At 35.7% G+C, this 72089-nt stretch overlaps 4 protein-coding genes across 4 annotated transcripts; 1 reads left to right on the top strand and 3 right to left on the bottom strand.

The window, feature by feature from the left end:
• Positions 1-23413: 23413 nt before the first annotated feature.
• On the top strand, positions 23414-27186 carry LOC141671017 (E3 ubiquitin-protein ligase WAV3-like). The gene is made up of 2 exons (XM_074477085.1): positions 23414-23731; positions 25148-27186. The coding sequence occupies exons 1-2, from the start codon at positions 23558-23560 to the stop codon at positions 27101-27103; spliced, it is 2130 nt and encodes a 709-aa protein (XP_074333186.1). The 5' UTR covers positions 23414-23557; the 3' UTR covers positions 27104-27186.
• Positions 27187-27454: 268 nt separating this feature from the next.
• Positions 27455-28574, bottom strand: LOC141671018 (photosystem I reaction center subunit III, chloroplastic-like). Its single transcript, XM_074477086.1, has 2 exons — positions 28101-28574; positions 27455-27923 (listed from the first exon to the last, which is right to left on the bottom strand). Exons 1-2 carry the CDS (start codon positions 28487-28489, stop codon positions 27614-27616), a joined length of 699 nt encoding a protein of 232 aa, XP_074333187.1. The 5' UTR covers positions 28490-28574; the 3' UTR covers positions 27455-27613.
• Positions 28575-34867: 6293 nt separating this feature from the next.
• Positions 34868-41962, bottom strand: LOC141670838 (putative phospholipid-transporting ATPase 5). The gene is made up of 11 exons (XM_074476859.1): positions 40978-41962; positions 38786-40245; positions 38592-38702; positions 38077-38353; positions 37776-37864; positions 37553-37637; positions 37222-37431; positions 36820-36945; positions 36352-36450; positions 36065-36256; positions 34868-35770 (listed from the first exon to the last, which is right to left on the bottom strand). Exons 1-11 carry the CDS (start codon positions 41380-41382, stop codon positions 35069-35071), a joined length of 3756 nt encoding a protein of 1251 aa, XP_074332960.1. The 5' UTR covers positions 41383-41962; the 3' UTR covers positions 34868-35068.
• A 3170-nt stretch (positions 41963-45132) lies between these two features.
• On the bottom strand, positions 45133-54391 carry LOC141671585 (uncharacterized). The gene is made up of 6 exons (XM_074477865.1): positions 54077-54391; positions 47605-47756; positions 46645-46755; positions 46419-46569; positions 45865-46136; positions 45133-45556 (listed from the first exon to the last, which is right to left on the bottom strand). Exons 1-6 carry the CDS (start codon positions 54320-54322, stop codon positions 45319-45321), a joined length of 1170 nt encoding a protein of 389 aa, XP_074333966.1. The 5' UTR covers positions 54323-54391; the 3' UTR covers positions 45133-45318.
• Positions 54392-72089: the final 17698 nt, after the last annotated feature.

The following is a 72089-nucleotide window of genomic DNA, read 5'->3' as shown; positions in this document are numbered from 1 at the left end:
TATCACCATTTTTCCATAAGGTATTGCCTCGGTCATTTAGAGGTTAACATTGTCACAACTGACTCTCGATCATACTTAGGGCGTCTCTTATCTTGGGTCCTACATGTTTTCACCAATCTCGACCTTCATTGGGTCGATCTATACTTTCTTATGGTTCAACACGTGCCCACCTGGCATCATTATAATTATGTCATATTTCCTTTATCAAAATTTCTATTCTTGAGAACTTTGAATATTACTTTTTTTCCTTGTAAAACTTCTTAGGTTATTCTTGAATCGTTCCTCCTGTATTCCCTAGATACAGGGCATATCAAAATACCATTTACTAATACCAGAATCATTGTCTATATACTTCTGAAAAATTTCTCCACTGATCCTTAAAGGTTGTTGTTACCTTAATCCTTTCCAATTCATACTGTCAAACTCATACTATCCCTATTAAGGGTGAAATGCTAACCTTTATGCATTCCCCTAGGATTCATTTTAAGTTACCGATGTTCTATCCTTAATTCCACCTTTAGAAAAAGTACATGCATCCTTCCATGGATAAATCAAGTCATATATCCTTGATAGATTATCTTATTTAATCATTCCTATCTCGATAGTCTATACCAAATTTCACAATAATATCCTTATTCAAAATGAGGTCAACCAATATGGCCTCTAAAAGATAACAACGGTTATCCGCTTTTCTTGCCTGATTTAGTAATGATAACAGGGATGTTCTAGAAGATATTGGTCGTGTTCAACGTGAACTTCTTCTTAATAAATCTTTATTTTCTTTTGTTGTTTATCTCAACAGTCATCTCAATGTTGGGATATCTTTCATACCCGGCGTCTCCCTTTCTGGGTATCATGCCCCGGTCTTACACTTCACTTTCTTGAAGGTCACTTCCTTCATCCAATTTTCTTAATTTCGTACTTTCTTGTCTCCTCAGTCTATCCGCGTCTCATTATTTATCCTTCGAACTATCTCAAGGTTTCCCCGAATCCTTCCAACTTGAAGGGGTACAACATATATATCTCTTATGCCTTCAACCATCAACTTTAACTCATGGTAAATCATCCTCATCCTGACGATCATATACTTTTCTATTTCTATTACTACGAGTCTTTAGGGTTTCCTCATACCCAACTCCCTTATCATTCCTCAAACTCTATTGCCTTTATATTCTTTTCCACTTCAGTTTCTTTTTATTTTCCTTTCTCTTATCATTATTTCATGAACCCACTAATCATTGACTTCAAACATCACATCATTCTGGGATTCTTGTCATCAGAACGAATCTTGACAACTTTTACAACTTAGCTTCATAATTCATCATACTCGTCCGCCTTTGTTCTGGCTCTAAAGCTTTTACACTATCTCCATAACCGTGGGAATTACTTTCCCGAAAACAATTGATTGAACTTTAATCAGTTTATTCTACCCTCTGGCTCCGTGCCTTTCTTGGTCTTTCACCAGCGGGTGGTCTCTCTTTTAGGAGGGTAAGTGACAAAAACAGTCTTTTGCGCTTCATCAGTCATTTAGAATATAAAATCAGTTCTCTATTTCCTTTGTACAGGCTCTTGCCTCGGCTAGGTTAGCTTGTTCCTTGGAACTCTGAGAGCTTAGTGACTTAAAGGTCCTGAAAGAATTTCCCACTGCATTGTTTCCTCAGGGTGGTGTTTGGGAATAAAAGTATAATTTTTGTTTAGGCAGGTCCATGAATTGCCCCATAGGAGTACCATCCCGGTTCTCCCTATCTTGCTCGACTTCTGTTTTCTCAGTATGAAATGTTTCATCCTTCTCCCACAATCAGGGTTATCTTATACGTTAAAATCCTTGTTTTCCATTTCATTATGTTATGGCTTCTTCTATCTTGATGTCAACCTCCCTGACTATCACGTTCAGGGTTTGCTCTAAATCTTATTCCTCAAACTAGCTTTCATCTAAGATCTCATCTTTAAGCTCTTGAACATTTGGAACCCAAATTCTGTAGGAATACCTCATTATTCCCTTATCATCTTTCTCGGTATTAATCTTTTATCTAATTGTTTTCTCTCTGCCTTCATTCATTACTTTTTCTGGCACAATATGTTCTTTTCCGATAATTTGAACTGTATTCCAATCTCAAACAGCTTTTCGGTACCGGCTCCGGTTACCTTCACTTCTATTTCCATTTTCTCAAAATCTCTTATAAACTCTCCAAAAGACATTATCATCTTGAGTCCCTCATTTTTACTAAGGGCATCAGCCACCACATTGGCTTTCCCCGAATGATAAAGAATCTCCCAATCATAATTCTTGATTAGCTCTAACCGCCTCCTCTAGCGTATGTTGAGCTCTTTCTACGTAAAAATGTACTAGAGCTCCTATGGTTTGTGAATCTCGCACTTCTCTCCATACAAGTAGTGCCTCAAATCTTTAGGGCAAAACTATTGCCACGAGCCCAAGCTCATGGGTGGGGATATCGAATTTTATATTCCCTTAATTGTCTTGACGCGTACGCAATTACCTTGTTGTGCTGTATAAGAAGCACCCTAATTCTTTATGCGAAGCGTCATTACAATTCACAAAATCTCCTTTTTCCATCCGGCAATGCCAACATAGGAGCCGTCGCCAACCTTTGCTTTAGTTCTTAAAAGCTTTTCTCGCATTTCTCTGTCCATTCAAACTTCTCCGTCTTACGAGTAAGCCGCGTTAAAGGGGCTACTATCTTTACAAACTTGAACGAACCTCCGGTAGTGACCAGCCAATCCTACCTCTAGTAGTTTCCCTAACAATGGTTATCAATTCCTCAGCGATCATCTCTTCAGTCTTGTTAGGATCCTCCACGAGATCCTTCTCAACAACAATCCCTTCTGGGACAACATCCTCAACCGCTACATCCTCAATATGAATATCATCCGGTCCCTCATTAGGGTGTTCCATTGGATCCACAATCCGATCCCCAATCAGTAATAAAACATCATCGCATTGTTGCTCCTCAACCTCAGGGTTCGGAGTCCCGCTACCATATACGATAACGAACTACGCTTCTATCACGATATTTATAAGGGTTCCCATAAGGGTTTTAACTGTCAGTACTACGTTAGGTAGCCCGACTATGAACTTGGAAAGAGTTCTTATTATCTTAGTGAACTTATTATCTTAACGTCATATCATCTCTGAGGTTTATAACGCTTAGCTCTGATACCATTTCTGTAACACCCCCAAATCCGGGGTCGGGGATTCGGGTTGTCACGAGTTCCATTTCCCTTAATAATACTTAATCTTAATAAACAACCAACTACTACATACTGTGACCCCACAATATACACACACACCACAAGTTATAGTCTCAGAGATGAATACCAAAAAAATAATACAAGTCACTTTTTTCCACAATTATATGCCATTACACCTTAAAAGGGTTTCTGAATAAATTTACATTTCCTTGCCATTATTACAATTCATAAATATACATAAGTCTAGTACATCAAAAGTTGAAAGCCTAGCCTATTGGTAGATCCTACCTCGGCTATAACGGCATCAACGCCTACAGGAAACTGCGGAACGTTTCCTAACCGCTTGCGAATCGGGAGCTTGGTCCTATTCATCTTTTCTATCTGTTGTTGTGTGATGAAGAAGAAAGAAAGGGTGAGCAACAAGCCCACCGAAATAATATGTATAATAATTAACAATATATGAGCATTCTCATAGTACTCATGAAAGTCTTGGTCAAGAAGAAATGAACCAAGTTTGATATCTTAATGCGACGAAGTCGCAAAATATTCAGTATATATACTTATATACTTTTCAAAATCTTGGAAGTCCTCTTCCATGCCTAATATACACAGAGTTCCAGTTTATAACTGTATAAAAATATCGTTGCAAGGTGATCTCATATATCTAACCTTGTCTCTACGTTTTTGTGAAAATCTTTGTAATGCATAAGATAATCGTTAACCAGATATAAGTTTAAAAGATGAAGTTACAAGATACTCCAATATACTTATATCTTTTCCAAATACTACTTGAACTACCACCGTTCAAGTTATTACCAGTTTCAAAAGTTCATCACACTGATGAGACTACAAGACAAGATTTGAATAGATTCAATCTTTGAATATCATTATAAATAATGAAGTTACGAGGTACTTCATTAAGTCCCGATATATATATACACTTATATATATATATATACATTTCATACACTCCTTGAAAACCTCTGTTATGAAAATTATAAACAGAGTTGCAATATCCAATAAATTTGAAAAGGAGAAAACCTTGGCATAAACCTGATATCTTGCTGATCAGGCAAAGATACCAATAAGTAACATTTTCTACTAGTAGATGGACGAATTCCCCACTGGTCATCACCCTGGCCGAAATAGGACCTTATGCTGGACTGCCACTCAGCCACTTACGCATTTGATGGACTCCCACTGAGCCACTTACACTTTCTTGGACGCCCACTGAGCCCATGTTGCTTATGCCGACCCAATAGATGGACTTACTTCCCGAACTTTGGGTAAGTAATCAATTCATTTATCAAAACAGCAACCTCGTTACGAAAATAAAATATAACACAGAGCCGGATCCCTCAGGTTTTGAGATCCCTCAGGTTTTGAGCGAATATTTAAATCCCCTTCGAAAGGAAGATCTTAAATATAAAAATGAGTTTTGGGATCCGCTCTAACTTTTAAAATCATTTCGAAGACTCGAAACATTTTTAAGAATGTTTGGAGTACTGCTGATTTATTAAAATAAATCAGTCCCAATATATTAGAAAATATCTGAATATTATTATTTAAATAATATTCCCAAAAAGGATAATCTCTATAAAAATAATCGAAGTAGAAGTGTTAAAACTCATACTTGAAATGAATATTAAATAGCCAAAGATATACTTATACAAAAGTATTATCTTTATTTGAATAATCAAAAGTAAGTTTGATTATCGAAACATTATTCTTTAACAAAATAAAGAATATTATTTAATAAAATAAGCGGAGTCATAAGCCCTCGAATGAATATTCAAAATAATATTCATTAATAAAATAAAGTGAGTCATAAGCCCTCGAATGAATATTCAAAATAATATTTATTAATAAAATAAAGGGAGTCATAAGCCCTCGACTGAATATTCAGAATAATATTCATTAATAAAATAAAGGGAGTCATAAGCCCTCGAATGAATATTCAAAATAATGTTCATTAATAAAATAAAGGGAGTCATAAGCCCTCGAATGAATATTCAAAATAATATTCATTAATAAAATAAAATAAAGTTATCGAATAAACCTTATTCGATTAATAGTTTTGAAAACTATATCAATATATATATATAAATATATATATATATATTATACTCGGGAACATCGACTCCCGGTTTAGAAAAAATGTTCACCTTTGGGTCCCCTATAGTAAGGTTATACGCAACTACTGCTTATCTCTAGCATAGGTATTATGCAACTATAAGCATTGAAATCAACAGATAGATAACCAGATTACGAAACAGACATGCATATATATACCATCTCAGCATGCTTCAATATATCGCAAAATTTGCTAATTAACCAACATGCATCTATCACAGGATAATGCATATACATATATACATCACCACAACAGTATAACAGGTAGAAAACTTGCCTGAGTGCTCCCGGATAGACTTAAGCTTAGAGTGGGTCCGATAACCTATGAACAACAACATAAGTTGGAATTAAACCCCGGTCACTTAAGAAACTAGACTTTAACCAATTGAACCTTAACGTTCGCTTATGGTCACTCTTACGCTTAACGAATCACCTAAGTCATTCGAGTACCCTCGGCTCCACCATTTTTAATAAATTAACCATTAAGAGTTTTAAGGCGATTCTTTCACGAGTACCTTACCAACTGCCTAATACAATTAACATAATTGTTTCATATCCCAATTAGTCATTTAAAGTCCTTAACCAAGGTTTCAAAGTAAGGCGAGGGGTAATGGTTCGTTCGCGAAACGCCGTTACTTAAAATGGTCGTTTCTCCTAAACCGTACATCGGATTCAAACGAACCACATATCAAAATGAAGCTGGTAATATGAACTATATAAACATGACAATGGTAAAAATCTTACAGTGACTTCACGGGTCCTGAAGTTAATAACAAAAACAGTCTAAGGTAAATCGGGCATTACGACGGCTATGTTTACGCGATTACCAAAGTTTAAACTACTCCAATCAACCACCAACCAACTCATAACCATCAATACAACAAAACTTTACCTAAACAATATCACATCAGTCCATAACCTCCAAGTTTTTCAACTCAAACAACCACAATCAAGACCTATGAACTATAATCAAGTACCAAAACACTTCCAAATCAAACCAAACTACTAATAATCACAATCTATGCTTCTCATTTCACAAAACCAACAATTAAACTTACTAACAAATAAAGTAAAGGCTAGGGTTTGATGTTTATACCTTCCTTGGGAGGTGTTAAGTTTCTAGGAAGCCTTAGGAAGCCTCCTACAAGCTTGATCTTTCCAAAGAAATCAAGAACACAAAGTTAGGCTTTGAAGTTTCTAAAAGTCCGATTTAAAGAACTGTAAAAATGAGGGTCTTACCTACTTATTTGGACAAGACTTGTGAACAAGAGTTGTAGGTTATCTCAATACCTTTCCAACGAGCTATAGAACACAACATTTGAGTGAGTATTGAAGGAGATATGGCAGTTTGAAGTTGCTGTGTTTATTTTGGCCGAGAGCTTCTTCTTGCAAAGTCAACTCTTCTCTTTTTGATTTATGTTATTTGCTTGGTTGATTCTTCTTTTTGTCTTGAAATTTGTTTTAACCTTTTTACCATGGTTAATTTTGTATGGCCCAAAATCACCCAACAAACAAAACTCCTTTGTCATACTTATGCAAGCAAGCTTGTGTCATGTGATGACATCATCATCCACTACCTTTTTGATTAATCCCTTAATTACTTGGCTAATGACTGCTGATCTGTTATACGGTTCGCTTATCTTTTATTTTCGTTTATCGTTTGAGGGATCATACCTGGGATCTTATTACTTAGGTTCCCTAAACATTTCTCAATATTTTATATTCCTTTTATGATCCTCTCTAAAAATCCTTGAATTTAAATCCTTTTTATCATGTTACCTTATACTCAATTCTTTCGGTATCTGGTGGATTTTTTGGAAAAATCAAAGTGTGCGGATTTGGATTCTGATGATCTTTACATACACTTATTTACTTTATGGAATACTAATACGATCTTAGAATTTCCATAACAGTACTCCTATATAGCGTGGTCTGATAATTTTCCTTAATCAGCATCATCAACAAAAGTTACTATTCATCCGTGCTTCAAAAATTCCAAAAATTGGGGTTATTACATTTATGATCCGTGTAAATCTCGCACTTTTCCCCGTACAAATAATGCCTCCAAATCTTAAGGGCAAACACAATTGCTGCCAATTCCGAATCGTGCGTTGGATACTTTTGCTCATGCGGCTTGAGTTGCCTTGACGCATATGATATTACCTTCCCGTGTTGCATTAACACACATCCAAGTCCTTTATATGAAGCATCACTGAATATCACAAATTCCCCTTTGTCATCTGGTAATACCAACACTGGGGCGGTTACCAATCTCTTCTTTAACTCTTGAAAACTATCCTCGCACTTTTCTGTCCAAACGAACTTCTCGTTCTTTCTCGTCAACTTTGTCAACGGAACGGAAATCTTAGAGAAATCTTGCACAAATCTTCTATAGTATCCGGCTAATCCCAGAAAACTTCTGACTTCCGTCGGAGTCTTGGGTCTTTCCCAATTCATTACAGCTTCTATCTTGGCTGGGTCCACTTTAATTCCTTCTTTATTCACTACATGATCGAGAAATTGCAATTCCTTTAGCCAAAATTCACACTTTGAAAATTTAGCATACAGTTTCTTTTTTCGCAGAATTTCCAAGGAAATCCTTAAATGCTCCTTATGATCTTCTTCCGTCTTGGAGTAAATCAGTATATCTTCGATAAACACAATAACGAACTTATCCAAGTACTGCTTGAATACTCTGTTCATAAGATCCATAAATGCAGCTGGCGCATTCGTCAAGCCAAATGCCATTACCAAAAACTCATAATGTCCGTATCTCATTCGTAACGCTGTCTTGGGTATATCTTTCGCTTTAATCTTTAACGGATGATACCCAGATCTTAAATCAATGTTTGAGAAACACGAAGCTCCTTTTAACTGGTCAAACAAATCATCGATCTGCGGTAGAGGATACTTATTCTTGATCGTCAACTTATTCAGCTCACGGTAATCAATGCACAACCGCATACTTCCATCCTTTTTCTTTAAAAATAACACCGGTGCGCCCCACGGGGATACACTCGGTCGGATCACTCCTTTGTCCAACAACTCTTGCAGCTGAGCTGCCAATTCCTTCATCTCCACCGGCGCCATGCGATAGGGAGCTTTCGACACTGGTTCTGTACCAGGAGCCAAATCAATCGTAAACTCGATCTCTCTGTCTGGAGGTAGTCCAGACAATTCATCAGGAAACACATCCGGAAAATCTCTTACTACCGGAATATCCTCGATCTTCACAGATTCTTTCTCCACGTCCACGACATGAGCTAAATAAACTTCGCATCCTTGACGTATTAATCTTCTTGTCTCAATAGCCGTTAGAAATTTCTTCTCTTGCCTCTTTTCTTTAAATATCACTTCCTCACCATCCTTGGTTCTTAACTTCACCTTCTTACTTTTACATTCTATTTGCACCTCATGGTTTGACAACCAATCCATTCCTAGTATAACCTCAAATTCTCCTAACTTAAAAGGAATTAAGTCAGCAGAAAAGTGCCGACCTTCTATAGACACATCACAATCAGGACAAATCTTATTAACAACAACTTTCTCTTGATTTGCTACCTCTATAATCATATTAGGCTCTAGAAGGTACATAACACAATTTAACTTATCAAGAATACTTTCAGAGATAAAAGATCTAGTTGCTCCAGAATCCATCAAAACTTTTACTTCTACTGAGTTTATAACAAGCATACCTGCCACAACGTCCACATCTTGCACCGCATCTTTCATTGTCATGTTAAAGGTTCTAGCTCTGGGTTGAGCTGATGGTGCTGGGAGAGACGGCGGTCCAGCAATTCTGAGAACATTAGCCTTTTGCACAGGCTCCTTGCAATTCCTGGCCATATGGCCCACTTTGCCACACTTGAAACAAGCCAAATCAGGCTTCCTTACTCCACATGGACATTCTGAAGGATAATTCCCCTTCTGGTTGCACTTAAAACACGTTATATCCAGCTCATTACACCTCCCCGGGTGTCTCTTTCCACAGTTACTGTATTCTTGCATCCGGGGTCTGCTATCCTTCCCTGGTTGTCCAACTTTTTGGAAACGGTTCTTCTGAGCTCCATTACCGGGTCTAAACTTCTGGAACTTTTGGTTCAGACCTCCACCATTCTTCCCAAACTTCCCTCTGAACTTTGAGCTTCCTTGCTCTTGCTTAGAGCTTTCAAACTTCCTCTTCTTTCCTTCATTTTCCCTTCGGGCAGCTTCCCGCTCACCTTCCACTATCATTGCTTTCTGAACCAAAGAATCATAATTCTTAATTTCCAACATTGTTATCTGACTCCTAATCCACGGCTTAAGTCCCTGTTGGAACCTCTTAGCCTTCTTCGTTTTCGTATTCACATACTCGGGTATGAATCTAGACAATTCTGAAAACTTCACCTCATATTCTGCTACTGACATTTCCTCCTGTCTAAGATCTAGAAATTTCATCTCCAATTGCTCTTGCATATAGCTTGGCAAATACTTTTCTAGAAACATCTCAGTAAACTTCTCCCAAGATAAGTCTTTGCCTTCCAACAACGCCTTAGAAGACTCCCACCAGAAACTTGCTTCATCTTTCAGATAATAACTTGCGTACTAAGCTTTCTTGTCATCCTTAACTTCTGCTAACTCAAAGGCTTTTTCCATCTCTCTCAACCACGACTGCGCTTTAATCGGGTCTGGAAAACCTAAGAACTCTGGAGGATGAACAGATTGAAAGTGCTTAAAGTTTCCAACTTTAGGGGCCAAGGTTGTTGCAAAAGCTGAGCAAGTCTGCTCATCATAGTGGTTTCTGGGTTTATTTCTGGGTCTTGAGTGGGAATTTCTTCTTCTTGGTGATCTGGTGAGTTGGCCATTTCTTACAAACCTGATTGAGCAATTATTTAGCAATACGATGGCATGGCATGTATAATAACAGTTTTTATGAAATCTCTTTTGTGGGTTTTAAGTTTTACCCAATTTGCACATGCAATCCTATTACTACATAATTCTCATATCAGTGTTATTTTATCATGGCACAAAACAGGGTTTTATGAACTTTAAAAAATGGTTGTATGAAAATATGGTATTGTGAACAGTTTATAAGATAATCAAGGTGCACAATGGAAAGCAAGACAATAGAATTATTTAAACAAAGGTTACATAGAGAATATTCTGGATCTTAAGGTTCTGAAACAAGGTACAATAAATAGCAGGGTTAAACAGAGGAAAAACTGGAAAACATCCCCCTATCTACCCCTAACTTCAAACTACTACTACTACTACACTGGTCTGAAATTACAAGAAGATAAATGAAAAGGGATCCCGGCATCTGACCAAGTATCCCAAAGCCTACCGGCGCTGAAAAACAACAACAATCTACGGGCTCAACCAACAGTCCCGTCTAATCATCTAGAATCTCTCTCAACACAACCAACATCCAGCGAATGATCTTATGCAGCCTCCGGGCCTCAGCATCAGCATCACTAGTGGATGGTCCCTCATCCAATCCCCTCCTAGCAACCTGCTCCACCAACTGAATCCTAGCTCTCCACTCCTCCATCACCACTGAAGTCCTCTGCCTAGAATCTCGAATCAATCTATCTACCAAAGCTCCCAACTCAGGAATGCGGGAGTACACAAAGTCTCGATCCTGGGCTAACTTGCCACCAACACTGACAGGAACAGTCTTAGGCATCTCCGACTCTGGCTCAGGGGCAGGGGTCTCTGAATCAGGCCTCAAGGGTGAAAGCTGCATGGGGATCTCACTACTCTCAGAAGGGTCCTCCTCTGGGTCTGAACTAACATACACGGGCTCTTCTGGAGAGGGTGGAACAGGGTCCACAGGGGTACTAGTCAAAGTAATCTCTGAGTCTGAGTCACTACCACTACTAGGATCCTGAGAGAAAACATAAAACAGCAACCAAGAAACAATGTTAGGGTTAAATAAAGCTTCCAGCTAACTCACACCCTAACTCTAGTTTCCGCTTTACCAATAAACACTTTCCTTAGACTATACCTAATAGTCTAACTCAACTCTATATGAGTCGAACTCTCTCGCGATATAGATATATTCCCAAAATACCCCTTTAAATCCTAACTTGTCTCAGGGACTAGATCCTGTAGCTCTGATACCAACTTGTGACGCCCTCAATCTCGGGGTTAGGAAATGAGGACTCACACACCTCTAATTTAATAATTAAATATGCATAAACCCCGATTAACTACTAACAGGATCAACGGGATAAAGTATGAGACAAGATTACAACTACCAATCACAAAATATAACTTACAAACCAAAAATATTATTAAATAACCAATGTCGATTCCGGCTGGGAACCGACAGATAACCCATTATATCTTTATACACTTCTTTCTAGGCGCAAGCTCACTCATAAATACCACTACCTGCTCTGGAAACCGGAAGCCCTCAACACGGTAGGGACCACCAGGTACGCTCTTACGAGCAGTGCGCCTAAGCCTGACCATCTTCTTGCTTAACTGCCATGGTTAGATTAAAACAAAAAAAATGAGTATAAAACTCAGCAAGTAACTATACAGCAGTTCTACAATATCAAATCACAATATGCTTTACCAAACTCAGGGCATTCTACTTTATTTGATCTAGATGGCAGATTTCCATCTTTTGGGTTAAGGAAAGGTTTCTGAAGAAAAGTATTGGGCTTTCAAGGAACAAGGCTCAAAGCAGGACGAAAGCCGACATTCATCACAAATCATTAAAGGATCAAAATAGATCTTTCGATAGAGGAAAGCAACAATATTTCAAGATATAGAATCAGATATATAATCAGCAATTTCAAAAATCAGGGTTCTCGAGCTTTAAGCTCCACAATAACATAATCAACTCTTTTTAAAGCAATATAAACCATTTTTCATTTTTAAAATCAATTTACTGAACAAAAGTTTCAGTTCCCCTTTTTAAATAATCACTTAGAACCCTTGATTGGATCACTTTATCTTTCCATTTCATTATATACGGGTGATCAGCCCGTATCGACCTCCATTCCCGTCTTTAAGGTACCAATCGGTAGAATTTCAGCCTTAAGTTGGACTAGGCCCGCTAGCCTCTTACCATGACTGGACTAGTCCCACTAGCCTCTTACGTCCCAATCCAATCCATCAGGAATTCATTTGGAAAACCTTGAGTTGGAAAAACAAATAGGTTTTCTAAAATCCATTTTTATCATTATTAAGCATTTGAAATCATTCGGACTCTTTCAAGTCGAAACTCATTCTTAAATCATATTTTAAGGAAACAAAGTTCAGGGAGTGATTCAAGGATACGCAAGGAACAATTCATAAGAATTCTGTATCAGGGATAACAAGATACTAAATTAGAAGGATCAACATTTGTTTAGGGATCAATAGGGTGATCAAGAGAAACAGGGTATCATTAAACAGGGTTAATAAGGATAATCAAAAGGTTCAATATAATTCATGGCTTAATAGGTAACTTGAACAGAAAGGACAAATTATCAAAGGGTGAAATTAATAGGCTCGTCAATAACAAATTATCAAGAACAAGGGTACTTTAAATCAATATCAGGGTTTCAAAAAGCAAGGGTTTCATACTTAAACAGTTCAATACTCTACATGGTATGAACAACATTCTCTTTATAACCATTTACACAAGTAATCAGAGTTACTTGCCTGAATTTGCTTTCCTGAAGGTTGAACTACTGCCACCTAGTAAATCCTTTCCTTTCCTATCCTGAATGCCCTCACGCTCCGAATCTACAATAAAACCAAAATCTTAATCAAATTCTCAACTCTCGTTCCCGGAACGATCACTCTAAACGATAACTCGACTATATCTTTGACTAGAGCATACGAATATAGCTTATACATGTAAGCACATAGCACATAGCATATCTCTTTTTCGTAACTTTTATATCCTTATACACTTAACAACCAAAGCGCATTCTCTCAACCTTGGCTATTTTTCAATTACACTAATATAGCTCTCTTTACGACCATAGCTGTCACTTATAACTCTTAATAATAAATGATTTAATTTCCTTTTTCCTTCATTCCCTAATTCGAACCATACATACAAAACACAACCATGTATACTCAATTTCAACCTCATATAATCAAACACAACTAATGCAATTCACAAGGGTCATTTAGCACTTAAACTTATCCCTTTTTAATCAAAAATCTGAATCCTAATTATATTAAGATTCGAAATTAACACTTTCTTTTAATTATTAAAATTCGATCATAAAAACCATCCAATCTTTATCATGCAATCAATTTCTCACTAGTCATTAAGATAATTGGCAAGAACCTACTTAGTTCCTCCTTTTTACTACTAAGACCCATTCGGGTTTTTTCATAAATCAAACATGCAAGAATCAATTTGACATGTAAAGTTATATACCACATTTCCACTTATTTTAATCCCTTATTAAATCATTCTATCCATTACATCACCCAACCATGCAGTACTTAACAACTTCATCTTAATCATCAACATGCATCCTCTTATTCATCAAACTAATCCTTTTTTAAACCAATTCCATTCGGCAAGACTCAAATTTACAACTCAAGGACAAATCAATGGCATGCACATCTTGATCTTCTTTAAAACTAGCATGCAATCACTTTTAGGCCTTATAAACTTAGTTTTTACCAAGATTAACTCACAAAAATCAAATTCATTTTCTTATCAACAACCATTCGAACCAAAACATACATACATGCTCACATACAATCCAAATTCAACTCTTCACTATATCAAACACTCATTTTCATAGATTAAACCAACTAAATCTCTTAACACAAATCCAAGAATTCGAATTTCACCTAAATCACAACATGCATGCATCATCTCAAGTTTATAAATCACAAATCAATTGTAATTATTCTATACTTTCTGTTAACAACTATCCATCATCGATTTCATTGTCAAAATCAACTTGATCTCTTTAAAAACAAAAACCCATTCGGCTATATAGAAAAACACCACATGCAACCACTAAAATTAGAGTGTATTTAGTCTAGAGTTCAGTTTACACATCATAACTCACCACCGGTTCACCGGAGTTCATCACCGGTGGTGGTGGCTTCACGGTGGTGCCCTCATTCGAGGGTGTCCAACCACGAAACTCCCGATTTCCGTCAATTACGCAAAATAACTAACATGCACATCTTTTCTATCATTTGTTTGCAAAGAATCAAGCTTAAACAAGATGACATTAATTAACAACAAGAAGAACCATGTGGTTCTCGGGTGAACACACACACCAAGCACACACAACACACACACATCGACATGCAAGCTTAATCACACACATGCACACGAATTAAAGCTCTTTTATGGAATAAGGATGAAGATTCATGGAGTGTTTCAAAGAATTAGAGAGGGAGAGACAATATACCGAGAGGAATAAGAGAGAGAGAGAGAGAGAGAGAGTTGCCGAGAGTGAGAGAGAGTGAGAGAGAGTTCGGGAGAGAAAGAGAGAAAGAGAGAAAGGAGAGAAGAGAAAGTGAGTGCACAAAAGAAAGAAAAGAAAGGAAAGTGGGTTATATATACCACTTAGAAACAAGGGCAATTTGGTAATTTACTAACTCTCTTTTTAACTCACTCATTCCTTTTCTTTTTACTCAAATGCAACAAAATTCAAATATAAAATATATCTCTCTCGGGAAGTCGAGGATTATTGAAAATGACAATTTTAACACGTAGGCCTCGAAATTAGCTTTTTAGCCATTACTCATAATGAATTTTTGAGCGAACGGTTAATTTTATATGAATTTCGCAAACTTGCTTTAATAAATACATTTTTCTCATAAAATCAATTTAAAAATTCAAAGACCAACAATTAAATTCACTCATCATTTTTAAAAAGTCTCTAGTACCATTACGAAGATCACAGAACAAATCCCATGTTTTTATCTTTCTCGGATGATTTTATAAAAATGCATGAAGGTTAATTAAACCTTTATTTAAATCACGTAATTTCTTTAAAATTCACAAAATTGACACAGAACACATAGTCATGCACATAGTCAAGCAATCACATATATACAGTCACATAACGACTTAGGTCTGATCATAGAATTTATCCTTCTTTATTCTTTATCCTCTTTTACGCGTACCGGGTCACGTTCAGTCTGACAGCCCGACGCTCAGCGTTTCGATTACGCTTCTTATTATCTTTACCAAGCAACACGTCACTTAGGACGAAATACTTTATTTACTCATTCATTTCATTCAATCGCACATAATTCTCATTTTATATTCTTTAATTCCATATTAGGACGGGTTCCGTTCTACCTGACGGCCCGACACCACAGTTTATCTTTTAAGCTAACCCTTTAAATTGGAAATTTTTTATCCACGCTCCTAAACTCTAGTATACAGATAAGATAATTAATCATCACTTAGTCTCATAATTATAATCACATCACATATCACATTCTTTATTGACTTAATTACGTCGCAAAATTCTCAGTCGTCACAGATTGTCTCCCGACGGATGAAGCATTTTGTAACTTGAGAGATGTTAAATTATGTGCTTCATTAGTTGTAGATTTTTCTGCATTATCCTTAGTCACTGTTTCTTGATCACTTTTATCATACTATCATCACTAACCATCTCCACATTATCAAACTTGAGGCTTTCATAGAAATCTCCATCTTGCAGTCCTTCAATCTTTTTATCATCAAACACAACATGTACTGATTCCATAACAATGTTGGTTCTTAGATTGAAGACTCTATATGCTTTTCCCACAGCATATCCAACAAAAATTCCTTCATCTGCTTTAGCATCAAACTTTCCATGTTGATCAGTTTGATTCCTTAAGATATAATATTTGCATCCAAAGACATGAAGAAAATTTAGAGTTGGTTTCCTATTCTTGAACAATTAGTAAGGTGTCATACACTTTTATTGATTAACCAAAGAGATATTCTGAGTGTAGCAGGCAGTATTCACAGCTTCTGCCCAAAAATATATTGGTAATTTTGATTCTTCAAGCATTGTCCTTGCAGCTTCAATAAGAGATTTGTTCTTCCTTTCCACTACTCTATTTTATTGTGGAGTTCTTGCTGCAGAAAACTCATGCATAATCCCATTATCTTCACAAAATAATCTCATCACAGAATTCTTGAACTTAGTTCCATTGTCACTCCTGATTCTTCTTACTTTAAAGTCAGGATGATTGTTGACTTGCCTTATATGATTGATGATGATTTCACTAGCTTCATTTTTAGACTTTAGAAAATATGTCCAAGAGAACTTTGAGAAATCATCTACAATTACCAGGCAATATCTTTTTCTTGAGATGGACAACCCATTAACAGGTCCAAATAAATCCATGTGCAACAGTTGCAAAGGTTCTTTCAATTATTGAATCAAGCTTCTTTCTGAATGATGCTTTGATCTGCTTTCCTTTCTGTAAGCATCACACAATCCATCCTTAGTAAACTCCACATGAGAAATACCTCTAACCATTTCTTTCTTAACAAGCTCATTCATGGTCTTGAAGTTTAGATGGGATGGCTTCTTGTGCCATAGCCAATTTTCATCTTAACTTGCTTTACTGAGAAGGCAAGTGACTGATTCTGCATTTGATGAGTTGAAGTTAGCTAGATACACATTTCCTTTTCTCACTCTAGTGAGAACCACTTTATTGCTCTTTTTGTTTGTCACAACACAGGCTTCTGAATTGAAGGTAACTGAGTTGTCCTTATCACAAAGCTGGCTGATACTCAACAGATTGTGCTTGCGACCATCCACTAGGACAACCTCTTTAATGATGACATTATCTTTTGAAATCAAGCCATATCCCACAGTATAACCCTTGCTTTCATCTCCAAAAGTAATACTTGGGCCAGCTCTTTCCTTGAACTCAGTGAGCAGGGTAGAATCTTCAGTCATGTGCCTTGAGCAACCACTATCCAGATACCAAAGATTCTTTTTGTTTCCCTGCACACATCAAAATCAAATCAAGTTGATTTTGGTACCCAAGTTTCCTTGGGTCCTGCCTTGTTAGCTTTCTTCTTTGGTTTCTTAGGTTTGATCTCATTTGACTTGGGAATTTCTGATTCATCCTTAGTCATTTGAGTTGGACCTTTGAAACCAGTCATTAGAATAGAATTATCATGCACATTTTAATTAACAGGAAAAGGCATGCTATTTGCGAACATGTTATTCCAGTAAGGCATGCTAAATGGCATTTGAGGCATATTAAATGCAACATAATAAGGATTATGTGCAAATACATATTAGCAAATTGTGCATTCATATTCTGAGTAGACATAGCATTCATAGGCATGGTAGGCATGGCAATCATGTTAGGAAAAGAAGAGGGTGCAGACATGGAAGTAGGCATGGCAAGTTTGCAATTAACAGACAAATGATTAACACTACCACACTTAACACAGATTTTTCTAGGTGCATATTTATCAGGTGTGTAGTTGTTATAATTGTTAATTCCTACTTTCCCAATTCTATTGTTTTTCTTTTTAGCTTCTGTTTTAACCTCAATCTTTTCTAATCTGTCATTCAATTGCTTGATAGACAGATGACCAACATTAACTTTCTTTTCCTTCATGACTTGACTTGATTCTCCTGGAATAAAGTTCTTAGAAACTGATCCATATTTCTCATTCAACTTAGCTAGCTTAGCTTTGCTAACTGGTTTACTCACAGCCGACGGATGTGGCTCCTTGTCACTCGACGGATAATCCTTTTGATTATCCGACGGATGATTTTCATCATCCGTCGAGTCCACATCTGTTAACAATCCTTCAACCAAATTGGACTCAAGCTTCTCTTTACTCTTCTTCCAGGTTGCATCACAAAAGGACTCAATACCTTGAACTTTAGTAATTTGAGCATGAACATCTCTGGATGATTTCCATGCCTTAATCACTTCCTTTTCTCGTTCAAGATGCTTCTTTAAAATCTCTTCTTTCTTCAAGGACTCAGTTAATTCATCCTTAGCAATCTTACACTCAATTCTCAATTTCTCAAATTCAATAAACTGAGACTCTAGCACATTATTCCTCTCACTTAAAAACAAATTATTTTCTATATTTTTAGCATTTTCTTTAGTGAGTGACTTAAGTGTAACACGCAGGTGATATAATTCTGTGGACATGTCATTTATTGCATCATTACACTCAGCTTTAGATAAATGTGCTAGGTTAGTGGTGATTACCTGACTGCTTGAAGAACTTGTTTCTGTTTCATCAAATTTGGTCATTAGGTCTAGATTGACATAGCTTATTTCTTCATCTTCATCCAATCCATCTACATCCCAGTCATTCTCCTGTGTGATGAAAGCCCTTTCCTTTTGTTTGAGCAAACTCGAAGTAATCTGTTTATAATCAACATGCTCAAACTTTTTTTGCTGGAATCAGACTTTCTACATTCACTAGCAAAATGACCCACCAAGCCACATTTGAAACACTTGAATTTTGACTTATCAACCATGTTTCTGTTTGGCTTAGCTTCTCCAAATATTCTTTTTGAACTTGAGCTTCGCAAATCTTCTGGATAAGAATGCTAGATGTTCATCAATATCATCCATGTCATCTTGGCTCAATTGATCTTCATTTTCAGTTAATCAACCTATTCTGCATATCGATCTAGTAGTCAACATGACTTAGAAAACCCTACGCAATCTACCTGACTAATACATGTTGTTTGCAGAAATGTGCTACAGTACTTATTTGTTACATAAGCTACTCACTCGATGAATGTCAATTTGTCATCCGTCGGGACTATAAAGTTTATCCATCGGGACTATATTAGATCATCCATCGAGTGCTACAAATTTCACTAAGTTAAATCTACTAAGGTATTTTGTTTAACTTATCATCAAGTTCACAACATATTCCTAACAGTCGAAGTAGCACTAACAATCAATCAATATCTATTTTTACTCAACAGGGTATCAATCGTGGATGTGACATAAAAATAATTCATATATCGTAAAAACTAAGTACAGATTCACAAGTTTTTTTTTGAAAAATCCGAAGATAAATTTGTACTAATATCGTCATTCAAATCATTTTCAAGTTTCTTTCTTTTATGATTCTAATCTTTATTTTTATAATAACTTGATAACATTGTATATTTTTAAAAAAAAATTAAACATTTTTCAATTCGATAATCTTTTTTAAATATTAGTTGAACTTGTTAATCCTTTCAAATTACCGACTAATATTAACTTTTTAGATAGCATAACATGAATTAAATCAAATGATGCAACACATTATAGTTTTAACCTCTTTTCAAATAATTCAAAATAGTTGTACGATATTTTCCAACATTAAATATTATTTCGTAAAATTATTATTGTTCATCTTAAATATATTTTACAAAAGATTGTAATCTATATTTTTAAGTTTTTTATATATATGTGTGTGTGAGTGTGTGTGAGTGAATTGAGTTATATTGAATCCTTATTTTTTTATTGAGTACGGGAGATCACATATGTTCTGCAAGTAAATTAGTAGAAAAAAATTGTAAAACATATTCTAATGTAAATTATGGTCTACAAATATCATTATTTTAATTAAAATCTTGCAAATATCATATATTTGACAAGTTGAACATTGCAAAACATATGATTTTACAGAATATGATTAATTTGTAAAACATACATCTTCACGTTGTAGATCATGTACATGTTCAGCTTGTTGAACATTGATGATATAATACCAAAACACACGTTTTTATCATGTAGTTTATTATTTTAGTATTTAAATTAATAAAACATAAAACCTAAACCATTAGATTGGATTGTAATTTAAAGTTAAGATTTTGGACTCCAAGACTTTAAAGAAAAAACAGGGACTCTGTGTATATAATTACTTATAATAACCATATCAAACTCAATAATTTAAAATTTAAGATTTATTTCACAAATATTTTAATATAAATATTATTTTAATTAAATAATGCAATAAATAAACTATATTGTTTATGAAGAAGCATCAAATATCTTATCATTTTTCAAATAACATATTAATGAAAATTCTAAATTTTAATTTATAGTTGTAGTTTAATTTTTTCTAAAGATAATGAAAAAAGTAGAAATTTGAACTCACCTCTTTACAAATTCACCATCATTGAATAATATTATAAACCTAATTCTTTTTTTAAACTAAAACATTAACAAATAAATCGATTTAGTATATTTTCGTTGTTTTAACTGATCCTATGACATCTCATATCAAATTCCGAATATATTTAAATATTGGTTCAAGTCCTAGAAACAATAATGTACAACCAGTTAGTCACTAAATTTGATACATAATATCAAATGACTTGATCGTATAAAAATCTCAAACAATAATTTTTATTAATATAAGATATTACAAAATTTATCCTTATTGATTAGATATTCTTGTTGAGCTGGTAAATTAAATTTACTAAACCTAGATAGTGATGATGTATTTTCGGCCGGGTCATGTAGTCAAATTTTGAGTATTTTTTCAAAATGGGTAAAGTTCCGATTTTGAAGTTAGTAATTTTGATACATTAATTTTTATCAACATAGGATATCACAAAACATCCTCTTGGTAAAAATTTCCTGTCGAACTCGTAATTTAAACCTGGATAGTGACTTTGTATTTTCAGTGAGGTCATGAAGTCATATTTCGAGTAATTTTTGAAAAATGAGTTAAGTTGTGATTTTCAGTTCGAAATAAACCGAAATATACTTCCTGTTTATGACTCTAACCTATGTAAATATGTAATATACATATATTTTATTTATCTAAGTGTATCCATTTTCAAACATATTAAAAACAATAATTTTATATACAATTTAATTTTTTTATTAAAAAATAAATATTAAAAATGTACGAGACATAATTTTCAAATTAAAAATTATTTATAAATAAGATATATATCCGTTTATGAACTATGCTTAACTTATATTTCAAATTCAATTGTTTGAAACTAAATCTACGAATATTTTAATAATTATGTTTAAAGTTAAATAAATTATCGATATATACGAAACTCATATATTATGTGTATATATTATGTGTACTAGTTGGTAACTCGTGCGAAACACGGGCCCGAAATTAAAAATAACAGTATCACATTATTATTTGCAAAAAACTGAAACTCATAATCCGTGCAAAATACAGATCGAAATATAATATATAAAAGGCTTTTAAAATATGTAGTTAAAAAAATTGAAGTTAAGTGTAACTTTAAAATTTCACAGTATAGTTCTAGTTATGCATGGCCTAATTATTTACTTATATAAATCTGACATGTTAACTTACTAATACGATTATTTTAAAGTAACTAACGCTTGAATGTTCAGCAATAAATAAAAATTTAATGAAAATAAAATTTACAGAGAGTAAAAGTTAATTTTTGTCAGTTGAGATTTTATTACATAAAATTTTAAAAAATAGTTGTATAATTTTCTAGTGAGTACCAAGATATGGGACCTAAACATGGTTTCACTTATTAGTATAGATAGTTGATACCCGTGCGAAACACCAAACTGAAACTAAAAATATCAATTTAATATTTGTGGAGAATTATTCATAATCTGTGTGAAACACGAATTAAAATTAATATATTAATATCAATTATTAAATTGGTACTTGTAAAAAATAGTTATATAATTAAAAAGAATCGAATCAGTTATGAAATTTTTCACTATAATTCTATTTTTGCATTGTTTTACTTGATATAAAAAAACCTAACATATTAGTTTTATTTTTTTGAAATGAATTGTATTTCTATCTTATGCACCAAATATCTGTTCTTTAGAAAATTTAATATTAATTAATATAATTCGATAATTATCATATAATTAGCCTTTTCAATATAGTTTATTTAATATTACTTAATTATCGATAAAAATTAATTTACAAATTAAAAGTAAATAGATTTTATTAAACTAAATTTAATATTACTAAATATAATCTAAATACAGGCCATAACTTTGTTGATGTTAAATTATGTTTTTTTAATTTAAAATATATAAACGTTGTGATGGACAGTAACAAATACGATCGTTAAATCAATAATTATCAGTTTATAAGTTAATAAATGTTACTAAAGTTACTTGATATTACTTAATTATTTTTAAAAATAATACTACATAAAATAAAGTTTACAGAGAATAGAAGTTAATTCGTGTTAATAGTTTACTTTGTAGTTAGTAGTTTTTCAAAATAGAAAAGTAAATATATGTTATTTTACTTAATTTAATATAACTTAATAAATTTTTTAATATAATTTATAAATAAATAAAGTTTACATAGAATATAAGTCAATTCGTGTTAGTAGTTTGTAGTTTTTCTAAAATTAAAAATACATATAAGTTATTTTACTTAATTTAACGTAACTTAATAAATTTTTAATATAATTTACAAATCATTTAAAAAATATTTTTATTTTATGAAGTAAATAGATGATTGCATGAACACTAACTAAAAAGAAAATAAAATTTACAAAGAATAGAAGTCGAGTTGTGTTAAAAACCAAGTTATTAGAGAATAGAAGTCAACTTGTAAGTACCAAAATTTAGTACTTTGATACTTTGGTATTTTTAACACCAAATTATATATAGTTTCATTTATTAATAGTTCACTTATTAATAAAGAGTATAGATAGATGATAAAAAAGCCTAATTAACAAGGTGGTGGAGTGGTAACAACATGTATATGTGAATGTAAAGACCTGGTTCAATTCTTAAGAACAATATTTTTTTATATAAAAATAAAGTACATGGGTAATTTAATCATTTCATTAAAAATAAAAAATCTCACTAATTTTATACCTTATTCTCATAATTTAGTCATTTCATTAAAAATAAAAAATCTCACTTCTATACCTTATTCTCGTATTATATATGAGTAATTGTGAATCTTAATTCCGTTAATATAAATAACCAATTTTTTTTTTGCCGTAATCAAAATTTAGATTTTTTGAAAATTGAATTACCAATCTCCGTTTCATTCACATTAACAATCCAGAAAAAATAATAATAATAATTAATTTTCTGGCGATCAGATAAAGTCAAACAGCTAAGATAAATAACAGAAGATCGAAGTCTATAAATATCAAAGTTTAACAAAGGAAACTAACAAACAAACACTTACGTCTCCTCCCCCTACGTAGTCGGTTCATTCTCACTATTTCTACAAACTTCCCCCATCAATATAACACTATTATACTTGCACAGCAGTCATATAAACACACACAAATTCCATTTTCACCTGATCACCATGCCTAACATGTTAAACAAACTCAAGAAAGCTTTTCAACATAAACACTCCGAATCTCCTCCGCTCGCCACCGCTTCTCCGGTGGAATCTCCGGCGAATTCCGGTCCCAAATCGTCTTCGGTGACGTCGTTGTCTCGTCTCTCGAGAAGCTTCAGTGTGAAATCGTCGTCATCTGTTAGTGATGTTTTTGATATTTTTGTGTGTGTGTTTTAGTGTGTGTTTTGACAACCTAGTAACTGATTTCCCGGCAAAACTGTCAGCTTTCCTGTTTAACTGCCAGAGTTTTCTCCTGTCTTTAATATTTTTCTGTTTTTTGAATTTTTGTGTCTTTTTTTGTTGACTAAAATGCCCTTATATATACATCCATCATTTTCATATAGATTGTGTCATTTTGTATGTACATTGTTGTACTTGACTATCCTTGTCATCTCTATTAGCATAATTTACTGTTATCATATAAATCACCTGGGTTTTTGTTAAGAAAAAATGATGGTGGAATTGTAATTTTTATTTGAAGAACATTCTGTTACAGTTTTTTTTTATTTGGCAAAAATTCAAGGGGTTAAATATTAAAGTTGTCACTCAACTGAAGGTAATATATCAGTTTAATCATCAAACTTAACGGAGTATCATTTGGATCACTAAAGTAATAATAAATATCAAACCGATACCTCAAAATATGTGCTCGAGAATTAAAATTTATTTTATGGAGTTCTAAACATTTTTTTTAAATCTTATTAAAACCAAATGAAAAGTTATGAATTCATAGTATTTTAGATGATTTTTTGAGATTTTTAACAATTTATCTACTAATTATTTTTATTTAAATAAAGCAAATGACTACAAAAATAAAAATAAATAGTAGATAAATTTTAAAAAATCTTATTATATTATAGAAAATACTAGAATTCATACATTTTCATTTGGTTGTAATATGATTGAAGAAAAATATATAGAACTTCATAAAATAAATTTTTATTCTCGAGCACATATTTTGAGGTATATTTATGATATTTATTATTACTTTAGTGATTCAAATGATACCCCGTTAAGTTTAATGATTAAACTTATCTTCAATTGAGTGACCACTTTGATATTTAACCCAAAATTCAAGTAACAAATTATAGGAAAGACAACGTAGGTTGCAAATATTAGGGGGATACAACGTAAGAGTTAGGGGGTGGAATCCAGTATTAGCCCTATACAGGATTAGTCGAGGTCCACGTAAGCTAGTTTGGACACGTGTTATTCATTTAAACCCATGTATATATATAGTAGGAATAGTTTAGTGCAAATTTAAGGAGAGGGGTATATGTAATAAGTACATTTAAGTAGAAGGGGAGAGAGCCGTGAGTGACCTATCATGAGAACGGCGAAGGGCTGGGCGGGGATGATTTTTTTTCTTGAGTTATTTCTGTAACCTCAATTGCTAATATTTTAGTGGTGTTATTAGAGGAAGCGATTTCCTTGTGCTAGAAGTTTTGAGTTGATGATTTTCTATACTAACATTAAGTTTTGATTAGTTTTTTCTACCTGAAGGTGCCGTTTATTCTACTTGACTACTATTTGTAATTTTGCTTGTGGTGACAGAAAACTTGTGCAATCTGCCTTGAAAATGTGAAAACTTGCAAGGGTCAGGCAATATTTACAGCTGAATGCGCTCATTCCTTTCACTTTGGTTGCATTGCCAGAAGTGTTCAACATGGAAATCATGATTGCCCTATTTGCCGCTCCAAATGGAAGGATCTTCCTGTCCAATTCCCCACCAGTAATGCTGCCCGTCAAAGAAATCATGGAGGCCCTGTTCGGTTTTCTCTTCCTGTTGAGAATAATGTTAACGACTTGTCACCATATACAACCGTGATTGGTGCTGGACCTGAAGTTGACCCAATTCGTTTTTCTGATGATGAGCCCCTTACTGCAATATCTTCTGAGGCAACGCCATCTAATCCATCAGATTGCTCAGAGTCTGTTACTGTTAAGGCTGTTCCAGAGTGTCCTGCCATTGCATCATCAGCAACTGTTTCCAATTTTGCTGTTCTTGTTGGTGTACGAGCACCACCACTCTGTGGTGATGCTCCTGACTCTAAGAGGGCACCAGTTGATCTGGTTACCGTGCTAGATGTAAGTGGTAGCATGGAGGGTTCAAAGCTTTCTCTCCTCAAGCGTGCCGTACAATTTGTCATTCAAAATCTGGGCCCTTCAGATAGACTTTCTATAGTCGTCTTTTCATCAAATGCTCGAAGAATCTTTCCCCTTCGCAAGATGACTAACAGAGGCCGAGATGATGCAATAATTGCCATTCGCTCTCTCTCGGCAAATGGTGGCACTAACATTATGGAAGGTCTAAGGCAAGGTGCTAGAATTATTCATGAACGTCGAGAAAAGAATCCAGTTGCAAGCATCATCCTCCTATCTGATGGAAAAGACACTTTCAACCTTCATTATATCAACGAGCCACGAACTCCTAGTCAGGAAGCTTCCAATTCAAGGCAGGTTTTGGACCAGTTAAATATATGGCTTAATCCTATTCGTTGGGGTAATCGAGAAGCTGGAACTGAGACTCGGCCTATAAATATCCCAATTCACACATTTGGTTTTGGCACAGACCATGACCCAAATTGCATGTACGCAATATCTGATGCATCTGGTGGAACCTTTTCCTTTATACAGTCTGATGATCTAGTACAAGATGCTTTTGCTAGGTGCATTGGTGGGCTACTTAGCGTGGTGGCGCAGGAACTTCGATTTGATGTGAAGTCTGTGTCATCTGGAGTGCATATCGAGTCCATACCTTCGGGAAAATACCTAAATGTTATATTGGAACAAGGAAATGAAGGCATGATAGATGTTGGAGATTTGTATGCAGATGAGGAAAAAGAATTCTTGGTATACCTGTCAGTTCCTGTGTTCTTATCCACTGAAAGCAATGGAGGCTTGGCAACAACATCATTACTGGATGTCAAATGCTCGTATAAAGAAATTGTGTCAAGGGAGATGAGAGAGGTTGAATGCAGGATGGTTGAAGTACGAAGACCTGATTATCTATGTCCTGCAGACTTGATTCCGAGTTTGGAGGTTGATCGTCAGAAGAATCGCATCTTGGTGGCAGAAGGTATTGCTGAAGCCCACGAGATGGCTGAGCAGGGAAACCTGGAGGGTGCAAAGGTTCTGCTAAAGAATCGGAGATCAGTGCTCCTTCATTCACCATCCGCTCAGGCAGGAGATGGTCTCTGCATCTGGCTTGAGGCTGAGTTGAATGAAATTAGAGAGAGAATGGTTAGCATGGAGTCATACCAGCACACTGGACGAGCTTATATGCGCTCAGGCATGAGCTCACACTCCTGGCAGAGATCAACTACTAGAGGTAGTTCAACAAGTCAGATAGCGACGCAAGGGGACTCCAGCAGCAATAGTGGTCAACATGGCTATGATACACCTTCCATGGTCAGTATGGTTACAAAGTCACAAACTCTTAATTTCAGAGATCACCCGGAGCTAGTTGAACGGTCTATCAAGTCATGTGTCTTGAGTTCTAAAACATGAATTAGAGGACCAGTAACATGAATTGCTTTGAAAATATTAAATGTCTATATGAAAATAAGGGATAGCATGTTACTTTTATTTCATTTTCTGTTTCAGACTTGTGCTTGCATGTGTCAAAACTCTAATGGCTTCCTTAGTTGCAGTGGTAACATGCTTTGTTTCTCAAAAGTTTATCTGTTGAGGTTATAAAGTGGAGAATTTATATTATAACGCAAGTATTTTGCGTATGCTATTATAATCCAGTATTATCTTGGTAATATCCAGTTTGAGGAGTTAGTGGGGTTTTTAATTACCTATTTGAGATTGTCCAAATGAAATGAGTTTAGTCTTTGTTAGCATCAAGACAGTACATATCATAGAATGATTTACCATCATGTACAAATTACAATTGTTTTTAAAAAAAAAAAAGAATCCATCACTCCGCTTCCATGAAAAGTTGATGTAGATTTCTTATAGCATTACATTTCGAGTAAGAAGTGGACTGATAGATAAAAAGCAACACAGAAAGGTTTAGACAGAGGGGTCAATCAGATCTCCGTTGAGGTAAGCTCTGTAAGCAGCCACGGGCCAGCTGAAGCCTCTGAAGAGGAGCTTTGATGCCAAGGGAACATCGATGATGATCTCCTTCTGTGTTGGCTTCTTGTCATCTCTAATTGCAATCAGGTAGCTCCTTCCAACCCACCCAATCCACCCGGCAATATACAAGAACAGAATCCCTGGAGTGATGAACTCTCCCCAATGTCTTTGATCTCCACTCACTATCAGATGGGGCAATCCATCTGATCCACATAACAAACCTTGCTTTCCATAGTTATCAAACCTGCATATATACATCTTCCTTGTAATTACTTGCCACACATTTCTTATTACTTAATAGTTGATTATGGTTGAGGTATGACATGTGTGTGAGTATATAATATTAAGGGTCTATATATATTTAAGTAAAACTAATAACACACAGAAAACCTATCTATATTGCAGTAATATTGGTAAGTACCTTCTCTTAGTCTTCTCCATGGTTGCCTTGATGGCAAGAGCAGGAGCACTATCTGGTGCATAAAGTTTGAGTGAAGACTCAAGCTTCTTGAGTTGTTGTTTTTCCCTCTTAGCAAACTGTTTAGAATCTTTGCATGGGGTTAAACCTGCAATATCTGCGGAAGCTGGGAGCACCGGAGCCGATAGCAGAATCGAGGAAAGTGCTAGTGCAGCTGAAAATGCTTTCAGTGATGAGGAAGAACTCTCCTGCTCTGTAGAAGTTGAGAAGTTATTGTTCTGTGGTGAGGCAGAGCACACAATACTAGCTAGCTTTGGCTTTGCTGTGAACTGAGAGTTCAACTTTGGGTTAGAAATTGGCTTGTACAGGTTTGTGGAGATTGAGAAAGCCATAGCTAGACACTGTGATAATCAGTTGTTTGTTTCTTAGGGTTGGAGTGTGGAAAGAATGTGAGATGGTGTTTTGTGTTTTTAGATTTAGAGAGGAAGGAACTGGTGGCTGCAGAGAGGATAAGATGTGGAATTGAATAGGTGGAAAATGTCTGAGTTGGATGCTTCTCATTGGTTGTTGGTATTTGGTTTTTTAAGTTTGTGGATTTTACAATCTTCCTGCCTGATTCTGGCTTGGTTGACAAGGATGGATACCTGGAAGAGAGGATAACTAAAACTAATTGATTCCTGTTTTCTTTTCTTCGTTATTTATTATGTTTATATAAGAAATGGATATGTTCAGATAAAAATGAGTCGGAGATATAACTCTGCACATTTATCATTAATTATGGTCGCCTATCTATACTGTCTATCTATATTATATTTTAATAGACGAAATATTAAAAATTTGGTAGTTGGTCGGTAAATATTGAAATTACTAAATTACCCTTACTTAATTATTATCAATTTAATTGGTCAGTTGGTAGGTCAATTAATTCTAATTCTAATTGATATCGAAGTCAAATTACTTTAACAATTTAAATTCTATTTAATATACAACTCTATATCATTGTAATTGATATTAAAGTTAATTTCTTTTTTTACCAATTTAACTTCTAATTAATGTTAAGTTATATATTATTTTAATGGATATTTTGGGCTAAAATAAAATTGTCTTATTGATCTGAACTTAAAAAGTCGGAATAATGAGGCTCGGGCTATAAACAAAATATTTAAAAGTTTTGTAGTTGATCAATACTTGTTAAAATTACTTAATTACTCTTATTTAATTATTCTAATATTAATTAGTCGGTTGGTTCATGAAATCATATTATTTAAAATTTTAAATGATAAATTTAAGAATTCAATTCAAATTTTTTTCTAGAAATTATATAATATTAAATAGTATATGTGCAATCCGTGCGATTATGGGTTTTAAACTAGTATTTTTATACAATGAAAATGACATAAAAAAAATGTAAGTACAATATATTCGGCATTTTGCATTAGCCTAAAAAAAATACTATTTTTATTTTTAATATATATTTTCTTTTACTATATCTTAATAATTTGAAAATGTTGATATAATCGTCCGAGATAGACTAGCAACGGACAACACTGTAAAACACTGGCTGAACTTTTATAGTCTCATGCCATATTCTTATTCATAATATTGTATACTTTGTATTTATTTAAAAAAAAAAACTCAACAGAGAAATCACGTATCAGGATTCAAATATGAACATCTGTGTATTATTTTTACATATATATGATTATGTGCCAAACCTTTGTCTTAACTCACTTTGTAGGCGTGTGAATGACTAAAAATGTTACATTGTCACTCGAGAAACTCCTCTAAAATTATTATACTATTGTTTTCCTCCATTTCAGCACTAAACTAATCACTTTACCCAGACACTGAAACTCCTAGCTCTGTTAGTAGCGAGAAACGAGGTCGGCCCCTGAAAAGTTATTTTTCAGTTGAATTCTATCTCTTACTTCGTGATGTATTTAGAACTATCTACATGGAATCAGAAATAGGTTCAAGAGGATACGTTAAATAATCAAACTTTTGGCATTATTTCAAATGTTATGGGTTCTGCAATTGTCATCGTTACTTCACTAGTACTTACTACTAATGCAACAATTTAATTACAATTAACTGTAGCTCTCTGTTGTTTTATTCATTGCTTGCATTTTTTAACTGTTGGGCTTAATTAATAGACTCCACAAAACCCAACAATCTCCCATTTGGAGTCTGACCAATCTTCACTTCACTCTTGTAAGTCTAGTAAAATCAATTTTTCAATCAATAATTCTAACTAGTGCAGCGCCTTCTCATCAATCAATTCTGAAGGCCAGTTGAAGCTACGCAAAACTTCAACTTTTCATTCGTAACCACCTTAGTCAACATATCTGCAAGATTCTTTGAACCAAGGATTTTCTTCAAGGACAAAGTACCATTGCTTATCAACTCTCTTGTAAAGTGATATCTCAGCTGAATATGTTTCGTCCTAGCATGAAACACGGGATTCTTCGCAAGATGAATAGCACTCTGACTGTCCCTATACAAAGCACTGTCCGCCTGTTTCTTTCCCAACTCCTCAAGAAAATTTTTCAACCAAATCATCTCTTTGCTAGCTTCAGAGATAGCCATATATTCTGCTTCTGTGGTTGAAAGAGCAACACTCTTTCGAAGTCGAGACATCCAACTAACTGCGGTGCCATCCAAAGTGAAAATATAACTCGTTGTACTTTTTCTTGTGTCCAAACATCCACCCAAATCTGCATCAGAGAACCCTTTCAAGATAACATCTTTCTTACTGAAACATAGTGCAACCTTGGATGTGCCTTTCAAGTAGCGTAACAACCACTTGACTGCTTCCCAATGCTCTCTTCCTGGATTAGACATAAATCTGCTAACAACTCCCACTGCATGAGCAATGTCTGACCTTGTACACACCATAGCATACATTAAACTGCCAACTGCAGATGCATAAGGAACTTTAGCCATATATTTCTTGCCTTCATCCGTTTTAGGTGATTGCTTCTTTGTGAGATTAAAGTGACTCACCAACGGTGTACTTCTGGTCTTTGCATCCTGGACACTGAATTTCTATAACAATTTCTCAACATACTTCTCTTGAGATAATTTTAAAGTACCTTCAGTTCTATCCCTTATGATGCTCATACCAAGTATTTGTTTTGCTACACCCATATCCTTCATCTCAAACTCCTCAGACATCTGTCTCTTTAACCTGTTGATTTCCCTCATATTTGATCCTGCTATCAACATGCTATCAACATGTTATCAACATACAACAACAATATGATATAAGATGAATCAAACTGTTTAAAGTAACAACAATGATCCATAACACAGCTCGTGTACCCATTCTTCATCATAAAACTGTCAAACTTCAAGTATCATTGTCTCGGTGCTTGCTTTAAACCATACAAGCTTTTTATAAGCTTGCAAACAAGTTTTTCTTTCCCAGCTACCTGAAATCCCTCTGGCTGAACCATGTAGATGTCTTTCTCAAGATCACCATGTAAGAACGCAGTCTTAACATCTAGTTGCTCTAGATGTAACTCCTCTGCAGCCACAATACTTAGCACAATTCTAACTATAGTCATCTTAACAACGGGAGAAAATATATCGGTATAGTCAATACCCTTTTTCTGTTGATAACCCTTGACTACTAACCTTGCCTTGTATCTCTTGCTGCCATCATGTTCTTCTTTGATCCTGAACACCCACTTATTATGTAAAGCCTTCTTTTCTGCCGGTAACTCTGTTAAAGACCAAGTCTCATTCTTCTCAAGAGAACTTATCTCCTCATCCATGGCTGATTTCCACTGAACTGAATCATTCACTTGTACAGCCTCTGAATAACACTGAGGCTCCCCGTCCTCGGTCAATAACATATAATATGCTGAAGGAGAATATCTTTGTGGTGGCCTCACACTTCTGTTAGATTTTCTTACCTCGGTCCGTGGAGTTACTGGAACCCTGTCATCAACATACTCCGAACTCCCACTATTTCCTGCAAGATCTGTTTCTGTAATATCTTCAAGCACTGCTTCCTCTTTGTCAGGTTGTTCCTTTGTAAACTCAGAATCGACTACAAGCTTATCCTTATACATTGCATTCTCATTAAAAATAACATCTCTACTTCTAACGACCTTCTTAGTCAGTTCATCCCAAAAACGGTAACCCATATCATCTGAGCCATAACCAATGAAGATACACTTCTTTGCTTTCGGATCAAGCTTGTCCCTGTCGGAATCTTTAACACGCACATAAGAAACACAACCAAAAACTCGCAAGTGTGAAAGATTTACCTCTTTTTTCTGCCACTCTTCTTCAGGAATCTTGAACCCCAAAGGACTTGAAGGTCCTATATTTATGAGATACGCAGCTGTGCTAACTGCATCAGCCCAAAACATCTTTGGCAACCCTGCATGTAATCTCATACTCTTGGTCATCTCATTCAAGGTTCTATTCATGCGCTCTGCAACACCATTCTGTTGTGGTGTCTCTGGAATAGTTTTAATCATTCTAACCCATTTCCAACTCTGAAATTTAACATTAAATCCTTGCAAGGTCCATTCTGGAGCCCACGTGAGATTGTTATGGACCGTTTCAATCTGAAGCTCTGATACCACTTGTTGGGCTTGCTGAGCAGACCTAACTCCATGTTAGTATGATATTGTCCGATTTGGGCCGAGCCCGCACGAATTTATTTTTGGGCATCTCCCAAAAGGCCTCATACTAATTGGAGTTATCTGGCTGCTTATATTCTAGCAAACTGCCCCTCCCACAAACGATGTGGAACAACTCCTAACAATCTCCCCCTTCACACATCGGGTCCGACACCTGTCGATTCTGCCTCCTTCAGTGTGACCAGGCTCCTCTGAAAGTCCATCTGACTATCTGCTCCCCCTAGGCCCATACTGGAAGGCTCGTCTGCCTTTTTCCTTGAGCCCATTATGGGGCAAGCCCATCTGCCTCTTTCTTGCTCACTTCTGGAGCCCAATTGAGATAATTCTGGACCGTTACAACCTGAAGCTCTGATACCACTTGTTGGGCTTGCTGAGCATGCCTAACTCCACATTAATATAATATTATCTGTTCTGATACCACTTGTTGGGCTTAATTAATAGACTTCACAAAACCCACCATTAACCTCCTCATTGTACTGCTTGGTAGTAGGATAGTATCAATAAAAGTACAAGCCATATCATAGCTGCTTCATATGTTACTGAAAAAGTGAAAATATGTAGTTATGCATTCCAGTACTGGTATTAACAATGTTCTGGTAAATTATCAGTCTTCAACAGGTGCGAAAGAACACCATAGACGACTAAACCTTTTTTACCAGCCTGGTGATCCCCGTATAGTGAAAACTCGATATCTCCATCCTTTAAAGAATTGGTTTTGAATTCTTTCCCAAGTTGAAGACGTATATATAGTTTTCTCTTTAGGGCAGTCTTTCAGTTGTATAGACTGCACTTGCGGATGGAAGAGTTATTTTAAGATTATTTGGAGTGGTAAATACACAGTGCTTTCTCAGCAAAACCATGAATTACGCCTCGTAAGTTTTGTCTTTTGGAAGCAGGCTTGCTTTACACTTCCCCTTAACCTCTAGCTTCCATGCATGCGTTAGTTCCGCTGAGCCGTCATCACTACAAAAATATTTATATTATTAATATTTATGTCAAATAAGTGTATTTTACTATCTAAATCACCAGCCAGACCTCAGAGTTCGACAATAGTACAAATCACCGATCAAAAAGGATCACGGTTAAAGATATAGATTAGCAGTCTTGTAGATACGAAGTGCCATATTGTACTACTGCAAATAAATTTAAGCTAAATTCTTGTCTAATTTTTTTTGATAAACTTAATGTGGTCTAGACTTACTTAACTATAGTCCAGCCTTGGGGTTCTACATATTGGAATTCAGATGCATGCACATAGATCCAACCTTTCTGAAAATATAAGAGAGAAGTTGGTATAAGTTAATAAAAAAATATAGTAATTATTAGTAATAATGATGATTTAAGTGCATATGCAGCATGTACATTGTACCTGACTTGGCTGCTGAGCTATAGATCTTTTTTCTGCAACCTTGTTGCCTGTAGGTTATGTAAGAATGGTCCTCTGTTTCTTCTGTAGTTGATGTTATGTTGTGGTTCCCTCATCTTAATACTGCATTTTATAGCACAGAATCTAGATTATGAAAATGACAAAAGATTCTTTGCTTATCTAGATGCGCTTTATATTATCAGAGTTCCTTATCTAATCAAGTTTTATTCCCTCCCGTTTTTGTAGTGGGGGATCGAATCCATCTACTCGACAACGTTAACATCATGATGCTGGATTGTTGTGTGCTGGATTCATACAGATGTTTCTTATTGGGTTAACAGTAAGATCACCCTTGCTAAAAAAAAACTTGACTTGGTTTTGGATTTTGTCCAAAGTACTGGAGATGATTAGTTGAGAGATTTCAATGATCAAGAGAGCCCATAAGAGTTTCCAGTAACATTAAGAAACAACTCGAACTTTGGAAAATGAGTGCTATCCCAGATTTGAACTAACAATATTGTGGTACAAATTCCTCCAAACCCTGTACTCCCCAGATATTCGTTTTCTTTGTGAAATTTATAAGCAGTACCGATTATAAGATCAACGAGGTCATTTAGATTCCGCCACTGTATGTTCCATCTTCTTACAAAACAATAAGAGTGTTTATCTGGTTAGACTGATCATATTGGGCAAGTAAACAGAAAAATTGAAAAGGAAAAAATGGGAAGGGGTTACAGAAAGCTCCCAACAAGAAATATTTTATTATTTCAAAGATTTTAGTAGAAAACCAACATGCCTAAAAAGAAGGTGACTAATTTACAACTTACAAAGAACCTTCTAATTTGTTCTAATCCAATAAAGATAATTATTTTTTCATCAAATGATTGAAAGAAGATAGGCAAGGCCTTGAAGATAATGAAGAGCATGTAAAAATCTATAATTCTAACTGGTCAGGACAAGGGGCTATTTGTCATCGTTCTATATATAGGACTATTAACGAAAGATCTAAAAATTAATGTTTTCTTTCTGTGTAACTGCTCCTTCAAATGTAGAATTTTGGCATCAACCCTAGCAGAGAACCCAATATGAGTCTTCTTCTTTGAGTTTTCTTGTTCCCTCAACCACACTGGACTGTCGGTCACATCAGTCATGCAGTATATCATTTCCTGGATCACAAGATCATCCATGGGAAAGAATGATCTCTGAATGACAATGTGAATGAAATATGGAAGAAGAGCAACAACTACGATGAGCAATGTAGCCATCCAATATATCGGTGCAGGGGCTATGGCTTCTATAAAGAGCTGGAATTGTCTGTAAGAGTACTTTGGTGGGAGTATTCCATAGAGATATATGAGGATGTACCAAGATAAGATGCTTCCCCATATAAAAAAATGTTGAATCCAGGTGAAATTCGTGACAATTAAGGCTATTTGACAATTGACTGTCCAGATTACGCATGTGTACATAATGGCACCAATGTGTGAACTGTCTGCTACGTTTCCCTCTTTCAAGAAAGCAGTTGGGGACAATATGTAGATGTTTAACATAAAGATGGCCAAAGAAGCAAAAATTCCGTTCCCGATCCAACCAATAATTCGCTTCCAACTGAAGTATGTATTCCTTTGTCCTTCCTGATACAGTGCTGGAAACTTTTTCAATGACAACAAAGAAACTGTATTAGACAATCATGTTCTGAAACCTTCAGAAACCTAATCATTACTTTAAATGTATCTCTACTTACTTTGTCGTGATAAGAAATTCATATAAAATATATTGTACATATGTGTAGGCCTCTAAAAACCATTGCACATAGACTACATCTTTAACTCAATGTCATGTGTTTCAACTAAAATTTGCATTTATGTAGTTATCTGTCTTACTTCATCCAGGACAAATAAGTCTTTGTTATGAGCACATGTGCGAGTACTGTGTCTTGGTATTACCTGAAGGCAGGTGTCTGCTGATACATCTTGCTCAAGAACACCCAATGCTATAACAGGCAAGGACGTCAGGAGGACGTTGAACATAACCAAATACCAGTCATCATACAGCAATGCCCCGGAGAATGATGTGTAGATTTCGTAGTAGAATAGAGTTAGGCCAAATGCTACATTCTTATATACAAAGTAGAGAATCTGTAGCAAGTTAAGAAACAAGTCTGATTACAACCCTGATACATACATGTGTGTAAATTGTTAGTAAAACTTACATCAACCAAGTAAATGCTTACCATCTTTGATATCCTCTTATAGCACCAATGTCCATGAACTATTAGTAGCCGCTCCAAGAAACGGAATTGAGGCAATGAAAAGTCACTTGCCATAACAGCCTGCAAATGGAGTCACTGAGAATGCAGGAATGAACATATACAGGACGTTGTTGTATTTTTTTTTTTTGTTTACAGACTAAGCATTTAGAGCATGTAGCAACAAAAAGCATAAAGGGTGATCATTACCCACAATTTGCATCCTTCCTGATACTGTTGAACATGAATTTGAACAATTGTACTGTTCTTAGAGTTACAAATCCTCAAGTGATTAACATTATACAGGGAATTTGAAATAAGGAACAAAAACTAATTTAGAAGAGCTAATTTTTAGGTTGTCGGAAGAAAGCAAATTAATATGATTCTGCAGCCTGTCTATTAAGTTCAAAAGAAAGATAGCAACAAGAGTTTCACTGTATGAAATTTGCTTACTTGCATTCCTTCCATGCCACTGATTCCAATTCCAATATCAGCTTCTTGAATCATACCGACGTCATTTGCTCCATCGCCAATAGCCAAGGTTGTTTTTCCAGTGTACTCCTTTACCGATCTAGTAATCTGAAACCGTGTATAATAAATGTAGGCACACAAATAGAAACTAAATTCTGGCTAAAAATGCTATTTAACAGAAAACTCAAAGAAATATCCCAGCATGTAATACAGTACAGGGAATTAGGAAGTGATGAAAACATAGGGTGCATTGCATCAGATGCTGCATATTCTAAAACAGTTATCTCTCTAAATTTCATATGTCTCATCCACTTTAATTAAGATATAAGTAACAGTAAACAGCCAAAGTTGTGGATGTAAATGAAGCATGACATTTGCACCTACCAATGCTTTTTGCTTTGGTGAAACTCGGCAGCATATAACAGCAGCACAGCTCACAGCCAACCTTAAAAACTTTGGCCTGATATCGTTTCCAAGAGCAATTTGGAGTGCTTTTCCATCTATTACCATTGCAAACGGATGTTCTTCATTTTCTTCTTTTATGGTTAACTGGTATGAATTCTCAATTTGTTGTAAAATGTCTTCTTTCATTGCCTGCAAAACTAATTTTATGGAAAAGTTGTGATCACTGCTCTCTTTGTCAATAATGATGGACTTTTCTCTATAGCTCAACACAAGAACACATAAGCATGTCATTCGAAGAAGTTGGTTTCACCTTTACTTGATTAGTTGATTCAGCTTCTTTGCTCAAACTTAAACGAATTTGCTGCATATCATGTCGAAGTAAGCTACAAGCGTATCTGACCAATCAAAGAAAATGGATGAAAAACGTTAGCTACGTTTTTCCTTTTTTGGACGAGTGATTCTTTCTCTTCTGCTAGTACTAAGAAAGAGGAGATTTGCATTGGATCCAACAATACGGAAATTACAGATCTCACCCAATATTGACTGCAGTCTCCTTCTTGTCTCCAGTGAGAAGCCATATTTTCATGCCAGCTTGTGCAAGTTTATCTATGCACTCCGGAACCTGTAACGGGAGTTCAACAATATGTTATTAGTATATAGAAAAATATGGGAAACTAGGTTTTAGGTGTTATAAATATCTATGGAAATCTTATAAATTCACGTGTAGCTAATATGTTAGTGGCCTAGTGCAAAAACAGCCTTAAACAAAACCTGTAAATTAGCAGTGCGTATGAGAAATGTGTTTGTAGAGAAAGAAAGAGACAGAGAGCAAACCCCATTTTGTAACTTGTCATCAACAGCTACAGCTCCTAACAAGTATAGATTCTTCTCAATAATTTCGGAGGCAGCCTCAATAAGTTCTTCTCTTTCAGGACCTATTGTTGCCTTGGCTTTCATGAATCGTAAGTTCCAGTCTTCATAATCCACAGCTTCAATTTTTTTATATGCAAAAAGCATAGTGCGCAAGCCATCTTCAGCATAGTTGGAGAGGTGCATTGTTGTCACCTGTTGATACGTCCTACCACCATCTGCCAGCCTATCGAAGATGATGCTGAAATTCAAAGTAACAGGATAAGAGATTGCAAACAGCCTTATAACATTGTCATCATTTATTCATCTTCAAACTCCAGTTACTTATATAGAACAAATTTCTAATGGTCAAGAATAACACAGTCACTAAATGGAGAAAATTCCAGTGTCGATTTTTCTTTTAAATCTTAGATTCAAATATAAAACAATTAATAATCAAGCACATTACTTTGATTGGAACTTAAAAAAGAAATACTTACTTGTCAGCACCTTTGCAAAAGAGGAAGGTCTGACCATCTTCATCCCTGACAATCACAGACATCCTTTTCCGAGAGCTATTGAATTCAAGTAGGTTCAAAAGCTTATATTCCCTATTTACAGTCAAATTTGTGAGTATTTATCTTAAACAAGTATGTGTAAAATTTTATATACAACAATTTGTAGATATCTTTACCTTTCCACCTCCACACCAGAAGGATTGGGCTCCTTGACTACCAGTTTGGACTGAGTTCTTCGGCAGAATTTAAATCCAAATTCTTGTGCTGCAATAAGAAAGCATACTTCCTCGGGAGATTCTGCCTCGTACTTCAACTTACCAGTTTGACTATCTTCAATTGGTATGCCTGTGTGACATAAGGTCATGACCCTGAAAAACATCATCATATTTGATATCTCGGACCTATGGATCCATAATTTTTTCAATAGTCTGGCATCCCTAAAATTGAAGCCCTTTATATCAGCTTCATTTCCAGGAACAGAATACGCTGAATTTCCAGCACCGAAATTATCCATTCCTTGTTCATTCGCTAGAGTTACTTTTTCTGTGCTAGAATTATCTGCTGAGATTTCAAACATTTCCATGCTTCGACTTGTTGAATCTGATCCATCTAAACTAAACCGATACCTCTCAACTTCAATATTCATTCGTCTAGAAGCTGCAAGATCAATTTCAGTTGTATCACCCCCATATGATATGCCTTCAATCGAACATTTCCTAAATTCCATCTGATTACATGTCAAAGTTCCTGTTTTATCTGACAAAATTATTTCCACCTGACCAAGTTCTTCATTTAGATTTGAAGTGCGGGCTTCAACCGGCTTGCGTGCTACTTTGTCATACATTTGTAAATCCTTATTTATAAGCATAGCTTGTAAAACTTTGACAATTTCTATGGACACGTAGAGGGAAATTGGAATCAAGTATCCGTACAGAATGAGGGCCCTTACAAACTGGTAAAAACATGAAACCAGGGGATCTGTTGGATTAAATGAAGGATCTTTATTTTTTTCATCGTTCAAACGAAGGTACCACGAGTTGACCATACTGTGTTCAGTGTATATCGCAGAACCAATTGAAGTGACCAGAGATATAAAAACCAGTATGGAAAAGAGAACATAGATTACATGGTCCATCTTTCTCTCAATCCGGCTACGTTTAGATGGAGATTTTGTGGAATTCCTCACTACTTTCGTATCTGGGCCACTAAAGATCACCACTCCATAAATGTAGTCAGTATTTCTAAGTTTAGAGTCGCGTAGGAGCACTTGATCTGGGCTCAAGGGGTATGAGTCCTTCTCAAACTCCAAATTTCCTACAAAAGTGTAAAGGTTGGTGTTCGGATCCTCACAACGTATAGTTGCACTAAATGTTCTTAGTCCTGCACCTTCATCAAGATTGAGAGTGGCTTCTAAGCATCTTTTGACTTTTAGATTGGTTTCACCGTCAAGATTCATAGTCTCAACATAGCAAACACCATCCTCATAGCTAGAAGATAATAGTAAAAGATCACTAGGAAAATATTCATCCTTTGCAACTTTTACAACATCTCCAACTAAAAGTGTTCTCCAAGCTTTCTCCACAAATAAACCATTCCCTATGTGAACCTTCACGTTTCTAGAGTTTACCTTCATATCCTGCAATTATCATCTAAGAATTTGATCGACAAGTTTGTTTCAAAAACGAAATTACTTACCTTCAATATCAACAACCATTTAACTGTACTATGGTTTAAGTTATAAAATATAAATACGGAAAATTAATTTAGGTAATCTACCACTAAAACACGAGATCATTATGATTATAATTCCATTGAAAAGAGGGATCTCGTTTCCTATTTTCTAAAATGAAGTTTGGGATCTTTAATACATATGATGCCTACTATCAGGTTGGTTCTTCTGGTGCAGAACTGAAGATATTTTACGATAAAGGGTTGTTTGCAGCTCTATTCAAGGGATTTATCTTAGTATCATGAATGATCTCTATTCAAGGGACTTCGAAATAGATAATAAAGCTTTTCTACCCGAGTCCAGGACAATATACAAATTTGGTTTAGAATAACTATCTTTGATCTCGTGGAATCATAGGGAAAATGTTTTGGAATCAATTATAACAGAGATATGGCCTTCAACATGAGAAGAATTACTAATCAGGAGAGAGTGTTTTCCAGCCACACTAAGAATTAAATATATGAAAATCTAATCAAATTTACCTTGGGAAACAAAGACGACATCACAATATAACTATTCCACTTAAATGACTTTCAGTACTAGCATATACACTAACTTGTAGTAATGTGATTATGAAGTACAACACAATATAGAGATATGAAAAGAAAAAAAGAACATGATATAATATGTCAAACTTACCTGCAAAAATCTACTCCAGTCCTCCACAGCTTCTTTGATCATGCTAAGCCCAACGACAAATACAAGCGGAGCAATCATACTTGTAGGAGTAAATGGAGCTAAGGAAGTAGCAGATAGTATAGCTGCCAGTAGGAAATATAAATTTGCAACTCGACGAAACTGCTCAAAAAGTGCCTTAGGAAGAAAACTAACAACATTGTATTTTGTTGTGGATATGTAATTGTTGGGATACTTATATGGTTTGGTCTTATGCAGTTCAGGTTTATTGCAAAATACTACCCTTGAAAAGCCTGGCTGACCAAGAAGCTGTTGATCATCAAAATTTGGTTTTAGGCACGAAAATGTATACAGCTTACTCCACTTCACCTTCCCTTTCTTTCTATTACTCTTTGACTGCTCTGTCATACTAGTATTCACCTAAACTTGTGCTTTGGTTTAGCAATCAGATGACATTTCATAAAAATGCTGCAGAACTCAGGTAATCAAGAAGACTTTGTATTCAACACCAAAGCTGTGATCATATAAATTTAAAACAATTCACTCCACTCTGCAACTCTGCAAACTAAGAACCTCAACAAGAAAACTAGCTTTGAAGCCGGCTCAGTAATAAAGAAACCACCTCGGCTTTGTCTTTAGCAAATAGTAGTTCTGTCCTTGTGCACGAACTCTTTCTTAACTCAACTTCACAGCTATTGCCACCACAGGATTCAGAAACTTCTAACATCTAGTACTTGACTTTCTTGGATCTAGCAGACGGCTTGGCACAAACAACCAAACAACGATTCTTTTCGAAACCCCACGTCCTTGAATCCCTTAAAATGTCCCACAATCAACAAAATGCCACAAACTAAATCCACAATCTGTATATATAATACCTGCAGAGCTTCATTTAGAGAACTAGACCTCAACACATGGTGAATGCTTAGTGTTAGTCTTTTCTTTAATTATGCCGAAATGCCACCATAATTAACTAATATACATTAAATATTGTATATTTAAATGACACTTTACTTGTTCTGAATCTCTTATATTTGACAGAAGGCATGAAAATAGTTGCAAGTCATCTAACTAGATAAAAAACTAGCATGTGAATTTATTGCATCATGCCATACCTCATTCATAACATTTAAGAGGGGGTAGTTAACATGTCAAGAGTAATGTGTTAAAATAAAGTAAAAATTGTCAAAAGTAGAATTTCCAATCAATTTATGTATGAAAATAATACAGCTCTAATCCTACAATTAAGGTAATTTAGATGACTTAAAAATAGGTTCAGAACATAATAGCAAGAGTAATGCTACAAAAATTTTCTCAAATGTCAAGTGACATCAATTTATTGTGGGACTCATAATAATACAGAGTCCAGTTCATTAATAAGATAATAACGACTAACACTATAACAACTAAGCATTAGGGATCGCTTTTGGAAAGTTTTTGGAGACTATACTTAAACTAAACTTTCATTTGATACTAAAATCTAGATCTGAAAGACTAAAACATGCATTCTAACGCAAAGCAAGGAGTAATAGTTTGAAGTCAACATGAGCCATTAATGTCACTGAATAAACTATAAAATTCTATACAAAACTTACATGCTGCAGAATCTTTTGCTATGATTTTATTTTTATCACTTCATTCTTTGTTCAATGTTCCATTTATATTTCTATAATTTACCTGAACTTCGTGTCTACAAGATGAAAAAAGTGTCTACTTCTTATCCATTAAGTAATCACGGAGCCTGCAATAAAGGATAAGTTTGCATACATGAAAATGCTCGTGTCCAAATTGGTACCAAATGGAAGAATTAACTAAAAAATAGTACTAAGATGGTTTGCTTTAAATTAGATAATCATATATTCTTGTTTAGTTTGGAAGAGCTAATTGTATGAGTTTGTGGAAGGAACCATCCTGGCATGCAACGGCTACATAAAATTGTTGACTATGATATCTAGATTATCGCCTTTATTGTTGCTAAGTGGGATTAATAAACTAATTAACAATCTTTGTAAGCTGCTCCAAGTGTCCATTAGTCAGTTTTGATGTTTGTCCCCATTTGAAAGTCGCCTTATTGGATTGGTTTTCATTGTTCTTTTGCTGTTTAGGGGACCTATTTTATTACTATTGACCCTAAAAATAATTTTTGCAACTTACCCGTAAGATGACGTGATTACTCCAAACCATATCAATTTTGGCATTTTGTACATTAAATAAAAAATTAATTTTTTTCTCTTATGCATGTTAATTTTGACACTCTTTGAAAAATATTTTAATAATTTACATTTTATTAAGGAATAATTTAATATTTTTGTTTGTAATTGCACCTGCAAATTAAGCTTAAACAATTTTTGGCACCTTATTTATATTTCAAAATCAATAAGGAGTTATTTGGTTGGATTTATTCTAAAAATGAGTTTTTCCTATTTCAACGTTTGATGATTGATTCAATTTTTTTTTTTAACGTATAAAGATTCAAACTCCAAAAGTAGGTTTCTAATTTTTAGAGAGGAGGTGGGCATGGGAGAGGGGTTGTGATATCAAATTTATTTATATTATTTTATATTTATTTAAGTAATTAAATGTAAATCATTAAAAAATTTATCAATGAATCATAAATACAATAAAATAATTAGATACCATTTTAAATTAAATTAAAATTAAAAATTAAAAAATATTTTGAATCAAACATATTCATTTTAATGTTAACCAATACAATGTGCCCGTTTGGGAAATTTTAAAATAAGTAACTTGTGATTTAAATCGAATAAGCTAGTGATAAGTAAAAATTGATAAATACTTATAAGTTATATAAGTATTTAGATAATTTAACTTATAAGTCATATATTTTTTTTTATTTAGTTGAACTAAAATAAATAATTTTAAAATATAATTTCTTAATTCTTATTATTTAAGTTAGATTAACATTAAAAAAATATATTTTTAAACTAAAATTGATAGAAAAACGAAAAAAAAAATTAAGTTGAGAAAAAATACGTCGTTACTAATATTTAACTTAAGTTATAAATTCAAACTTATATAAATTGGAATTACAAATATTCGTCAACAAGTAAGTTGGCTTATAATATTTGCCAAACAGACCTAATGACTGTTTATAACTTTAGCTCCTCTTCATTTCACCAAACACCCCTATGAATGTCATGTCACTTAACGTTAATACTCCTTTCAACATTTTTTTGATGGAGTGTTGGGACAATTTTTTTTGTATTAAAATGTTTGTGATCAAACACCGAATTCAAGGCAAGATACACGCCTAAGTAGAACTTGAAATTATCGTAAAACTATCAGTACTGGAGAATTTTCTCGAGCACATAATATAGTATTTTCTAGACAGTTGTTTAGTTTGTATACAATGACATATAGTCCAAAATATAAATTTTATACTTGACTTTTATATCTTGAATGATGATGTACTTGAACCTGAAATAAAGTCAAAGTGACACGCACTAAGTAGCTTATACATCCACTAAAAAACATTTGATGAATCGTTTTTGGTTTAATTAATTTTGGTTGTTGAATGAATAACGCCAATAAAATGGATTATGAATGGACTGATTTGATTCTATCAGATAACTTGGTCCTAATTGAAAGGGACGATAGGATTTTAGTTGAAATGGAATACAAGAATGGAAATAAGCCGTATATGAATGGGTTAATGATAATGAGAATGAAATATTATTCCAAAATTAAATATAAAATGATTTAGCCATTTAATGAAAAACAAATTTATATTTCAGTTTATTAAATTGTTAATTCAAATATTAATACATAAATTTGAGATTTCTATTACCGTTAACCGGCCTCATTAATCCCAAAGCAAACAGCCCCAAAGGGTTAAACTTAACCACAAGTGGATTAGTTAAGTTGAGAAAACGATTGATTGAAACAATATTTTCATTTGCGGCTTTTACGTGCATTTAGTTGTCTACAAATCTAGGTAAGATGAATAATCCAGGTAATGCGATACCTTGTTTCCTCAGCCTCATAACATGACCCTATGAAAGAATCAGACATTTTAGAGGATCAAAACAAAGAGAAGAATGTTATCTCGCTTTTGTAATTTTTGTCGATTAATGAAAATTATCACCCACTCCGGAAGCATAGCATGTACGTAGGGAGGTGTTTATGCGAAGATCTGTGTATCTTTTACAATAATTAAATTGAATATATAACTAGTAACATTATATCTGTATTCTTTTCTGTTACATTAACTTTGAGTATTCAACTATACTCTTAATTTACAAATGAATCGTGGATAACTGAGAACTTATGATGAAGACAGTAGAAACAATAACCTGTCAATTTACATTACCTTGTATTATATATCTAGTTTCCCAAAATCTGATCTGATTGTGGAGGAAGGTAGGTCTTCATTATGTTGTTGATGTCTGGTTGCGAGCCGGTTTTGCTACTAAATGTTGTACAAACATTTCCTTCGTGACTGTAACGTAGGACTGAGCTGTCAGAGTGTATTTCTGCTGCATTGTAATTACCGAGCCTCCAAGAGCTCGAAAGCTTCATATGTCTAGTCCATATTGCCAATGCAATTGCTGGATTTGGACCGCTTTACAATAGTATAAAACAGAAATATAAAGTTGTCAAACAGAATAAGAGACAAAAGTGATTCTTTGTACCAGAAGATTTTAAGACGGTAATTATGCGTTTCTATCAAGTATCAGCAATAAGTGGAAAAACTTAAATCCTGGTTAAACATGCAAAATAATATCGATACTTATTAAAAACTCACAAGTCGTAATAATAAAAAAATACAACTGCAGTATTCTTTAAAATAATGAAAAATATTTAAAGATTGGATATGCAATTGTAGAATTAATTAAAAAAGTCATAATTTAAGATAAGAGTATCGTGTACCTTTTCTTACTATTCAAAACTCTACTCCACCACAGGATGGCTTCCACAAGATCCTTTTCCAATTTAGCAGCATTGAACAGAACCAGGCCCAACTCTGGCATACAAGCATTCGTAGCATATGATGTACTAGACACCCAAGGTTTTGATGCTGATCTCTGAATTGCATCCAGGACATCTGAATTGGCACAGTCAAATAGCCTTTTAGAGCAGTCCTCAGCCATAGCAACACCATAATTGCTCAAGTTTACGAGAAGCAGTTCTTCAACTCTTCCCTGCATTTGCAAAAGAGAGATTACGATGAAGTTGGCTATTTCCTTTTCTACATTTTTGAAGTTCTGCACTTTAGATACGAAGATAATGATGGGAAGTAGAGCGGTATAAGAAAATTTTCAGATGATGCTTCCATGAAACAACTTAATTCCAATATTTAAGAGGTGTCTGCTCGTGCATGCACATCAAAGCTAAGAGTCTCATTTTTATTTTGCATCTTATGGCTGGCACTAGTAGTTACTTGACTTTTTGAAGATAAATGTGGAACAGAAAAGGAAACTAACCTTCATAATCACATTCTGTGAGACATATATGAACTTGCTCAATGATGGGTGAACAATAGGTATGGCAAAAGGTGCTATCTCGTCAATAGAAGGGTTGATTTGCTCTCCAGCAGAAGAAGCTGCCAGAATAGCATCTTTCACATCTCTCTGCCTATTTTTTAGCCCAGGGACATTAGCTGAATCCATATTAACAAGCATGCAAATTAAGAAATAGGACAGGGCTTACCCAAGTAGTTCTAGGTTTGAGTGTGGAAATAATACTTTCAACTTATAGTATGATACTTTTTCATCAAGCTCTTCCGGTACGAAAAAATGAAAATGTACTAATTCTGGATATCTGAGAAAAAAGAATATAGAAGGCAATTAATTATGACATTCATCGTGTATAACAATACGAGATACACTGGCATAAACCGAGGCAATTAATATTCGTTCACGTCTACTGGAGTCTAATGTCAACTTTCAATGGTTGGAAATAATTTTTAGAGAGAAATTGGGTCAATGCTAGTCTTAGTCAACATAGCATACGCAACTAAGTTAGTTCATGACAATATTTGAATTTGTAGGTTCAACTTCTAGAACACCACATAGAAGTGATGAGAAGACTTCTTCTGATTCAGATTTGTCTTTGTGGAAGAAGACTCTCCAGTGGTTCCATTCCTTTTTAACATGAGTTCAGTACATAAGAAAATCGACAGACAAAGGCTTGTTGGACAGCCAGCCATTCTGTCATGGAAGACTAAGATGTATTATCAGTATAAAATACATGGTTCATCACTAACCAACTGGCCTCATTATGAAAGCAACCAAGTTGGCCTATTAGTTCAGATGGTGATGGCGCCAATATTTCAGGTTAACAATAAATAGTTGGAAATAACAAACAGACCAACTGGCCTATTAGCTCAGCTGGTTAGAGCGTCGTGCTAATAACGCGAAGGTCGCAGGTTCGAGACATCTTGATTTATTTAATTTATACACCGACAAAAAAAATGTTAAGATTCATATGTGTTATAGGGAAACAGTTAATTGAAGAGTTTACATATGGTGTGAGAGTTAATGGGTACAACAGGTTAGATGAGTATGTATATCAATTAAAAAGTATTAGAACAATCAATAATTAATCAATTATAAACTTAGCTAACATCTATCATCCGATAATAGTATAACAATAAGCAATAAAACGAACCGTGAATTTGATAAAGTAGAATTTGCAAGAATTGCAAGTGAACGTAGGTCCAGACAGTTCATCCAGGAGACAATGTGCACCATTGTATTTTCCTCACCATGCGCCGAGTCCACTCCTGGATCTGTATCCTTCGATGCCTTAGATACATCAGCCTGCAAGTTCAGAAAGTAAGGGAAAAAAACAAAAAAAATCTAATAGGGAGTTGGTGGATTTTAAATTTTTTATGTGACTCCCATCTACCAAGCATGAAGGTTCATAAGCATGAAGGTTCATATGGGCCATACATCATAATGCAACTATATCGCCATGACAAACTTGCAGAAAAAATCTAAGAGTACACCTAGGATCAGTTCTACATTTATAAAGGATCAGCTGCTATCTGTCAGTGAAGTTCAGCAAAAAGTAAATTAAAAGAGAAGAATTGTAGTAAAGCCTTATGGGGTGTGGATGAAGGCGGAACCTAGAAGGAGGTACCAGGCAACTGGTGCAAAATGGCTCAGGCCAGGGGGATGGTTTCCGGCGAAGGATCAAACGGAGGAGGGGAGGATTCCCAACGAGGAGGTGGTTACCGAGAATGTCTCAGTTGATGAGAATAACCCCGTAAAATCAGGAGCCATAGTAAATCTTGACCCTACTGAAAAAATGGTAGTTAGTAGCGATAAGGATGGTGAAGGCGGATTCATAGGAGAGACTACTGGCAATAGGAGTGTTGCGGAATTTTTGAAAAATACTGCAGAGAGGGAATTTAAGGAGTTAAATGAGGAGAGTGAGCTGGACATCGTGGACAGGAAAAGGATTCGAATTGAAGAGCCCAAACAATACGGCCCAATTAGAAAAACAGATGAGAAGGATACAGACATGATAGACACAAACAATGTAGGAGTTTTACTGCCAAAAAAACGGATTGTCGGCGGGTGCTGCCTTGCAGCCCCGCCAATCATTATGAGTACTCTGAGTTGGAACTGCCAAGGGATGGGGCTACCTTGTAAGATGCAGTTCCTAATTGACATTGTCCGTCAAGAGAAGCCTAGTTTTATATTTCTTTGTGAAACGATCGCTAATAAATCAAAAATGGAGTGGGTAGGTAATAAGTTAGGTTATGATGGTGTCTTTGTGGTTGAACCTCGTGGTAGAAGCGGGGGTCTTGCGTTGCTCTGGAAGGAGAAGGATCAAGCTGAATTATTAAGCTTCTCACAGCACCATATTGACGTAAAAGTGCAGATAGATGACATGCAGGCCTGGCGTTTGACTGGAGTTTATGGTGAGCCAAATAGATCTTTGCGAAGAAATACATGGGACTTACTCCGTACTCTCTCCAGAGATGCTAACTTACCTTGGTGCGTTATAGGAGACCTAAACAATGTACTATCACCGGAAGACAAATCTGGTGATATGCAGTATCCAAACTGGCTTATAGAAGGTTTCAATGAAGCCATTCAAGATGCAGGTCTGAGGGATATGGAGATAATAGGGCATCAGTTCACATGGGAAAAAGGTAGAGACACGACCGAGTGGATGGAAGTTAGGTTGGATAGAGCTCTTGTAACAGAAAATTGGGTGACGGTCTTCCCTATGGCCAGACTATACAATCTAGAAGGGTCAACTTCTGATCATAGTGCTATTTTCTTGGCAGTCAGCACAAAAATTCATGGTAACAGTGTTTTTCGATTCAAGTTTGAAAATGCATGGCTGGTGGACCCGATGTGTGAACAGATAGTGAAGGATGGCTGGGGAGGTGATGAAGGGTTGAATGTTCAACAGAAAGTAGCAGCTTGTAGTGAGAAACTTGCAGTATGGGGGAAAGAGGTGACCGGGAATTTTAGTGGGCGTATTAAGAAATGCAAAGAAATTCTGAAACGATATAGAAGGGGTAGAGATGATCACTCGAGGGCTCAATATGCAGAAGCTAAGAAACAATTGGCGACCATATTTAATCAGCGAGAAATTTTCTGGAGACAAAGGTCAAAACAAGTTTGGTTGCAAGCGGGGGATAAAAACAGTCAATATTTTCACAAGTTTGCAAGCAAGCGTAGGAAAAACAATCAAATTCTTAAGCTGAAGGACGAAGAAGGGCAATGGGTGGATTGGGAGAATGGTCTTTCTGAACTGATGTCAAGATATTTTAACCAACTGTTCCAGGCGTCTGAGTCAAGTTGGAAGGAAGTTATCGAAAACATTCACGAAACAATAACGGTGGAACAAAATGAAGAGTTGTTAAAACCAATAGAGGAGGGCGAAGTGAAGACAACATTATTTCAAATGCACCCTGATAAAGCTCCAGGACCAGACGGGATGATGCCGGGCTTTTTTCAAAAGCACTGGAAGATTGTGGGAAAGGACGTGGTTCAGATGGTGAGAAAATTCTTTGCCACGGGCGAGATTAGCAGTGATTTAAATGCTACAAATATTGTTTTGATTCCGAAGAAGAAAGGGCCTACAATGATGAGTGAGTTAAGACCCATCTCCTTGTGCAATGTCCTAGTTAAAATCATTACAAAGGTGCTAGCAAATCAGCTGAAGAAAACGCTAGACTCGGTTGTTTCCGAGAACCAAAGTGCGTTTATGTCAGGGAGACTTATATCAGATAATATAATGGTATCTTATGAAGTCATGCACTACTTGAAAAGAAAGCGAAGGGGTAAAGACGGGTGCATGGCGCTAAAACTCGACATGACTAAAGCGTATGATAGAATTGGGTGGGATTACTTGAAAGCTGTTTTGAGCCAGATGGGTTATGATAGTTGGTGGATCCATTTGATGATGAAATGTGTTTGTTCAGTTTCTTATCACGTCATTCATACAGGTCAAGAGATAGGTCCTATCTTCCCTAGACGTGGAATCCGTCAAGGGGATCCTTTATCACCATACTTGTTTATTCTTTGTGCGGAAGGCCTCAATACGTTGCTAAGAAAGTATGAACAGAACAAGTGGATCCAAGGGGTGAAAGTGTGCATAAACGCCCCAAGTATTAGTCATATGTTGTTTGCGGATGATTCGTACTTGTTTTGTAGGGCTAATCCAGAGTCAGCAGAACACATGTTAAGGTTGCTGCAAACTTTCGAAAAGGGGTCAGGTCAGAAGGTGAATCCGCAGAAATCATCTATGTTTTATAGTACGAATGTGCCTGGGGATATGAAGACGCAGTTGGGTCAAGTGCTTCATATAAGCGAGGCTGGTGAGAACTGTATGTATTTGGGCTTACCCAATATGATGAGCAAAAGCAAGACAGCTACGCTGGGTTTTCTCAAAGACAAGGTCAAACAGCGAGTCTTGAATTGGGATGGTAAATGTATCTCTCGGGATGGGAAAGAAGTGTTGATCAAATCAGTAGCCCAATCGATACCTACATATGCTATGAGTGTATTTCTTCTTCCGAAAGAGATAACGAGGGACTTGGAGAAAACTATGTCACGTTTTTGGTGGAACTCTAATTCTTATGATAGAAAGAGTATTCATTGGATGAGCTGGGCGAGGCTTAGCAGACATAAGTTCTTGGGTGGTATGGGATTCCGAGACTTGAAAGATTTTAATCTGGCTATGCTTGCGAAGCAAGGCTGGAGGTTCCTCTCGAATCCGTCATGTCTGGTAAGCAAAGTCTACAAGGCAAAGTTCTTTCCAGATGGCAATTTTTTAGATGCTAAGCTGGACAATAACCCAAGCTACATTTGGAGGAGCATTTTTGAAGCAAAAGGGATTGTAGCTACAGGTGTACGATGGATAGTTGGGTCAGGAAACTCGATCAGTATTCTAGGCCAACCATGGTTGGGAGAAATTCAAAACCCATGCATTACGTCGAACACTCCGGGATTATTAAATCATAAAGTGTCATCTCTTTTGGCCGTTGATCGGAGAGAATGGGATATGGACATTTTAAGGGATATGTTCAATGTTAGGGATCAGAAATGCATTAAAAATGTTCAGCTTAACCAGGAAGTGGGGGAGGACAGAGTCTACTGGAAGGAAGAAACATCAGGTGAGTTTAGCGTGCGGAGTGCCTATAGACTGATTCAAGCTCAAAAGCAGCACTGGCACTACGTATCCAATGACAATTTCTGGAGAAAGACATGGAGAATCAAGGCTCCTCCCAAGGTCTTAAATCTCATCTGGAGGGCATTATCATCATGTTTGCCAACGAATACAATGCTGAGAAATAAACATGTTCCGGTTGAAACTCTTTGCCAGGTATGTAAGCGAGAAGAGGAAACTACATTGCATGCTCTACTTTACTGCCCGTTAGCAGCGCAATGTTGGCAGATGGTTATTCCAGACTTCCAATGGTCAGATTTTCAAACTCTTAATCAGTGGTGGGAGCAGATTCTGGCCATGTATGATAATGACAAGAGAGCTGTAACTGCAGCGGTATGTTGGTCGATTTGGAAAGCAAGGAACGAAGTAGTCTGGCATAAGAAGCATACTCGAGTTTTTGTTGTTATCGCACGAGCCAAACAATATCTTGAACAATGGACATTTGCCCAGAACAAAGTTTCGATGTTTCGTTTCCCAAATTTAAGTGAAGGAGACGGAAGTAGTGTTTGGGTAGCGCCACAGGGGTCAACAATCAAGGTGTCGATGGATGCAGCGACTTTTCGAGAGTATAATTCTCATGGTGTGGGCATAGTTGCTAGAGACTCAAGGGGTGATCTGGTGTTCTCTAAGACAGTGTATAAGCTGGGGACGGTTGGGTCGGAAGTGGCAGAAGCCATGGCAATAAAGGAGGCCCTCAGTTGGATTAAGGAGTTACAGTGGCATGAGGTGGTGGTAGAGTCAGATTGTCTTGTGGCAGTGCAAGCATTTCGAAGTGCAGTGGCTATGGCTTCTCCATTTGGACGGCTTGTTGCTGAGTGCAGGAAATTAGCTCAAGAACTTAACACAGTAAATCTGTTTTTTGTTAAACGATCCGCTAATATGGCGGCTCATGAGTTAGCTCGGTTGTCATGTTCTTTTCCAGATCGAAATTCGATAGGAGTTCTGTTCCTATTGGTGTCGAGGTTGTTTTGAAAAGTGATTTGAAGTATTAATAAAATTGCTTTGTTTGTCAAAAAAAAAAGGAGAAGAATTGAGGTTTAACACAAAGAACAATACTCTCAGCAAAACTTAGTGTAACTCTATGGAATGATACATTAAACCCTGTTTTATATAATAGAAACATAAACAATCACAATTCAGACACATTCAACACATTTTGTGAAGCAGCTCTTATATCATCATAAATTTCTGAGTATTGGAATGTGTACATTATTGCAGTCAAGTGTGCACAAATCTGCTGCGAAATATGTTATGGTCATCCCTAGCATTGCCTAGTAGATAACTTTTCCTGTTTGTAACAAGAGCTCAAGGGCACAAGCTACAGTGGAGGCATGTGTGTATGAGTAAATACTTAACCATACCAAAGAAATAGAAGAACATGTTACAGTCACTGTTAAGTCAAAAATATCATTCATCAAGAGGTGGATGACAAGGAGAAAATAAGCTTTATATATTTTGGAGCACGTGCATTTCTATCAAATAACCTTACAAAACTATCTAAAACATTTTAAATTAGTATTCTTTTGAAGTCTTACTATCCAACAAACTTCATCAAGTATGCAACCATCTCATGTATCTTTGTAAGCAGTAGTGATATTCTTAAGATCCAAATTTTAAAATCCAAAAACCTCTAAAACGAAAGATCGCCAATTTGAAAATCCCAGAGTTTAGTGTGTTGAAGAAAGTATATTTCAACCATAAAAACCTTGTGGTTATTCAAACAAATAGAGCACAAATCTTTGAATGTGCAAACAATAACATCTAGAGCTAAGGATATAGTGATAGCCTATATTAAGCCTCGTCCCAGCCCCCTTCCCCCGTGATACAATCTTTGCCTTGAACATTCCTCAGTCCTTACTCCCAGTCCCCCTCCAGCCTCCCTTTATACTTATAAATATGTAAACAACCCTTCCGTCGAACACTCACTTGTCCTCCCCTTTTTACCTGAAACAACCCTCCTTCCCCCATGACACGAGCATTGCTTTTAACACTCACTCCTCCCCTCTACAGCTGCAGGTGAAGCACATAATAATTACATGGCTACTCTTACAATTAAAAAGAATTCTGGCCTGAGGACCCAGACAATAACTTGTTTTTCAAATTTAATAAAGTACATCTATCGAATCACACCACTCCATTACAACAGTCCCGAAAATCAATACAAAACTTGAAAACTGTAACAAGAAATAAAATTCATATTCAACAATCTGCAAATCGAGTCAATTCGAATTCTTCATTCCATTCTCTTCCTAAACTCATTGATTAACTTAACCTTCGTTTTCTTAAAGTTATCTACCATAACAAAATCAAATTAAAAAATGCAAAACTTATCCAAAATTTAATTATACAGGGGGGTGTCATAACAAAGTTCTTGCATATGATTTTAACAAACAAATATATATATATATATATATACAGAGAGAGAGAGAGAGAGAGCAAAACTTACAAATGAATCAAAAGCAACCCATTTTCTAAACGGGTCGGATGCATCTCTAAAATGGGTGGCCGGCAAGAACTGTAGCAAAGCTAACACAATAATAACACCAAATGCAAGCAATTGAGAAACGGGTCGTGGAGTCGGAGGCGGATCCGCAACTGGGTCAGCTGCATTAGAAGGTAATGTCGGGTCGGGTGGAGATTCGAATATATTGCGACGAGTAGCTGAACGTGAGGCTATGGAAGATGAAGACATTGACTTTTGACTTAAGTTAACTCTTTGTTTCTACTTTCTACTTTTCTCTTTGTATGGCTGGTTAATGAAGGCTTAGATATTATAAGATAGTTTGACTTTGTAATTTACCCGCGCGCTCGTTACTATTTAAACACGGGCCGGCTTATATAATACCCCTCTTCTATCCCTTCTGTTTGTTTTCATTTTTTCTTTTGAGATTTTTTTCCAATTATTTACATTTTAAAAAATTCTAAAATAGTAAAGTTTTTATAATATAAAAAATAATTGCATCCACTACTTCTCTTTACTATACCAACTTTATATATATAATATTAATCGATCTCACTATTTTACTAACTTTTTTAACTTTACTCCACTATTTTATCATTTTTCTTAACTTCCGTGCACAACCCAAATGTAAACAAACTCAAATGTAAACAAATGGGAGGGACAAAGGGAGTACAAGTACAATGGAAGGATTCAGGCCCACCCGACCCGATCCGCGCATCGAACAAGGTGAGGATTCAAAGATTTTTTTGTGTATTATAATATTTCGTAATTTTTAAAAGTAGATTGATAACAGAATAATAGAATAAAAAGGATTAAAATTAGATAAATACTAGTATTTAAAATTAAACTAGACTAATGCCTAAAATATGAATTAGATTTTAATATGGATAACTTGTCGGTTAATGTTAGGCCTTAAATCAACTATAGAGGGGTGAATATAGTTAAACAATCAATTTGATTTAAAGAACTCAACAGAATGAACAGTTTTTCTATTAATGAATAAAAACTGATTACAATACTCTCTCAAAAAATGAATAGATATCTTTGGGAGCTGCTAGGTTATGTGTATGATATACCAATACTCGACACATATAGTGTTAACCTAATATGTGCTTATATACTGCACAGTTACACAATCAATCTAGAAGATATGATACAAGTGAATAAGGAATCCTAATAAATATCCAACTATTGATTGATACAATAAGTAAAATCCTACACCGATATATCTCTGCAAATATATCTTCCTATGATAACTCCTGATTTCCAGCTTGACAAATATTGATGACAAGTACTGATCATCAAATACGGACGACAAATGTTGATGAGGTCATCCTTGTCAAAATCTGATACCAAATGCTGATGGCAAACTCTGATAGTTAAATATTGATATCATCAATTTCATCTAACAATCTCCCCCAACATGTGTATCAAGTAATTTATGTACAAGTTCCTAATTGTTGATGTCAAAACTATCTAAATGCAGAAATATAAACATATGTACAATGTTACTATCAGTGTATCAGACTTTATCTTCAGTCTTTAACTTTGGAAAACCCAGTTGCATTATCAAAAATTTTTTTAAGTAGATTTTATTTATTTATTTATTTATTTATTTTGCCAAAAGGTAGATTTTATTTAAGAACATTCAAATACATTTTCATCCTCTGTTTGATATCTTTCAGCTCTTTTGTAGATTCATCATTTTGATAAATAGCTGCTCTGAGGTCATGAATGTTAGATCTGCCAAGTGACAAGTCATCCATTCTTACCATTTGGATTAAAAGTAAGAACTTGTATCCCGATATATATAGTTGCCCTTACTCCTCCTTTAGGCATATCACCAGTTTATCCATTTTCATCAATGTACAGTGGAATGTATTTTGATTTGTAGCTCATTCATCTTTGCTTCATGGATACCAAGTCTTTTAAATAAGCAGACCACCTAGCAGTTATTGAGTTGATTATCTTCAGTAAAGTTGTAATATATTCCAACTCCTGCAATGGTTTGTATATCATTTGTTCTTGTGAAATTTTCAACCTCTTTCCAAACTCAAGAAAATTCAACATATTTTCTTTTGACTTATTTGTGTCAAAAAATCAAGCACAATTTGGAGTGAAAGAATCTTCTGTACATCTTCAAGCTTTACATTCTCTCATATTCCTGTCAGATTCCATGGCTTCCTTAGAATTAAAGCATTTTCTATGAAAGTATCATCATTTGGAAGACTCAAGCCACCACTTCTGCCAGCCATTCTAACTTGTGAATTACCACTATAGATTTTGTTAATGGCCTCAAAAAAATCTCTCTTTGGTGCAGGTGTTTTACTTCCCCACGGTAGCTTCTTCTTCTCTTCAAGAGTAAGTTATGGCTTATCAGCTTTTGAGCCCTCTTTATCAGAGTTTGCGTCTCCTTCGGGAATAGTATAATCAGCTTTTATACCCTGAACAGTAATGTCATCAACATTAGTAGTATCAGAGGTTGTGACTGGTTGAATTTAGTTTCCTTAACTTGAGCAGTGTTAGAGGTTAATCTTGCAATATCATCATCTTTTACTAGAATATCTTCAACATGAGCTTTTGTCAGGGGTTGATATGTCAGAATCATAGTTTGAGTCTACCGGTGAAAGCTTTGATGTTTCACCAACTTTTTCATTCCTTTTATAATTCATGTCAACATTTAAAATGGCTTGGGACCTTAGAACAGGTCTTTCAGCATTTACAGTTTGGCTAACTTCTTTGATCACAACTCCTTTAGTTGGTCCTTGTCTTCCAGGAACATCATCATATGGTGAGACAGTATCAGTATTTACTGGTCTCAATGAATTGAATTCTTCCTCCATCAACCTCAGCTGCTCAAGATCAACTCCAGGATTTACTTTTTCAAAAATACTTTTACTTACCTCAGAATCAAGAGCTATAATTTTGGGATCCTTGTAGAAAATAGTATTCTTTCTTCCTTTTACCTTTAGTGTTTGCATGAATTGACTAGCTTCAGTACCAGCTTCCACAACCCTTTCAGCCTGATCATCATCAACATTTGTGACTGTCATAGTTTATCTTTCAGTGGTTGTCACAGTAATCAATTCTTTTGTGTATGTTATAATTTAATTTCTTCCAACTACACCACTTCTTCCACCTCCACCTCTCCTTTGGATAATGGACTTAAAAGTACCACTAGGGCCAACAGTTTCTCCTCCCTTATACCTCCCAAATATATTTTACACCATTACTTCTACCATCAGGGGCATCATCCCTATCATCAGCTTTTGTCTTGATCTCTTTGCATTTAGATTTAGAAATTATCTCCCCCTTTTTGGAATCATCACCAAGCAGGAGAGAGACAACAAGCTCCATAAACTGTTGTACCTCATCCAATTGCCCAGACATCTTGGCTTGAGTGGCATCTATCCTGGCTTGATTAGCCTCTATTATGTCTTGTCTGGAATAATGGATTTCAATTACTTTTGGAGATTTAACTCTGACTTGAATTGGACCTCATGAAAGGCATCTTTGAGTTTTTCCACTTGAGAATTAGCTTCTTCTTGAGTGGACTAGATGGATTTGACCAATAAACCTGAAGCCTTTAGATGGGTGAGCACATCAGGGTTTGTGATATATTTCTCAGCTGTCTCCAAATATTGAGAATCATGATGAACAATGATTGGGTAGTTTGGATCCTTCCATTTTGATACACATTCCTCATCCAAGTACTTTTCAGTGTTAGCTTTATCCAACTCAACCACCTTCATTTTCCTTAACCTTTCAGCCATGTCTTCATGAAAAATGATATCATCTAGATCTTTATCAGAATCTAGTGCCACATTGATTTTAGAGACATCAATATCATCCCCATCATTACACTCATCTTCATCACTATCAGCTTCATCATCAGCTATTAGTTCCTTGACCTTCTGTGCTACTTCATCTTCAACATCATAGTTTAGATTTGTCAAATGAGCAGTGTGAAAACCAACAGCCTCAGATCCTTTCATGGCATCAGTATTTAAATTCAGCTCAGCATCTTCATGGATAGTAGCCATGGGAACTGGAACACCAAAATTTAGCTCCAAGATATATGTCCCAGTTGAATGTAAATGTAATGAAGGAATGGACTGGTTTACAACTTCAGCAACAAGGATTGAAGATATGGGTGAATGAAAAATTAGAGTCAACTGCAGGAAAGTATCAGTACTTAAACCTGCATGGAAAATATCAGCACTTGGTGCATCAGAGTTTAACTTATGGACTACAGGCTGTGTGTGACGCCCTCCAAACCCGGGTCAGAAGTTTGGGGTTCACAACATACACACATAATATATAAACCTGTATATAAAATATTATATGCATTGACCCTTATTTACACAACCACAGAACACAACAGGTTAAAGTATGAAAAAAAGCCACAACCTTAACTTTTATTACATCGTGCCAACTCCCAACTATTCCAACTTACAACTGATAATGATATTATTCTTACAATCTTGTATAACTCATCTAAATATAAAGCTCCTGCTAGCTCGATCCAACTTAACCTAGAATCCTAGCTCGCACACTGGACTGGGAATCGTTATTACCAATAATTTCCTTTTCAACTGTTCAAAACATAGAAAGATTTACAAGAGTGAGCTAACTAACTCAACAAGTCATAATAGCAATAACTGAGGTTAAACAATGATCAATTGAAATGATTCAGAAGAATCAAGTTTCTGGATAAGCAATGATTAGAATTGGATATTCACTTTTCATTTTAAAAACCAAGGTTAGGCTGCTGATCAGTCACGCACTAACCCCGAGCAAGGCTCCCAGCTTTGCTCTATGTACTGGATCCAAGGCACGCATTGGCCTAATATGACCACGAATCTGGTCTGACCACGAATCTGGTCTATATTTATAAAACATCCAATTCTAAAACGATTCAATATGATAACCATTGTAATTCAATAAAACAGAATCATAATTAACATTAACAAAACATTTGTCTCAGAGCACAAGATATTTCACAAGTATCTCCAGGGTATATCAAGGTATATATGAAGAATGGCTTCAAGTCGGTTGAAGAATCAGGTATCTGATGAACAATGGTTCAATGATAACACAGGGAATAGATCATTGATGTCGTAGGGTATTCCAGGGTATATAAGTTTCTGTATGCTCAATAAATTCTGTTGCAATACTTGGTTTATGGTGTGTATGTATTTGTGGAGTAGTATTGTATTTGCATGGTTTAATATCTGGGAACTCGATCGTTGGTGGTTTACAATAAATGGAGCTTACAGCTCAAGTTCAATGATATGATCAGGGTTCAAGGGTAAATAGTTTAAAGTGCTTGCAATATAAAACAAGATTTATTTTGAATAGTAGCAACATGTTATAAAAAAATTCAGAAATATTTGCAATATATCTCGAAGAAAGGTTCAAAAGTACTTGCGTTATCACAGATGATTTCTATTAGGAATATGTTGTGAACTTGATGATAAGTTAAACAAAATACCTTAGTAGATTTAACTTGGTTATTTTTGTAGCTCTCGACGGATGATCTAATATAGTCCCGACGGATGAACTTTATAGTCCCGACGGATGAAAATTTAACATCCATCGAGAGTGTAGCTTATGTAACAATAAGTATTGTAGCACATTTCTGCAAATAACAATGTTTTAGTTGAGTAGATGCTGTAGGAATCCTTAAGTCATGTTGACTACTAGATTAATATACAGAATAGGTTGGCTAATTGTAAATATAAGATGTTTTGTAATTCTGTATAAGTGAAATGGAGTCAAGTGACAGAAAGACTCCCGACGGAAGACCTACAAAGGCTCCCAACGGATAATCAACAAGGCTCCCGACGGATGATCAACATAATCCCGACGGATGATAATATTTAAAATAGCAGTTGATAGTGACAACACAATCACATGTGTCGGGTGTTTGCAAATGGAATGTGGCAGCCTAATTGCAGGATTTAGAGAACAAAGAAGCATTATCATTTCCATGCTAATATGAAGATATTCAAGGATACTGGATAGAGTAATGTAGCAGCATGAAGTTAGACTAGATATAATTTTGTTTTATTGTCTTGTCTTACTATCATGTAACTTGGCGATATATAAACCAAGAGTAGCAAGTAGAACAACAACTGAGTAAGCATTATTTTCAGAGAGATAGATAAAGCTGTATATATTAAGAATTTCTCTGTAAGTTTGTAAGTTCTCTTGTAAGAAGCTGTGTGTTATTCAAGTATCACAGAGTTCTCATACTAATATATATCTCTGGTGGATAAGTTCAAATCCACCAGAAAGTTTTGAAGCTTTGTGTTTTATTACTTTGTATTTTGATTTCAATTTAAGTTTCATTCCACACTTCTTTCAAAATCAAACACTGTTATATATATTAAGTAAGAACAGTCTTAAAATTCAAAAAGGAGCCAGAATTACATTCAACCCCCTTCTGTAATTCTTGTTGCATTGCTTGGGAATAACAATTGGTATCAGAGAAAGCTCTTGAAGTACAAAGAGTGTAAAGATCACAAAAATCAACAAGATGAACAAAAAAGATGTTGGAGTAAAGATTTCATTTCTGGAAAAAGACAACTATCACCACTGGAAGGTGAAGATGCACCTACATCTTTTCTCTCAAGATGAAGCTTATGTGGACTGCATTGAAAGAGGTCCTCACGTCCCTATGAGAGTTTCTACAGGGAATGAACCATCAGTTTCAAAGCCTAGACATGAATGATCTGATCCAGACATTGAGCAAGTCAAGAAAGATAAAAAGGCCATAAATATACTGTTTAATGGTGTTGATGGTGATATGTTTGACAACATCTTAAACTGTAAAACAGCTAAAGAGGTTTGGGACACAATTCAAATTATTTGTGATGGTACTGAGCAAGTTAGAGAAAATAAGATGCAGTTACCAATTCAGCAATATGAGCATTTCCACTTTGAAGAAGGTGAAACTCTCACTGATATCTTCAGTAGATTTCAAAAGCTACTAAATGCTCTAAAGCTGCATGGAAGAGTCTACCAAACCAAGTATTCTAATCTCAAATTTCTGAGATCCCTTCCAAAAGAATGGAAACCAATGACAGTCTCCTTGAGAAATTCAGAAGAATACAAGGATTTTATTCTAGAGAGACTGTATGGCATTCTAAAGACTTATGAGCTTGAAATAGAGCAAGCTGAAAGAATGGAGAAAGGGAGAAAGAAAGGAGGGTCCATTGCACTGGTTGCTGAGTTAGAGAAAGAGAAGGAGATGAAGATAGAAGCCGTTAAGTCTACTTCAAAGGTCTGTGAAAATAAGGGTAGCCGAAAATGAAGATTCTTTGAGCCAAGATGATATGGATGACATTGATGAACATCTAGCATTTCTTTCCAGAAGATTTGCCAAGCTCAAGTTCAAGAAGAACTTTGGAGCAGCTAAGCCAAATAGAAACATGGTGGATAAATCAAAATTCAAATGTTTCAAATGTGGCTTGGCAGGGCACTTTGTCAGTGAGTGTAGAAAGTCAGATTCCAGCAAGAAGAAGTTTGAGCCTGTGGATTATAAACAGAAATATTTTGAGTTGCTCAAACAAAAGGAAAGGGCTTTCATTACATAAGAAAATGATTGGGCAATAGATGGTCTGGATAGGATGAGGATGTCAGCTATGTCAATCTAGCCCTAGTGGCCAAGTCTGATGAAACAGAGACAAGTTCTTCAAGTAATCGGGTAATCACCACTAACCTTACACATTTATCTAAAGCTGACTTTAATGATGCAATAAATGACATGTCTACAAAATTATATCATTTGCGTGTTACACTTAAGTCCCTCACTAAGGAAAATGCTAAAATCAAAGAAAACAATTTGTTTTTAAGTGAGAGAAATAATGTGCTAGAGTCTCAGTTTATTGAATTTGAAAAACTGAGAATTGAGTGTAAGATTGCTAAGGATGAATTAACTGAGTTTTTGAAGAAAGAAGAGATTTTGAAGAAGCAGCTTGAACGAGTACAGGAGGTGATTAAGGCATGGAAAATATCTAGAGATGTTCATGCTCAAATTACCAAAGTTCAAGGTATTGAGTCCTTTTGTGATGCAGCCTGGAAGAAGAATAAGGAGAAGCTGGAATCCAATTTGGTTGAAGGATTGCTAACTGATGTGGACTCGATGGATGATGAGAGCCATCCGTCGGATAACCAAAAGGATTATCCGTCGAGTGACATAAATCATCATCCGTCGGCTGTAAGCAAACCTGTGAGTAAAGCCAAACTTGCTAAGTTAAATGAAAAATATGGATCAGTTTCCAAAAACTTCATTTCAGGAGAAAATAGTCAAGTGAAGAAGGAGAAGAAAGTGAATGTTGGTCATATGTCCATCAAGCAGTTGAATGACATACTAGAAAAGATTGAGGTTAAAACAGAGGCTAAAAAGAAAAACAATAGAAATGGTAAAGTAGGGATTAACAAAAATAACAACTACACACCTGATAAGTATGCTCCAAGAAAAATTTGTATTAAGTGTGGTAGTGTAAATCATCTGTCTGTTAATTACAAAACTGCCATGCCCACTTCCATATATGTGCCACCTCCTTTTCCCAACATGAATGTCATGCCTTCTATGCCTGTGAATGTTATGTCTACACAGAATATGAATGCATAATTTACTAATATGCCATTTTCACCTAATCCTTATTATGCTGCATTTAGTATGCCTAAAATGCCATTTAGCATGCCCTACTGGAATAACATATTTACTAATAGCATGCCATTTCCTGTTAATTAAAATGTGCATGATAATTCTGTTTTAATGAATGGTTTCAAAGATCCAACTCAGATGACTAAGGATGAATCTGATATCCCCAAGTTAAATGAGATCAAACCTAAGAAACAGAAGAAGAAAGCTAACAAGGCGGGACCCAAGGAAACTTGGGTACCAAAATCAACTTGATTTGATTTTAATGTGTGCAGGGAAATAGAATGAATCTGTGGTACTTGGATAGTGGTTGTTCAAGACACATGACTGGTGATTCGACCCTGCTCACAGAGTTTAATGGAGGGAGCTGGCCCAAGTATTACTTTTGGAGATGACAGCAAGGGTTATATTGTGGGATATGGCTTGATTTCAAAAGACAATGTCATCATTGAGGAGGTTGCCTTAGTGGATGGTCTCAAGCAAAATTTGTTGAGTATCAACCAGCTTTGTGATAAAGGCAATTCAGTAACCTTCACTACAGAAGCATGTGTTGTGACTAACAAGAGGAGCAACAAAGTGGTTCTCACTGGAGTGAGAAAAGGAAATGTGTACCTAGCTGACTTCAACTCATCAAATGCAGAATCTGTTACTTGTCTTCTCAGTAAAGCAAGTCAAGATGAAAGTTGGCTATGGCACAAGAAGCTATCCCATCTAAACTTCAAGACCATGAATGAGCTTGTAAAGAAAGAACTGGTTAGAGGTATTCCTCAAGTGGAGTTTTCTAAGGATGGACTGTGTGATGCTTACCAAAAGGGTAAACAAATTAAAACATCATTCAGAAAGAAGCTTGACTCAACAATTGAAGAACCTTTGCAACTGCTGCACATGGATTTGTTTGGACCAGTCAATGTGTTGTCCATCTCTAGAAAAAGATTTTGCCTAGTAATTATAGATGATTTCTCAAAGTTCTCTTGGACATATTTCCTTAAGTCCAAAGATGAGGCTAGTGAAATCATCATCAATCACATAAGGCAAGTCAACAATCATCCTGATTTCAAAGTTAGAAGAATCAGGAGTGATAATGGAACTGAGTTCAAGAATTCTGTCATGAGAGCATTTTGTGAAGAAAATGGGATTTTGCATGGGTTTTCAGCAGCAAGAACTCCACAACAAAATGGAGTAGTAGAAAGAAAGAACAGATTACTTATTGAAGCTGCAAGGACAATGCTTGAAGAATCTAAGTTACCAACATATTTCTGGGCTGAAGCTGTAACACTAAGAATATTTCTCTGGTTAATCAAGCAAAATGCATGACTCCCTAACAATTATTCAAGAACAAGAAGCCAACTCTAAATTTTCTTCATGTGTTTGGCTGCAAATGTTATATCTTGAGAAATCAAACTGATCGGGAAGTTTGATGCTAAAGTAGATGAAGGATTTTTTGTTGGATATGCTGTTGGTAAAGCATACAAAGTCTACAATCTGAGAATCAACATTGTTGTGGAATCAATACATGTTGTGTTTGATGATAAAAAGATTGAAGGACTATAAGATGGAGATTACCATGAGAGCCTCAAATTGGACAATGTGGAGATGGTTAGTGATGACAGTGAAGATGAAAGTGATCAAGAAACTGTATCAAAGGATAATGCGGAAAAATCTACTACCAATGAATCACAAAATTCAACATCTGTCGAGTTGCAAAATGCTTCATCCATCGGGAGACAATTTACTTTATCTGGCGGGAGACAACCAACTTCATCCGTCGGTACTCAAAATTCACCATCCGTCGGGTCATCAAAAGGAGTTAAAAGTCAGAATAGATCACTTACAGAAAATTCCCCTTTATCAAATCATAGATTCACAAACTCAGGGGGAGTTTCTACTAATCAAAACTCAATCACACATCAAGACAACAATGAGGCCTCTTCATCTAGAGCTAATCTACCTCAACAAAGGAAATGGACAAAGGATCACCCCTTTGAGCTCATCATTGGTGATGTTTCTTCTAGACTTCAAACAAGGAGAGCAACTCAAGAAGAATGTCTATATAGCAGTTTCCTATCTAAGGAAGAACCAAAGAAGGTAGAAGAAGCTTTGTTGGATCCTGATTGGATTTTAGCTATACAGGAAGAGCTAAACCAATTTGAAAGGAACAAAGTTTGTAAGTTGGTACCTAAGCCTAAAGGAAAGAATCCAATAGACATCAAATGGGTATTTAGAAACAAGATGGATGAAAATGGCATAGTAGTCAGGAACAAAGCTAGATTGGTTGCTAGGGGCTATTGTCAACAAGAAGGAATAAATTTTGATGAAACCTTTACACCTGTTGCAAGACTTGAAACCATTAGAATCTTCTTAGCCTATGCAGCCCATGCCAATTTCAAGGTCTATCAAATGGATGTCAAAAGTGCCTTTCTGAATGGAGATTTGGAGGAGGAAGTCTATGTCAGTCAGCCTCCTGGTTTTGAAGATCCAAATTTTCCAGAATATGTCTATTATCTTTTGAAAGCACTTTATGGACTGAAGCAAGCACCTAGAGCCTGGTATGACACTTTGTCAAAGTTTCTTTTAGAGAATCACTTCACTAGAGGTAATCTTGACAAGACTTTATTCTTTAGAAATTTTAGTGGCTCTAGCATACTTGTTCAAATTTATGTAGATGACATTATTTTTTGCTCTACAGATGAAAAACTTTGCTAAAAGTTTGCCAAATTGATGCAAAGTAAGTATAAAATGAGCATGATGAGAGAACTAACTTACTGTCTTGGCTTGCAAGTTAAGCAAGTTAGTGATAAAATATTCATTAATCAAACTAAGTACATTTATGGTCTTTTAAAGAAGTTTGATCTAATGGATTGCACATCTGTAAAAACTCCCATGGCCACTGCAACTAAGCTTGAATTAAACACTACTGAAAAGTCTATGGATATTTCAAGTTATAGGGGCATGGTTGGCTCACTTCTGTACTTAACAGCTAGTATGCCAGATATAATGTTTGTTTCATGTCTTTATGCTAGATTTCAGGCTGATCCTAGAGAATCTCACTTGGTAGCTATTAAGAGAATTTTAAAATATCTCAAGGGAACACCAAAAATTGGCATTTGGTACCCTAGAGATTCGGGTTTTGATATAACTGATTATTCAGATGCAGATTATGCAGGTTGCAGAATTGATAGAAAAAGTACAACAGGAACCTGTCAATTTCTAGGAAACAAGCTTGTGTCCTGGTTCAGTAAAAAGCAAAATTCAGTTTCTACTTCTACAGCTGAAGCTGAATATATTGCTGCTGGCAGTTGGTGTGCACAGATTTTGTGGATGAAAAACCAATTGCTAGACTATGGTCTGCAAGTGGAAAGGATTCCTATTTTCTGTGATAATACAAGTACAATTACCATCACTGAAAATCCAGTACAACACTCAAGAACAAAGCACATAGACATCAAGTACCACTTCATAAGGGAACATGTGATGAATGGTACTGTGGAACTATATTTTGTTCCAAGTGAAAAGCAGCTTGCAGATATATTTACCAAGCCACTGGATGAATCCACCTTTTCAAGGTTGGTAAGTGAGTTAGGTATGCTTAATTACTCTTGAATCTTTTCAGATAATTTGCAAGTTATAATGCAGCCAGAAATTTAATTGATTTTTCAGTGTTGGATGAAATTTTGGCTAAGTCAAAATTTAAATCCCGACGGATGATCATTATCCATCTTGTTTGATCATCCATTGGAATACTATTTGTTAATAAAATCAATTATTTTTCTGTAATATTTTATAACTCGACGGATATCTGTTTATCCTCATCCGTCGAATTATCTAAATCCTAGCCGTTAATTTTCTGAACATTATCCATCGAGTATACTTACAGTTTGTAAGCATAACATGATGGATAAGTGATGGAATTTTTACAGTTTATTTTTAAACGGCTATTTTGGGCAATTTTTATTGGTCACTTTATTTTGCTTTATTATTTTTGACAGTTATTTTTGAGAGAGTATAAAAGCAAAATTCATTTTCATTTCTTTTCTTTTATCACTCTCAATTCATCTGCTCTAACTTCTCTCTTTCTCAAAAGCACCTACTCTCTCTCTCTCTGTAAGTTTTTACTCTCGAACAATGGCACCAGTCGTCAAAATCATGTCTCAAACTGGTTTTATCTATGAGAAGAACAATTTCACGGCTCTAGTGAACAAGGGGATTCAGCAGTCTGGCGACTACCACAAAATGATGGATTTTGTGAAGAACTGCAAACTCAACTATGCCATGCTGGAATCACCCACCATCTACTGTGAGGTTGTTGAAGAAATGTGGACGACTACAGTGTGCAACTCAACTGATGAGACTATCACTTTCACTATTAAAGGTAAGGAATTCCGTGTTAATAGTGATGTTGTTAAAACATGCTTCAAGTTTCCGGATAATACTGTCACTACTCCACACACAGACACCAATATTGTTAATATGCTTAATTCCATGGGCTATGCACTCTCTACTTCTAAATTAAGTAAAATTAGGAGATTGGGTCTTAGGAAGGAATAAAGTTATCTGTGTGATATAGTCACTAAAGTATTTTCTGGTAAAATTAGCAATTTTGATTCAGTTAATATCTCTATGCTCAACATGCTTTACATGCTAGTAACTGATAAATTTTTCAACTTTAGTGATCTAGTCATATTTGAGTTGGGGTTTAAGTTAGGGGAGCTGAATAAGAGGGGTAAAAATGTTTACTATGCTAGATTTTTAATGATGCTTGCTAACCACCTCTCTGAGGATATTATGCTTGAGAACCCAACCAACAAGTTAGATTGTTGGGTTCAAGAAAGGAGAATCATTGCATATTTGAATAAGGCAAACCATCACAAAGAGGTGCCACTCTTCTACTTCCCAGTAATGGAAGCACCTCAGGTAAGTGAGGTAATTTCCACTGTCTCTACTCTTCCAACCTCACAAACTTCTTTGCATTCTAGTGTAGCTATGGCAACTGTGTCATTGACCCAACAGTTGCCTACCTAAGCTACCAAATCCAAAATTTCAAAAACAAAGACAAAGAAAGCCCCCTCTGGTGTCTCTCAAAAGATACCAGTTGTAAAATCCACCAAACCTAAAGAGGGGAGTGTGAAGGTGGGTAAGAAAGGTGAGGGACAGGGTGAACATCAAAGAAACCCTAAGGACAAGGTTGGAGAGGTGAGTGTTTCCCAGCCTAGCCACACTGCAGTGCTTAATAAGGATATCAGCTCATTACTGGTTTCATCCTCCCAAAAGGATGTTACCATTGAAACAAGCTCTCAGCCAAGAGCACAGGCCAAAAGGGTAAGGGACACAAGCTCACCCCAAACTTACACTAGAAAGAAGAAATCAAAGACCCTTGGGGATGCACAGGGTTCACACACTGTGCAAACTGGTGCTAAAGACACAGTCACTACACCTTCTCAAAGTCAGGTTGATGTGGCTCCAATAAATGTGGAGTCACAGCCAAAATCTCTAATAATAGAAGCACCTAAAACACCAAATTCTCCCACACACTCTTTGGATGTTGACATGATAAATACATCACTTCCAAATTCTCCATCTTTAACTCTCTTGGAGAAGCCAAAAATCCAAGCAAGTGAGCATCATCTTCTAGATGATTTGTTGGCTCACTTGCCATTTCTTTCTGAGACTGTTGAGACATCTGTGCCAAAATTTTCATCAATCTGCACAGAGTCCACTATAGTCTCCACTCCAAACTCATTTATTTCTACTCTCTCGATGGATATTGTTCATCCGTCGAGTAGTGATTGTATCCCGACGGATGTGCCTAACAGTAGTCATCCGCCGGTTAGCCAAATTACTACCCCGATGGATATCTCTTATCTGTCGACTGTCTTTGTACATCTTCAAATCTCTTCAATTCTTACAAGTGCAGAAGACTTAGTAGTAGTGCAATCACTCCTAGGACTGAGGAAAGGGAGTGAAATGAGTGAGAGTCTGGGTTGCTCCCAGGAAAAAGGAGAGGAAAAGAGTGAACCAATGCATTCCATTTCTTCAAAACTGGCAAAAGTGAGTGTGAGGAGTCCCACCTTAGATGGTGAAGGTGAGGGTGTGAGGGTGGGGAGCCAAGGTGAGACCTTGATGCAACAAAAGAGAGATCATGAGAGAAATGTAGGTACAGGAGTGATAAGGATGGAAACCATTGCAAGTGAGTCAATGAATGTCAGTGATGCAGAAAGGAAAAGGCTATTTCAGCAAGAATATCAAGCTGTTATAGATTCTATTTCCCTAGATGCTGAGACATTTACTCACCCTGTTACAGTTTACCAAACTCTAGCTGTATAGGACAATGAGGAGGCTAAAAGATTGCTGAACTTGGTGCATACTACACAATCTTTACAGAAAGCAAATGATGCAATCACTGTTATGCCTTCCAACATTGGCAGCAATTTTGAACTGGATGAAACTTCTTTTGGGGATGGTGGTGGGGATGATGAGGGAGATAGCATGAGCATATGGGGAGATGCAGATGTTCCTGCCTGGATGCTAGTAAAAGAATGTTCCTACTCACATCTCCAATCAACACTATTCAAGCTAATTCATGACACCCAAACAGCCATTCAGACATCTTCTAATGCCAGCACAAAGAAGCTACTCACAACACATCTTGAAGTACTCCAGCCGCATAAAATTCAAGCCCTCCAGCACAGTCAGAGTGTGGATGCAATAAAGCAAGAAATTCTTGAGGTAAAGCAAGATGTCATAGAAAGGTTGGATGCTAGACTTCCTGCGACCACCATGACTGAAATTGTTCAAAAGCTAAGGAAAAAGGCTGATCTCAATAGGAAAGTTGAGGCCATAGACTCAAGATTATCTGTTGTAGAGAGGTCAATGGCCAAGATACTTAACAATCAAGAAACTCAGACTGCACTACTCCAATAGTTGGTGGCTGCTCAACTCCCTCCCACACAACTTGATGATAACAAAAAGGGGGAGAAAGCCTCAAGTGAGGGGGAGAAACAGCTCAACATTCAAGTTAGCAAAGTAATTATTCCTATAATTGCTTTCACTAAGCCACCAACTAAAGACAGCATTGATCTGAGTAATGAAACAACAGCCATATTAAGAGCAGCTGAAAAGAAGCAGTTGAGTCCAATCAACTGGGAGAAGATTGATTAGGATATTCAAAAGAGGTTTGGTCTAGCAAAGAAGCAAGAAAAATCATCCATTCATCACTCTCAAGTCAGGAAAATCTTTGTGAATGATATGAGCATGAATAATCTGGAAAGAGGCCAGCAATCCTACATCAAATCTCCAAAGGCTGAACTAATTTTGAAGCCAAAGGTGAACTATCCAAAATCTTCACTAAAGAACCCTTTGGACACAGTGTATGAGACACCAAAGCCTGATGAGAAGAAGCTGTTGGCCAGGTCTATAACATTCTACAAGGATCCTGCAGATTCAGTTCTAAAAAGGAGAATTGCCAAGATTTTCAGAAATGGTAAGGAAATTTGTGTGGTGGCTGGACACCCTCATTTTGCTGAAGCAAAAAGGGAAGAAAAGGCAAGATTGAAGCAAGAAAAGAAGCAAGCTGCTCTAGATGTTAAAAAGCTCAAACAAAAGAAGGAGCAAGCTTCTATCTTTGCCAAGTTACAAGTTGTGAAACCCACAGAAGCCAAGGTACAAGTAAAGAATCAAGAGAAAATTGGATTTCAGTGATGAGGAGATGGAAGGATACTTTCCCAAAGAGTCTACTTCTACAACAACTCAATCCATGCCCTCTGTGGCACATGAAGAATTTAAGATAGATTCATCCAAGAATTTTCATGGTGAACCTATTATTCCAAAGGATGAGCCAATAGACTGGGATAGTCTACCAATTCCTAAACTCAATCTACCTCATTTTATGAAGCCAAAGAAGACAAAGAAAAGAGCAGTCAAGATAGTGAAGCCCTCAAGTCTCAGATCCAAGTCCCTAATCAAAGCTCAAACCAAAGTCAACAAGGGAGATATTATGTACATCTGTGATATTAAGGAATTCTATGATCTAAACCTTTATCTAGATGAACTGGAAGAAGTTAGAGGAATTGATGCTTACAGGAATCTACCTGAAAGGTTGGTATTCAAGTACAAGAGAGGAAAAGAGATAAAATGGCCACTTCACGGGATCCTTCAAGAGAGTCAATCTGTGCTGATAAAGGTTTATTCATCCTTTAAGAAGAACTTTGGATTCAATGTGACAGCTAGAAGACTAGTTCTAAAGAAGATTGAAGAACTGAGGAGTATTAGAGCCAAGGATGCACTCCCAAAGACTCTAACTATTCCTTACACTTGCATCTAAGGCCCTACTGGCTGATGGAATTTATGGATAATAAGGGAGTTAGAAGATTCTTCAGATTAGAGGACCAGTTGAGCATCTCTAGCAATGAGACTCTTCTGGAAATGCAAGGAATGCTAAATATCTCAGAATCTGATGAACTTGAGTTCCTCAGACAACTCCAAAATCAGATAGAAGAAAACAACAGGAAGCTTGGGAAGAGATCCAGATCATCAAGGAAATATATCAATCTGCTCAGACTAGAGGAGCACCTTGAAAAAGACTGTGAGCAAATCTTTGTACACTTTGCCTTGTAAATTTTTCAAGTGATTATTGTAGCACCTTTTAGTTCTATCTACTATCTTTTAAATTTGTATTTTTAGGGTGTTTTGTTATCATCAAGTTTCTCTTAATTTATGACTACAATTCTAGTAGGCATAAATTAGGGGAGATTGTTGGGAATATGTTGTGAACTTGATGATTTCATTAACAAAACACCTTAGTAGATTTAACTTAGTGAAAAATGTAGCATTCGACGGATGATCAAATATAGTCCCGACAGATGACTCAATATAGTCCCGACAGATGACTCAATATAGTCCCGACAGATGATAATTTGACATCCATCGAGTGAGTAGCTTATGTAACAATAAGTCATGTAGCACATTTCTGCAAACACCATTGTATAGATTCTGTAATAGCATATAAGCCATGTTGACTTTAATTAGATATGCAGAATAGGTTGATTAATTGTAAATATAAGATATCTTGTAATTCTGCATAAATGAAATGAAGTCAAGTACCAAGTAGCTACCCGACGGATGATCAACAAAGCTACTCGACGGATGATCAACAAAGCTACTCGACGGATGATAATCATGTACCCAACGGAAGATCAATTCAAACATCCGTTGACAGTGACAACACAGTCACATGCGTCGAGTGTATGCAAAAGGAATGTGGCAGCCTATTCAATTGGGTTTTTGAGAACAAAGAAGCATTACCATTTCCATGCTATTATGAAGATATTC

This window comes from Apium graveolens, chromosome 7, assembly GCF_009905375.1.
Source record: "Apium graveolens cultivar Ventura chromosome 7, ASM990537v1, whole genome shotgun sequence".
NCBI lineage: Eukaryota > Viridiplantae > Streptophyta > Magnoliopsida > Apiales > Apiaceae > Apium > Apium graveolens.
Note: the sequence above shows the minus strand (reverse complement) of the source record. Positions and strands in the feature narration are given on the sequence as shown.

What these genes read in the sequence shown, in the direction of transcription:
- LOC141671017 (XM_074477085.1), top strand. Translation starts at nt 23,558, where the DNA reads ATGCCTAACATGTTAAACAAACTCAAGAAAGCTTTTCAACATAAACAC. An exon ending in GTGTGAAATCGTCGTCATCT is followed by an intron (nt 23,732 to 25,147) that starts GTTAGTGATGTT and finishes TTGTGGTGACAG; the next exon opens with AAAACTTGTGCAATCTGCCT.
- LOC141670838 (XM_074476859.1), bottom strand. Translation starts at nt 41,382, where the DNA reads ATGACAGAGCAGTCAAAGAGTAATAGAAAGAAAGGGAAGGTGAAGTGG. An exon ending in ACTGGAGTAGATTTTTGCAG is followed by an intron (nt 40,246 to 40,977) that starts GTAAGTTTGACA and finishes TGATAATTGCAG; the next exon opens with GATATGAAGGTAAACTCTAG. An exon ending in ATGACAAGTTACAAAATGGG is followed by an intron (nt 37,865 to 38,076) that starts GTTTGCTCTCTG and finishes CTCCCGTTACAG; the next exon opens with GTTCCGGAGTGCATAGATAA.
- LOC141671585 (XM_074477865.1), bottom strand. Translation starts at nt 54,322, where the DNA reads ATGTCTTCATCTTCCATAGCCTCACGTTCAGCTACTCGTCGCAATATA. An exon ending in TCAAACCTAGAACTACTTGG is followed by an intron (nt 46,570 to 46,644) that starts GTAAGCCCTGTC and finishes GCTAAAAAATAG; the next exon opens with GCAGAGAGATGTGAAAGATG. An exon ending in CACAGAATGTGATTATGAAG is followed by an intron (nt 46,137 to 46,418) that starts GTTAGTTTCCTT and finishes TTGCAAATGCAG; the next exon opens with GGAAGAGTTGAAGAACTGCT.
- LOC141671018 (XM_074477086.1), bottom strand. Translation starts at nt 28,489, where the DNA reads ATGGCTTTCTCAATCTCCACAAACCTGTACAAGCCAATTTCTAACCCA. An exon ending in ATGGAGAAGACTAAGAGAAG is followed by an intron (nt 27,924 to 28,100) that starts GTACTTACCAAT and finishes GTATATATGCAG; the next exon opens with GTTTGATAACTATGGAAAGC.